Source organism: Spea bombifrons, chromosome 11, assembly GCF_027358695.1.
Source record: "Spea bombifrons isolate aSpeBom1 chromosome 11, aSpeBom1.2.pri, whole genome shotgun sequence".
In the NCBI taxonomy this organism is placed as follows: Eukaryota; Metazoa; Chordata; class Amphibia; order Anura; family Pelobatidae; genus Spea; species Spea bombifrons.
In genome coordinates, this window is record NC_071097.1 from 17,212,625 (window position 1) to 17,273,572 (window position 60,948).

At 36.9% G+C, this 60,948-nt stretch overlaps 1 protein-coding gene across 1 annotated transcript; it reads left to right on the forward strand.

Annotated features, from left to right (window-relative positions):
• The first annotated feature begins 14,731 nt into the window (after nt 1-14,731).
• On the forward strand, nt 14,732-54,962 carry LOC128468236 (collagen alpha-1(XIII) chain-like). Its single transcript, XM_053449926.1, has 3 exons — nt 14,732-15,531; nt 31,642-31,711; nt 54,763-54,962. Exons 1-3 carry the CDS (start codon nt 15,223-15,225, stop codon nt 54,960-54,962), a joined length of 579 nt encoding a protein of 192 aa, XP_053305901.1. The 5' UTR covers nt 14,732-15,222.
• The last annotated feature ends 5,986 nt before the right edge of the window (nt 54,963-60,948 follow it).

The following is a 60,948-nucleotide window of genomic DNA, read 5'->3' on the forward strand; positions in this document are numbered from 1 at the left end:
GCGTAATAAAGTACAAAGTACTGTCTCTTTAAAGTACATGATTAAGATAAACCAGATAAAGGTATCAGCAATGCCCCAACTGCTTGAAGATTGTAGTCAACTCTTTATGCTGTTAGACAAGTACATCCAAACAAATGTTTTCCCAAACAGAAATTCATGAGGCGCCTGTGTAAACAGCACATGCACACGCTAGCAGTGAGTCATGTTTGCTTTTATTCTGTATTTATGTGATTTAGTCACACACTTCATGTGGCTTCCTCCAGAGTTACAAATAATATACTCGATACTTACCCTTACCAGAGATCGCCGGCTGCTTCCAGTAACCTGTTGAAAATATAAAAGACTGAACTTACATTGAACTAAATAGCCTTGGCAGAACAAGAAGGTTTGGTGCCAGTAACACCTGCTCAATTGCTCTGCTGTAAGATGAAAAGTATTTATCATGCCATTATGCAGGATGTGAAATTTAACAGGATACAAAAACGCCAGACCTTTATAGGCGGTCTGTGGCTACATAGTGTTTAATCAGACACCTTAAACAAAGGTAAATGAAAATTCTGCAACACATATCGGAATTCTAGTTTGATGTTCTGTGAAATTGTGCCGCCACTACCTAAATCATTGTGAGAAAGAAAAAAAAATACAGAAAACTCGGGCTGACTGTCAGTAAAGCAACACCAGGACATAGAAATATAGAAACACAAAATGTGTTGGCAGATAAGTACCAATCTGCCCATTTTCAACTGTTATAAAAGATGCTGATAATAACCTAATTGTTTTAAGTATATGTTGGACAGAAAGGAATTAAAGGACTAGGCTATCGATCCTAGGTAGCAGTTGCATTAGACATCCCTGGATGTGGATACCAAGGCCCCACTCAACCTGTTGGAGAAGACATAGGTCTATGCCGATGCCTCTTTCTGATTGGATGCACCAGGGTTTTAGGCAGTTTTCTCAATAAGGTCTTAGTGAGGATGGGACAACCACATTGGGTAGACCAATACATCTAGAATAAGCTTGCTCTTAATACAGGTTTACACGACTTGAAGCATTATTGGGATCCCTATTGGTAATGAACAAACGGATCTGAAATGTAAACAAAAATGGTTGTTTTTGTTTCATTAAAAAATGTATCCTTGTCTGGTTTTGTTGGTGTCTCCTGAACAAGGATAATGTATTCCAGCTGCTGTTAGGCAGACTGCCATCAAACTAATCCTCCTATTATTCTGCACGATAACCTTTCCAATTTCTCTTTTTAAAATCGAAAAAAGTTTCCTCTTATATTAATACCACGTACAGGAGCCCAACGTGTTTTATACACAGGTGCTGTATCAAAGACTCCAGGAAGCCCTCTCTCAAATCGAAAACCAAACCTATTATATACTAAAGTATCAGAACAAGGTGAGGAAAGGCCTATCTGCCAGTGTTCAAAATAATGATGTTTAATAACGAGGTAAAATAACCACTACGCAAGAGACAGTTTGTAAGAGAACACAATTCTTGAATGAAATTATGAACAGCATAGAACCATTGTTACTAATCTCCAAATACACGCATTATATCTGGTGCGAACTGCGTGACTTCATGTTGCCAAAATTAAACAATGGCTGGCAAAATGGGGGAGGGGGATAAATAAACCATTCCGTAACAAATACCAAGTGGCACCAAGCACAATAATATTCTTCAAATGTAAACAATAATCACTATAGTGTATAATGTATGGCCTGTGTACGTTTGTCATGTACTATGAAAACCACATCAAGGAATGCTTGCATGTGCCAGGGCTGAAGCTGGCGGGTGGTGAGTACAGCACATGTGCCAAACACGTCTCCTGCAAGCCACAGAGCCAGGGTGGGCAGAGAGGCAAATGCACTGTGGAGAATACTTTTGTAGAATACCTCCATGCATTTGTAAGGTGTGAAAAATGATATTTAAAAAAAATAAATGATCATGTAAAAGGGAAATGGATCATATGCATTAAAGTTCATCGGTTCTAGGCTATGTGTTTTTAAATTTGTCCATACATGGTCTTGGAGTAAAGCAATTCAAATAACTACAGAGTAATTCGCCAACAGATTGTTCCAGCAAATTGTTACTATGAAATTACTCACAAACTTCCACTACTACATGAAAATGAAATTACATTATAATTAAAATATCTATATATTTTTTTAAGGAATCCTCCAGAATGGATCACAGTTTCACACTAAAAGGTTCAGTGCCAGATCATTCTAATAGATGAAACAAAGATAACCTACGTTGCCTTGTATTTGTAGTAGACGACGTGACAGCGATGGTGGTCTATAACTCTTTTGTGGTTACTGACAACGTACATTCAAACTGCCCCGGTCATTATTAATGCACTTGCCATATTTAGTTGTAGACCATCCGAAACTCTGTAAGTACATAACGCCACATAGTAACCTCACAAAGGTTGGGTGACTCTTGTACTTTGTGTATAAAATCTAATGTTGACTGGACTCATGGTTACAAAGTGACTTTAGAAGTAAGGCATTTTTACACACACACCCCGGGAGCAGCTGTACTAACACTGTACAGTATTAGGATATACCCTCACATAGCAACTTCAAATACCTTCCTTTGATACCGCGAATACTTTCAACACCACTGTTAGCTGCATTGCAGCTGTTTGTGTCTATCCATGATACTGAAAGGTATGGGTTTATACACAAGCATAATATTCCCTCATACATACATACAAACATACATATATACACTATATGGACAAAAGTATTGGGACACCTGACCATTACACCAACAGGGACTTTTATGACAAGGCATTCTAACTACATAGACACTTATATTTAGTTGGTCCTACTTTGCAGATATAAAAGCTCCCACTCTTTTGGAATATCACATTCACCATAGCAAGACATTTTAGACAATGCTACAATGCTATGCTTCCAACCTTGTAGGAACAGTTTGGGGCAGACCCTTTTCTTTTCCAGCATGGCTGTGTCCCAGTGCACAATGCAAGGTCAATAAAGACATGGTTGGAGGAGTTTGGTGTGGAAGAACTCGACTGGCCTGCACAGAGCCCTAACCTCGCAACCATCAAACACGTTTAGGATAGACTGGGACAGAGATTGCAAGCCAGACCTTCTCATCCAAAAATTCCCACAAAATCTTGTGGCATGCTTTCCCATAAAAGTGGAAGCTGGTATAGCTGCAGAGCATCGACCAACTACATTTTAATGTCTATGTATTTAAAATGCAATGTCATAAAAGTCCCTGTTGGTGTAAAGGTCAGGTGTCTCAAAACCTTTGTTCATATAGTGTATCTGGATATCTATTGACTATTAGAAGGGATCAACAGAGAACCAAAGGGAAGCATTGCAACATTGCATAATGCCTTATGGAGGCATTCTGAACCCTTCCGTGCTGTGAATTGGAAAGTTATTGCATATACTGTAAATGCCCAATACATAAAGGATACAATAATGAAATTTAAATTAGCATTTTGGGCTGTCTAATTTTTTTAACCCCCCACACACCCTTCCGGGCGTCTAACCACTACAAGTTTTGCCCTTCTTTTACACACCCTTACTCATCATACCCTCGCTATTATCTTTTCTTCCCTACTTTCACCTTCTCAGAGTGATACTTTTTTAATGTGCCAGCATTGAAAAAGATGCAATGTTATATATGCTTTCAGTGCTTCAGATTCATTTTCTTTATTTAGAAAAAAGAGACCCTTGAGGTCCTTTACATTTTTGTATATGGTAACCCAAAAAATGGTATTACAGTTGACTAAAGACTCTATTTTCTGTATCATCTTTTTCCTCCAAAGGCCCAATTGCTATATTGGAAGTGCCCTTCTGCTCAGTGCTGGATTAAAACCCTTTAAGACCATTAAGAATTAATTATCCACTAGAGCACAAGGGGCCCACTGAAGCTCAGGGGTACCTATACATGATATATTGATTATCACGGTGAAATGAAGCATTATTATATTGACACTTGTTCTACTTGCCCCTCTCCAATTTCATTTCTGTACCCTCAATTTTCTGAAATCCCAGTAAAAAAAAAAATACATTGGCTGATATTTTTTATCCAGTTCCACGGGGTTGACAGCAATATACGCAAAAGATTCTAGAACGCTATATGATGGGGTCTGTTATTATAGAATATAATATGCAAAACATAAAAATGTTCTAAAAAAGCTTACGGAATACGTTTCTGATGTTTAAAATGTCAGTATGCGGCATTGGCAAGAGTCCATACTGTTATATGTAGTTATATGTTGTAGTGAGACTGCACCATTGGTAATTAGAATGACCTCTTGTCCGAACTTGTAAAATACATTCAGAAACCTGTTGCACAACACCGTATGTGGAGAACTTCAGGTTTTTCTATGTCTTAAAAATATTCCAGATGTTTATTTCTGAACATAATAGAAGACTTTAGTCTAAATGTTTGCAATGTTGGTGGCTACAGGACAAAACAACAAAATATGGGGTTTTTTTGCAAGAATTTAAAGTAAAAAAAGAATTTATAATTCTTCAGCGTATTCAATCACTGTATAAAATAAATGTAGAGATTTAAGTGATGTCTATTTTCATTGAATCCATCAGCGTAAAATAATTGCTTATTGTTCTTAGAGTTCCCTCTCTTCTAGGGGAATGTGGCATGGGGTTAGTCATGCGCGGGGCTGAGCTTGCCCCGGAATATCTTTTGTGGGAGAGAATGGGGATCAAGGAACTTGGTCAGAGATTGGTTGGAGCATGCACATGGCCACATACTGCTCCTCTACCCAGAGACTCAGTGAAGCAGGGCATCACCCAGAGACTCCAGGTTAAACCAGGTATGCACTCAATTAACAATGCTCCTATCACATTCTTTTAAACAATGGATGCATTAGCTACTAATATTTTTGCATATAGTTATTTTTTCATCAAAAAAAAGGATGCATTAGGAAGAAAAATACATACAATAGCTCAACATTCATACATTTATGTCTAAATATTTTGTCATCCATTATACTCTTATTCAAAACTTTTCTTTAACATTAAAAGAATAGATCGCCCATTTATAAAATCCTTGCCGGAACATTTTTATTTTATTTTTTTTAGCCACTTATTGCTGCCTGTGCTTGGACTTAGATGATCAAAAAGTATAGTCTGTCTGATGCCCTCAAGGCCTAGAGTAAAAAAAAAAAAAACTATTCTTGATCTGTGCCTTCAATATTATACTTACTTACTATAGTCCAGATCACATTTTAGCTGATTTACTATTCATTCGTTATTTGTTTAGTTATTCATTTATGATTATTTTCCAAAGACCGCTATGAAAACAAGAAACAGTATGAATGTAGCATGTGCCACGGAATAGCTGAAAGAGTTAATAGAAATGTAATTCTGTTCTCTCATTATACATTATGCCATAATGTTTATTTTTAACTGCAATACTGGTATTAAGTTAATGATTTCTCACAGTATTATTTATCATTAAATGCATGAATAGAAAATAAAACATACTTTGCTTCTAAGCATATGCAGCACATTTCATTTTAACAGCTAACTCTGGGATAATTAAGGCTTTTCCAAGCCATTTACTGTCTCACTAGTGATGAGTTCATTCTTCAGTTCTGCTTTGAGAGCAGTCAGTGAAGTTAAGTTCATGAAATAAAATGTGCCTCACTTCTGTAATGTACCAGTGACCGTATCACAAGACCTTGTTTCAATATTAATAATAAATGAATCCTATTTGAAGGGCAACTCCCACCATATTTTTATATGCTAAGGTTATTATGGACTATGTATGTCGAATTTTATTTTTTTTCACATAAGTAAAAACTCATCTACCCTCGATCTTCTACCTGAAGATCAGAACAATGCACTGATTATGTCACATATGATGTAATGTGCAGGATAATCATAAATTGTTGATGCTGCACCAAAGCCTTTCTGGAGAGGATTTTGGAGGGGGTACACTTAAGGCTTTCCCCCAACGGTTCAGGTGTCACCTGTGTTGGGAAGTGTGGCTAGAGGGACTAAGGTGCATGATCAGCCTCCGAAGGACATAACTACCCCTCGGTAGGGAGAGTGGTTAAGGACAGGACCACCCACCTACCATACTCGAAAAGGGCCAGTCTGGGGACCTCAAAGGAAAGCAAGAGAGAAACACAATATTAATTCAGTCTTTTCTGTTGGCCTGTACAACTTAATGTAGTTAAATCAGTGATCTCCAAAGCTTTATCACCCTTTCAATCATACATTATATAGGGCTGGCTCAGCCCTTCTAGCCAGAGAAATCTGCCAGTATTGACCCTCCATAATGAATAGAGCCTGCAAATTCTCCTCTCAACTCTCCCTTTAGTGAAAAGACCCTTCTATAAAATCATGATGTTTCACATTTCCAGGTAAGACAATGAAAGAGATGGGCTCTTATAGAATAATAATAATAATTATTATTATTATTATTATTATTATTTTAATTGATGTATAAAGCACCATCATATTCTGCAGCATTGTACAATGAATATGTTAATACTCAATATCTAAAAGATTTTTTAATACTTTTTGTGTTTCCTCTGGCAATATAGCTACAAGAATCTGGGCTCTTGGCATCATATACTTTTGTGTTGTAAAGGAAGGAAACAGAAGTTGCCCAGACGGAATTACCAAGTTCTTAGGGACGCACATCCTGCATTTAAGTGACCTGTATCCAAAAAAGAGGGGTTAGTTTCTGATGTAAGTTTTTTTTCTGCACGTATAGCACATGTAAGCTGCTTGTCAGGACAGGTAGGGGCTCTTTTAAATGTCGTCTAGCAGACAGTAGTCTTTTGCCTAAGGCTATTGAACATTTGAAACAGATTAGAACAAGGAGGGTCGATGACCCTTGATCTATGATCTAATATCAGTCCAACACCTTCTTTCTCTCCTCTCCCACTCTATATTGTTAATTTGTGATATCCCCTCTAAAATCACCCGTAGCATCGCCTCAACAGATATCCTCTTTCTTTGATTTTAAGCTGTAAAGGAAAGGTCCGGGTTTTGTCTTTCTTTTTTGTGGTTAAAGATTTAAATACTGGTCACAATCCCTGTTAGTTGCTGTTAAACAATCCCCAACTACTCTTGTCTGCCTGAAGATGAGGGATGTAGTCAATCCACACAAACAGGAAAAAGCCTTAAGGTGCTTAATACACCAAGCATGGAAATGCTGGAGGATATTTGCTTTCCTGCCACAATCTTCTAATGAAAACCTTACAGGCTGTATTTACTAAGTGTCATCAAGTGTCATTAGACACCTTTAATGCGTAAAGAACGTAATGGATTATCCCAGAAAATGGTGTTTTATGGAAACTCGAGCATAGAATTGTTGGGATCTACTGGTTTTTTTTGTTAATGGATATTTGTCAATGGACATAGCTCAACATTATCACATACGTTAATTTAGTGTATACAACTTCAAAAGGTGGTGTGTGGGAAAAGCGATACTTCATCTTTAAGAAGAAGGCATCTGTAAAACAGTGCTACTAGTTAGAGAGTCTTGGCATGAGAATAAAAGTTTTTAAAAAGTTATTTTAATGTGTCAACAAGTGACCGTAATTTAAACAGGTATCATATACATTTTAATTACATATGTCCATCTGGTACAAAGTATGATGTATATTTACCTATACCGTGTGTGCATAAATAATAATCATTCCTTTCCCCTAGTATAAATGCATGTGTGTGTGAATTAACAATTTCAAATTCTGTCTTTTAAGAAAACAAGCCTGTAGCTACAGGAAACATCACTCAGTTGAGTGGCGTAATTTATATTCCTCTTGAAACATCATGAGTGTCTATTGAATATACTTTCATTACCTGAGAGGGGGGGGAAACAGGCCAAGTGGCTTGACGTTAAATGAAGAACTGTTGAAAGAATAAAACCTTTAAATAGGCAGGGTGTATGAGAAATTAGAGAGCCACAATGTTAGCCATTAATGTAAAGAAAGAACAGGCTTCCTTGTGTGCACACATCAAACTTACACCAAAGAAGCGTGTATGTAGAGGTAAGTGGCGTCTCTTAAAGGTGCAGGTGATCCTTGTCAAAGTTAGGTGGTGTTAACAGCTCACTATCTCATTGTGTACTCAAGCTATTGAGGAAGTATGTGTTAATACTGACAATTGTGTCGCAGATGTTTGTTATAACCAGCTTCAGATTAGGTTATGTGATGTTCCACATATTATTTCAATGTTATAGGTTGAGCTCAATAGAATTTGAAAATATTTGCCTTTGCTATACTGCATTAGTATTCATATTATATGTCGAGATCATCATTATTTTTATTATTAGCGTTTTTGTTGTCTTTTTCCAAAGTTGAAGAATCTCTTGTTTCCTACTCCTTGCTGCTAATCTTACATAGTGTGATCAGGAAAGCAGGACTGTGGCTCCCTGCTTCCTGGGCAATGTGTGATCAGTGGCATCTGTGTATACCCTTCAGGGTGTCTGCACATCTCTGTACATCTCCTGCATTACCAGAGAATGGAAGGCTAGGCACGAAAATGTTTTGATATTCATTTGCAGCACTTGGTACAAACGCTAGTGGCTGCTGCTGACGCAAGGGCATCCAAGCTGTCAGCAGAAAGCCTGCTCCCTACATTTGCAGTATACACCAAAGGGGTCTCTAATCACATAAGTAAAGAGACATCTATGTGAGCCATTGTAGAACTGCAGAGCCAGGTGCAATACACCAACGGTACTCACCTAGGACTGGCCCTGTTAGGAGTTACCGTAGCCGAAATTAATGAGAACATAAGCAGACTTAAGCTGATCTAAGTGCATCCAGTTGTATGAATTCACTTTTTGGCAAGATGAGAAAATACTTGCAGAATTGAGGCTTATTGACTCCAGCGAACAGATATTTAGATGTGCCGGTTCCCGCATGCTCAGTCAAGTTCAACTAATAAGTCTTTCAATCTAATAACATGACATTTCTCTTAGATGTTCCTTTGTATTAATCATTTTTCAGTAAATTATCATTGTTTAATAATTAATTAGTAAACAATAAATTATGTATTTAATAATTATTATTTAAATATGTTTATGTATTTTTAATTAAGTTTTCAGTAGCATGGCCCTATTAATGGCACCTTTGCAGCAAATGTGTGGTCAGATGGGGTACAAAAAATGTACTACTTTTGAAAAACATGTTTTTTTGAAGAATTATGATGTGGGAACAGTAAAAATCAAGGAAGTTATTTACATGTATTTATTCATACAGTACGTTTCATAGTTTTTTTCTTTCTTTTTGCATTCCTGGAAAACATAGCCCTGGGATATAGAAATATGTTGATTTAATTTTTCCCTCTACTACAGGATGTTCCAGTTTTGTTAAAATCCCTAATGCTTCTCAGGTTTTACGTAAATTTCCTCGGCTACAACATTGCTGCCTACTGTATGTTAATCTAAATAAACTCAGAAGCAGGAGACGAAGAGGATACAAGCACAAGCTGGAAAGGCTTCACCTTTAGGCTATGAATCTTAAAAAGAGCAATCATATCATAGAACGTTGATGTAATCTAGAGTAGAGCCTCTCTGGTAAAACAATTTAAATTCCAACATTAGTCAAATCTACTTAAATTGCAGCTTGAATATTATCATTAATTTGTATTAAATGTCATTTTGTTTCCTTCATAATATGGGAACATTTTGTTGGAAAAATAAAACAATAGTTACCTACCCTTAGATGTAATGTATATGACAAGTTTCCTTTCCTTTAAGTTATTATTTCCCCCCCTTGCAAATGTATGGGGGGGATTAAGTAAAAATCTCTCTACACATTTTCTTGACCCCCCAACTCCTGCTTGCCTTGTGCATGATGGTATACCGACCTGCGACCGCCAGACAGCTCCAGCACTGTTTTCCTCTAGGGTTTCTAACCATCTTGTGCACATGAGCTCCTGTTGCCTTTAGTGGGAGTGCATTGTGTCAGGGTTACGCTCCAGCCTGTATTAAAGGCCTGCAGACAGCTCACCAGGGTCGTGCCTGGCAGAGGACTTGAAGCTGGTACCCCAAATCTTCATGCAGGATCACTGTTCTGCCTGCCACTTGTCTGGATGTGCTGCTGATGCATAGTATTGCAGTTAACTACCTGCTCTGCTATTTTGTTATCTGCGCTCAGGGTACTTCCATCTGCGGCCACTGAGTGCTGATCACCTGCACCTGATACCTGTTTAGAAGACTATTTAAACCTGCTTCTAGCCCAGATTCCTTGGTCTGTTATACTTTGTCTGTGGAGCTTGTGCTATTATATGAAACTGACTTCTTGCTTGCTTGCTTGCTTGCTTGCTTGCTTGCTTGCTTAACTGACTACAGTCTGACTACACTTCTGGTTATCCTTCTGTACCGTGACGTTGGACCTGACTCTGCGCCTACTCACTGCATGTGTGATTTGTGGCTTGCAAGACTTTGGAAGTGTGTGCATTTCCTGCAACTGGACTCCACTATTAGATTGTGTCCCTGGGTGGGACCCTGACATACGCTTGCCAGTGATTGGGTGCTCAGATGGAATCATGGATTTATCAATTTTTCTTAGCAAGATATCTTGTACAGGCCTATATTTTATCTATACAATCTATACTGTAAAGTTTGAGCTCACATATAATGGAATTCACCATGTAAAGCTCATTACACCAGTAAGTCAAGGTAGATCTCAAAATCAGCTCTCAGCACCTAGACCCATCAACATTAAGTCAGTTGTCTAAGGGAGGTGTAAATATGCAATTAACCTATGTGTAATATGAAGTATTTTTGAACACATACTCTAGGTAAATGTTTAATGCCCAAAGGCATTTATTCTATAGAATCAGAAAAATAAACGGCACATAATTATTTCAGTCTTTATATTCCAATTAAAAACAAACCACTCTAATGAATGTAGTGTTGAAAAAAGAAAATGTCAAAAAAATTCCTTCTCAGAGAAATAATAATTCATTTTTACACTGAAATACATTACAATTTTTTACGATCCAATAGCCTGCAACTGTGATAAAAACAGGTGTTTCCTTCATACAATGCAGCCCTTTTTTAAACCCCTGTTGGAGGGCGGACTGCATAACCAGAGTGGCTTTTAGGTCATCCCAGTGGGATGTGTTTGTCATTAAGTCTAAATAAAATTAGGTTGTCATGGAAATTAAAAAGCCCTTAACGGTTCTTCATCAAAATAAAAACAGACGAATAACGTTATAACCCGATGTGTCATCTTTTTACTTTTTTCGACGGCTAATGTCAAACGCAGTATGAGTTCCGTTGGGTCATTATGGGAAAGAGAAAATGGCTTTTGTTGCACCTAGGGTGCTATAAAAGAAAACCCTTAGGAGGAGAAACACAAGCAATAATTCTCTGCGTCCAGGCTTTATTACTGAACTGAGCAATGTTTGGAGTCCCCCCCAAGCAATGAACAGGTTAAATGCTGGTCCTGCCAAAGTTAAAATGAAGGTCTTATTATATACCTTTGATGTTGCTGCTGGCAAACAATACTTACAGAGCATGTTAAAACACCTGCTAGAATGCTAGGCTTATTCGTTTACACACAGCTTGCCCGCTCAACTAATAAAGAGAAATTTGTAATTGTCATGTACTGTGAAAATTACAGTGTCTCTTTACCTTATGACTGTTTTGTGTTAGAATCGTGATATCTGTATTTAGCATTCATACTGAGTCAAGACTATGGGTTTTAAGTTAACCTATAATTATTTTCTTATGTTGTGGACTGAGATATGAAAATAAACCTATAAAAAATTATAAAAATTTATAGCATTTCAGTGTTTTTCACTATTAAAATGACATACTATATACCGTATGTACCTGTGTGTGTGTATATGTATATATATATATATATATATATATATATATATATATATATATATATATATATATACATACACTTATGTACAGAAGCACTTTTGATTGACAGTTCTGCAGAATACAGATACATTTGCAAGTAGAACAGCACGGAAATTTAAAAAGGATCTCTCACGTTAATATGCTTTTCATAATGTTGCATCTAAACTATCCCTTTAATATGCATTGGTAGGACTGCTATGGACTTTGGAACGTCCTGATATAAATGGGATTATTATACGAATCTCTATACATTGCATGCATTACAAATATCATACACACCTAAACCACATTAAGGGAAGACGCAGGGCTCTGTGTTGTGCATTTGGCGTTATTACACTTTTGCTAAAGAACTGCAAGGCATTAAGGCATACATTTAAAATTCAATAATGATGATCCTGATAGGTTGATGATTTTTAAGGTAATACATTGGGGATTATATATAAATTGTCACTCTGGTGCAAGATGTGATGTTGTTATCACCATATTAATCAATGGAAACGTGAGGTAAGTGGAAACAATTTATTGGTTGCTATGGTAATAACACCCCTTTTCAAATTTAGCACTAAAATCATTTTAATACATACATCGCAATAGATTTTCTCCCTCTAGTGGGAAAATACTCAGGAGAGAATATTTTGAGGTGGTGGTTTATTCTGTTTAGTCTAAAATATTTTTATGAATAAATGTGTCACATCTTTGTTTCTTTTTCTTTGTTTCTCATATTTGTTTTTAACTGACCACTCATATTTAATCAGCAACATCTCTTTAGCGATACCGTGTGTTCTGTATTCTCTAACCATTGCCTGACGTCTCTGGAAAAGTTTTGCAAAAGCAAAGCCACAAAAGTGTCATCACAGTGTACGTATATAACGATGACATCAGATCTTATTAGTAATTTAGCACGAAGAATCAGCTTTAAACCAGGTTACAGAATATTTAAAAGCATATTTGTTTCTTTTATTCATTTTCTTTCTTTTTTAATACCAGAATGAGTAATAATGTTACTGAAAGGAAACATACAATTTTACATTAACCCCTTAATGACAAAGCCCATACATGTATGGGCTCAAACTGCATTGTTTTCAATGGGTTTAGGGACCGCCCATTGTCCTTAAGGGGTTAACAATTTATTATGATATTTGTATAACAGATCTCACACGGGAATAAATACCAACCCTTAATACAATATTTTGGATCATTATTATGCGTGAAGTGCTCATAACAGATGCCTCACACACTTTGTGATTATACCATCATTGGTTTAAATCAAATGAATAAATAAACTTTACTTACATCTTACTGATTGAAGTCAACAATTTTCCATTAAAACCGATCATTAGCAACACCTCAAATAAATTCCTCGCCAACATCAACTAGACTACTATTTCATTACAGCAACCTTAAGATGTTTAAAAATCTATAGTGTGAATTTTTTGGGGGTTTTTTCCATGTAAAATTTCAACATTTTGTTTGTAACATTAAGATACAATGTGCAGAATTATTAAAAGACCAGGTGTTTCAAATTATGTATTGTTTTTAGGATGTTTACAAGCAGAAAGATCTGCCCAGAGGAAATATTTTTATTTATTAACAAAACATTCATTTTATTCGCATTACCAAATTAAGGAAATATTTGCCCCCTCCCCCCAAAACACATTTTGGATTTGGCATTGTAGGACCTCGTATCTCTAGTACATGTGTGATGGCTTTTATTCCAGGTGGTCTTTCATATAAGCAAAAACAACTGTACATGAAGTATTAGATAATAGTACCAAATACACCCCCATGACTTTCTGCTGTTTTTATTATCTTATCAGGATTCTAATCTGGACCAAACTTTTAAAGGTGCTGTTCCACTTAGACAAAACAATATTTTTTTCTCTCTAGAATACTAAACATTTAAACTTCAGTAGACCTTTCACTGTATTCTTACCTCCAAAGAATGAATCACATAGCAACAATAGACAAGAACAACCAGCTACCAGCGTCTAAGCAATTCATTATTAAGAAAGATGTTAATATTTACCTGCTTACATTTATATTTCTGGGAGGGTTCAGGGCATTGATTAGTACTAAGAATGATAATAAAACAGGTCATGTTCTCCCCATATGGCACCCAGACAGTAAAAAATTCAGAGTTTTGGAAACAAAATTAACATAACAAAGGTAGACTTCTTGTTAAATCATTCTGTTGGGTTTCTTTTGTATGCACGTATGATAATATGTACATATGCACACGTGTGTAAATGTGAATTTATATATGCATATATATATATATATATATATATATATATATATATATATATATATATATATATATATGTATGTAAAAGAAATGCGTAATGCATGAGTTATTGCTTTTGACTTGATAAAAGGGAGGTTGATACTCTTTAGAGTATGTGTTATGGCTTTTACATCTACACTACTGGACTAACACGTTGGTCCCAAGCAACAAATATATGTGTGTGTATGAGCGTAACATGCAGGGTGTCTGAAACTTACATATTTACTTAGCTTTCATGTCAGTAGTAGGCATGTCCTTCCTTAGCCTCCCTCACAACACTTAGTCTGTTGGGATGGGACAAATTCTCTCCTACTCCTTGCATGCATTGGCATGCACCTTTGCTTTTTATATATCATTCAGCAGATTTGCCACCAACAATTAAACATAAGTCCATTGTAAGACCCCTAAGAAATTATATTTTTATATATATATATATATATATATATATATAATCTGTTCAAAGAAGCAGGGAAGCTGATGAGAGGCACTTTACAAATTTGGAGGAGTGGGTGGGGGATAGGATGTCCCAAGGTCCTCCCAGGCATTTTGCATAAATAAATAAATCAGCCCCTTAGTGTGCTAGAAGGAGTGGAGGAGGTTACTGGAGGGGGGGTCTCCAGCTGGCTCATCTGATCCCTGCAGTTCTGTAGGAGAGTGCAGAGTGTGTCATGTTACAAAGAAGCGAAGATCAGCTACAGCACAGCTCCCAGCCAGTTGAGAATTACACCTTCCTAGTGGGAAACTTTTATGTCTGACTTCTCAACAACTTTTACAGACCACTGACTATCAAAAGGAAAGAGAAGCCACCAAAAGAAAAAAATCAAACTCATCAGCTTCTAACAGAACTTTCCTCAAACTTTTCTATTACTTTTAATTTGGGATCTTTTTAACTAATCAAAGTGGAGAAGACATTTATTTACTGTTGTCTGTGGACCTCATTCCTATATCCTCCTTGGCATACAGTGATCAGCTGATATTGGATCCACCTTGTCTTGAATGCCAACCTGAACCCTGGATCCTGCTCCTTCTCTTAAGATTGTGGATTATTTATTTGTATTTATTTATTTATTACTCTTCTGGATATGGAGGGGAAGGAGGGTTGGAGAGGTGCTGCTAGCAATGTTGCCTTAGCAAGGAGTTCTAATGACAAGCCCCCTAGGACAGGAGACTGTAGGAAGTGCAGCAGGTTCCCTGCACTCTTGGGATGTGGGTTTGCTATGGTATCTGTATTTTCTCTGGTTCTCAGCCTCCTAGTTCATTTTAGGACCTCAGATCTCCAGTCCAGAGTTTCTCATTTAGAGAAGCAAAGATACACTCAGCTATCTGCCTTAGTCTCTACAGACCAAATGGAGGCTGCTATTTTGGGAAGAGTTGACCAACTGCTGGAAGAGGTTTGTACACATTTGCTTTTTACACCTTTCTGCTTCACTTAAATGTGCAATGAAATGTTTCACACTTTACCCTGCTCTTACACATGCGGATACCCATACACTGCCTATTTTTAAAAGGTACCACCATTCAGTGATAGTATGGAAAGGGGTGTGTGTATTGCTGATGCAGGAAATAAGGAAAATGATCAAATTGCTTCCATGCTTTCTAGGAGAAATCTGAAGGCTCTCCTAATATCTGTGTGGGGTTTTCCATTGATTTAAGATCATAGGTAATTTAACCCAGCTAGGAATGTGTTTTATAAACCATTTGATCCATACACTTTATGACTTAAACTATCCATTCTTTATTATCTTTTTATTTATATAGCCCCACCAATTCACAGCGCTCCGTACAATACATATATTCAAAACTTTAACAAAACTAAAACTGAGTTAAGCCAAGGAGATTAGTTAAAGAAGGCCCTGCTTGCAAGTTTACAATCTGTTACACCTACCACATATTTTATCACAAATGATACAAAGCGCTCACTTGTGCAATATTTATCTTTTTATGTGGTTCATTTTAATGAGATTTCGGTGTCTATATGCTCAAAATGAGTGGAAATCTGTCTATCTGTCGTCTGAGTCCCACATGTACCTTTTCTTTAACTCTGCATAATGTTTGCTAGGCTTTCCCATCCTAACCATGACAGGATGTTGTACATCATTGTGTCATGTGTTGACCACAATGACAATGATGAAGCTATATTAGGGTAACATTCACATCATTAAAAATCTAATCCAAATATGCTTAATTTGTTTTTAGCTTAACAATGTATATTTACGCATTTTAGTAAAGGCAAAAACTGGTGAAATGGTCAGGCTTCCCTCAGATGTTGACCCCACGTTATTGGATGGTATTTTATTACTTATAAAAACTCTCTTAGTTGCTTTAGTCAGTAAATTTTAAATCCATGCTAGAATATGCAGTGCATTATAGTCTTTCCAGTTAAGTTTATTCATTTTGATTAAAATAAAAACAGCCAATAAATGTGTTCTATTTGGATACAAATAACCATAGTACTGGTAAAGTAAACAAGTGACCGTACCCCATTTGATTGAGCAACATATGATTAATATTTTAATGTAGCATACATTTCTGGACATTGAATGCCATGAGTGTTTTGGAAAGATCGTGTGGTGTTTACAAATAAGAGAGAGAAAAGTGTACTTTTTGGTACAATTTGTTTGCATATTTATTTGCATAAATTCGGGTTTATTCATAATCTACATTTCTGGTACAAAGTTACAAATGTGGTGCAGTCACCATGGAAACCAATTGACTATCGCTGCTGATTGCTCTATGTTCAACACTTAGCTCCAAAGGTGCACTTTATGAGTAATTCACGGTCTTCATAACTGGTGGAACCATTGGATTAGCAATAGATTGGCTGAGTTATCACTTTGGAAATGATCTACTTGCACTTATATCCTAGTTACCTGAGGCTATGTAGCCTATCCATCTGTGACTGATATTTAGCTCACAAAAGATACAGTGTTTTATAGGTGTTAAACACAACAGAACAGATGTACAATCATCCACCACCTTCAAAGTTTTGAAGACTCAGCATAGCTGTTGAAAGCAGCTGTAGGAAAGATTTAACAGTTCGTAGAAACATTCCATCCAAAACTAGAAATTTTGCTTCACTGGTGCTTTTACAAAAGCATAGTAATAATCTGTTATTTTCTTATGTTGATAATATTTATTTCCATAAAAGGAACCTTTGTATATGCTGTCCTTTTTTTTGGTTTGTTTGCGCATTCTGGCGCCCAACTTAATATGACAGCCTATTCTTGTCATTAAGAAGTCACTATAGTCGCCTGTTAGCCATTGTAAATCAGTGTGTAAAAATAACTGAGATGCATGAGCCAACCACTTGTGTACACGGGAAATCAGATTACTGTATGAAAGTTGTATTTTTTATTATAATGTTAAGGAAAGTTTCCAATACTTTGTACTCTGAATATGACCGCAAACTTTTATTTACCATGCACGCATTTCTAAGAATGTGTGAAAATGGTATACTAGTTCATTTTCATTGACCGTTTTAAGTATTGAACAGACAGTATTGAGTAAGACATTATTATTTTTATTATAATTCTTATTAACCAGTAATATTTTCTGATGTGTTATATGATTTCAATTTGGGGTTATTAACAAGTGTATTAAAAAAAACATACTAATACAATAGAACCTGAGGACCCTGCTCATGAGCTTATAATAATGTCTTACAGTAACGCCATAAAAAGTCCACATTGAAAATGATGGGATTGCAGGTGCCCCGCAATCACATTGTAGAGACATTGCTTACAACTCTTGAGTATCCACTGTACACTGGTATGATCTGAGAAGTTTACTTTGCTGGATTCGGCTGACTGCAAACGTAGCACAGAATCTTTGACTTCAAAAAGCAATCATGACTAATCATAATGCAGTGAAATGTGCCTTTCTGCATTATGCATTATTTGTAACGGAACTGAAGGTGAATTTAAGAAACCTTATTTTAAAACAAATCATCAAAAATGTAATACTTCTTACCAAATCATTAATTTATACATAGAGAGAAGCATATTGGCATCAACTGTCTTATTCACTGCTCGTATTATATTGGATTATCTTTGCATTACTTAATTCTCAGTAATAGCAATCATCTTTACATTTATACATCACTTTAATAGCATTTTACCAAACCAGACAGCTGAGGAGATGACTTTCTTTGCCTTATCTTGCGTCTTCCACATTGACGCACACTGATACCTAGAAAATTATTTCTGTGGATTATAGTCCCTTAAAAACTTGCAGACTCGGTCTGCTGACAGCTGTCAGTGCAGCGAGTTCCCTGCTTGCTTTCAAAGCAGACATACATAGAATGAGTCATGTTTGTGGGGGCAAAATATGTGAGTAGAGACAAGGTTCGCATATTTTTGGTAAGCATTTCTGGTAATACGTATTCTATTCAACAATGGAATCTGCTGCCTCATTCAGTAAGAAAAGCTCAAGGATCTCGGTAATTTGGTATGTACATTATAATGAGGCTAGTTTACACCCCATTAATGCAGTAAAGTTGACAAATTCCAAAGGTGTAGCAAAGCCGGAACTGGGTCGAGAAATCAAAAGCAACGGCTTTATATAAATTTCAAATTAAATTTTCACAGCCTTCACAACATTACTTATTTAAAGCCTAGTTGAACAGTATAAAGACATTTCACATGTTCTTGTAATCTCCTATATCTAGTTGAATTAATGTGCTGTGTTTCCCTCTGATGTTGAATTCAGAATTCTTGTGTAGGTAATTACAATGTTTGAAGTAATTTATGTTTAATTCATATCTAACTGTGTAATAATTCAGAGGACAAGTCAAGTTATCTTCATGTATGTCCAAGTTGAAAAATGTAATAAAAAGTGAATACAATGGCAGTTATATAGACCGGTGCAAGTCATAAGCCAAGTCTGGAAAATACCTGGTGGACTGATGCGTAGTTATTCATTGTGCTGAGCTCACTATCCTATGCTTTTCAACTGTCCGGCTTTTGCACAGGACAGTCCTGATTTGTACACACTAAGCCGCTGTCCCACCGAGATCAAGATCTAGATCTTAGCTCTACAACAGGATTAAGGTCCGGAAAAAGCATACTGCATTCATACATACAGACACCGGAGAATGCATAAAGTCGTGCTGACACTTTGAGAGACATTCTACCTTCCAAGCTCTGCCCCTGGCGTCCAGATTCACCAGGGGTAGAAGTTGGGAGAGATGCTATCAATGTCCCAATTCTGGTCCTACTGTTACATGTTTGATGTACCCTTTTGCATAGAGGTTGTATCTACCCCCATGCTCTACCTATGGTTAGCCAGATTAAGCCCTGAGGCCCCTATGACAAACATATTAACTCCCACTCAAGTCCACCTCTTGTTCTAACATTTCCCCTCCTTTTAAGTAATCTTCCCTTCTCTACTCTGTTAAATCCCTTTAAGCATTTAAATGTTTCTATTACATCTCTCTACTCCCTTCAAGCTATACAGATTTAGATCCCTGTAGATATTTTTTATTCTGCAAACCACACACCAGTTTGTAGCCCTCCTCTCCTTCCTGAGATAGGGTCTCCAGAACTGTCCACAATAGTCTAGGTCCCTCCTCCCTCGTCCTGCTACTAATGCCTCTTGCTATACAACCCAGCACCCTGCTTGCTTTTCCGACACTAAAATAAAAATTAATAAATTGTGCAATATAGTGCTCAAATCACTACAAACATCCTATATTTGCAAAATATATATGTAACAAAAACAAAGTGAGAGCACTACCATATAATGCTGGATCTTAAATGGAAGGAAGAATATATGAAAAAGTAAATCAAATTTGAAAAAGTATAAATTTGTTTTATTTGAGGGGAGGAATATGAAGTTTGGGCCCGGTTTCATGTTGTATTAGCTTTTTTACTAAGCCTACTCCTCGTTAATTTTGGATAACCACATCAATTTCAGTATTTATTTAAAACTAGGACAGTGTATACAATGTTCCAAATGGTTCAGTATTGGGCCCCACAGGGGCTTTGTAAAACGTATACTTCATTTTTCTTGAACAACCAATGAACTGCTGAATCTCCAACTTTTTTTGTACAAACAAAACCTGCAGTTTTTTTTATTTAGAAATGAACGCGTCTTGCATTTAAAAAAACGCGTAAGATCTAATTAAAGAAGTGTGATTTGATGCTCTTATAACTGGTTTCTCCGGTTTCTCTAGGCCAATACTTCTTAAAAATAGTTTTAATCTTAAAAGCATGGTTTCTATAATTGGTTTTGAATCTATAGAGGTAATTATTTTCTGTAGTTGCTTCCTTTCTTTTCTCAGTTAATAATTCATCTCTATTCATTCTTAAGACTTTTCTTTTCTTTTCTCTAGAAGTTGTTTAGGATCGTGTCTTTGTAGAAATATCTTACTTATATTTGCTCCTTATAAATTTGAAATTCGAGCAGTTCCTCCTAATTTTTCTCATTTGGGCTTTGGGAATATTTTTTAGCCAGTTAGGATGGTGCCATGAACAATAGTCTATCAAGCTTTTTCCATCCATAGGTTTAAAATATGTTTTACCCTATATTTCCCCTTTGTTCTTGTATAATGTTAAATCTAAAAAATCAATATAATCTTTAATTGTTACTAAAGTGAAGTCACTGTATTCATTGTGATTGGTATAATGAAAAAAGTCAAATATATTTTGCCATTCTACACAGTTCAAATCTCTAATACTATGTGTAGAATCCTTGATCTATGAAGGGGCTATGGATACATATCTTAACAACATATTCCTTCTGTTAGGAAAACCATTGCATTATGTATTCAAATATTTTGACATCCAAACCCAAAGACTCCAATTGAGTTATACGTTTTCTATGGGGGACACAGTCAAACATAAATCTGCTATATAAATGGCTCCTCCTTAGTCCATTATTTTAGTTACTTAGTCCAAAAAAATAGTTAGTTTGAGAAGATATTCCTGCAATACACCCATGCTGTTTCTGACCATGAATCCAGATATTTTACATCCAGATATTTTACAATCCTCTACCATGGTAAATATTTTTAATGGCATTTAAAGTAAAAAAAAAAAAAACACAATTTGACTTTCAAATAGGTTTACTTTAAGAGGGTTCCAGTGACAGTTCTGGAGATAAATAGCCATCATCCAAGTCATCCAAGTCAGTCTTGATGGCTCTTGAAAAGAAACGTGATAACACATTGTGCTGCCTTTGAACAGTTGGGGAAGTTCATATCATTATCAAGAGTAAAAAGTACATTGTCAGAAGAAGGAAAAACTTCAGATGAGGGGTTATTAAATCTTTCCCCTGCAGGGGGTATCTGCACAATTTTAAAATTTTGCTAGAGCTCCAAAGTTTTCCTGGTCCAGGCTAGTAACTTTTTATTTTGGCTGGTAAACACTGATGATACTTTCCCATTAAAATACGAATCTCAGGTCCATGATTCCAGTCTGATTGTTGTAAACACTTGTTCATGTACTTCATTCACCATATTTTTGGTATATACAAAAGGTAGTTTTTTTCATGTTTTATAGTTTTATATTATCATCTGTAAGGCTGGTGGAAGTCCTGTCTTTCATACTTAAACATTATATGTACATATATTGTACAGTGGCTGGGAGTATACCATAAAACTTAAGTTTATAATCCAACACTTTTCTTAAAGCTCAAAAAGGAAATCTCTTGGGAAGACCGGATGAACAGGAAAGGTCAGGAGATAACAATAATAAATTACAGTAATGAGCTAAAATTGCATTGTCTGTTTAACGTATCTCCTGTCTAACAAACTAACCTACAACTACAAACTTTATTTGATACTTAGTTTGAATATTAATATATTTTCCAGCCTTGTCTTTGCTGCCCACCTCCAGCATCCAAACAGTTAATAGTCACCATGCTGTTCCACCTACAGGCTTATAACTCAGTATCTTTGTTCAAAAAAACATAAGGAAATCCAAAATTGTCTTCAGGAAAGTGGAGTGGGCTCTAATTTCTACAGCATATTCATATGTGGGGTTTTTTTTTTTGCTACTCTGATTTGCATTTCCATTGCATTCTGGAAATTTGACTGCAGACCTGTATCATGTCTGTACATCATGTTTTAAAACCAGCATGTAAAACAACTTTATATAGTAGTTAAACTTACGAGCAGTCTTGTCATAGAGCCATGTGCAGTGAAATGTGGCTGGTTTGCTCAAGGATTGGCAGTCTGGATGCTACAATTAAGCAGCTCATAGTGGATTTCTGCCAGTTGTAGTAATGTACATCGCACTTCATGGTGTGCATCATTTTTACAATGTTTCCCAACAGAATATGTTAATTCAACCTTGCAGTCACAGAAACACCCCTTTACAAACACATTTTATTAAGTGTTTTTTAAAGGCACAGTCTACTGCCCCAAATAGCCTTGCCCAACATTAATGGATATGAATATGCTTTTTTGCCTTATTTGTAAAAAAACAAAAACTTTCTGAAAATGAATGCATCTCATCAAAGGATCTGGAGGGCAGGGAAGCATTCTAAATGCATAGAGAGGATTCCGATGAATACAAATGTTAATTACAAGGTACTGCTCACATTAAAGTGCAAATGAGGGCTGGATAATACCTTTAAATATACACTTCACTTAATATGTATATGGCATATACGTTTGAAAAAGGCATTGTCAGCCATACATATACATTATAGCTATGTTGGAATTATTTTTCAGGGGAGAACTGTACTTTGCGTAATGAAGGTCCCCATATTGCAGGGAGCCCTCTTCCCTGTATGTTACTGTGTGTATGTGTGCAAGCATGTTACTGAGTGTGAGTATGTTGCTGTGTGTAAGTATGTTGCTGCGTGTAAGTATGTTGCTGCGTGTAAGTATGTTGTTTTTTTGTGCAAAACCTCTGTTTATTGTACTATGCTGGAAATGTTCACCGTAATGTATATCGCATCTGCTAAAACTAAACCCGCAAGAAATTGCGCAACTGTAATTTCGACTCAAGCAATAAATCTTATTCCAGCTTTATTTGTAAAGTAGTTTTGGGATTTGGTTACTGTTAAAATTAAAATGGGGAAAGCAGAAGTATCACCTTCTTAACCCTTAAGTACCGTGTAATATAGGAAGAATATAGGAAGAAGTTCCCATTTCACATCATTCAAATGTATCCCAAACCCTTTTATCAAGTTTGATATCTTAAATATTAAGATGTCGAATTAATTATGGTTATAGGTGGTTTATATAGACTGCAGGGGAAAATGTGGGTTAAATTAAACATAGATAAAAACAGATTTTTTTTATGTTTATTGTTATCACTGTGCTGAAAATGTTACAGATAACGACAAGTACAATACAGCTATTGACATACAGATCCCAGAGGGGTGAAGGGCCCTTTTCCCGCCGGAACTAGCCAACTGTGCGGTCTTTTGCCCCTCATCGCCCTGCAGCCCTATTTTGAAAGCAAAGGGGTGAAGCAGTCACCTGGCATTTATGTTAGCATGAGGTAAAAATACATCAAACTGTCCCCGGCTGTAAAAATATGAAGCAAGCAGTGGGATGCTCATAACTGCCCTGAAATAGATTTCTAAGATGGATGTGTAGTTAAATTGAGGCCTGCTATATTTCAGTCCGGACATTAAAGAACGTGTGACATGTTGTACATGAAAGAGGGTGTTAATCTTGCTTTTCTGGCTCACTACCAATTATAATTGTGCAAACTCTCTTTTCTATGTTTACCTGGCTATCTATAAACCCAGAGTAATCATTTAATTGAAAACTAAGGTGTATGTATTAAAATTGAGGCCCCATTGGCAGGCATTTTGAGAAAGGGGCCTTTGCCCCGAAATCTTTGCACATTGTTGGGTGTGTTAATTTGGTGACACTAGTTAACATGAGGAGTGTATATATACTTCTGTTTTGCTTTGAAGCTCTAGTCTGTGTTATAGCAAATAGCTTATGTTATCGATGGAGCCCGTCCCGTAGTGTAAATGGGCCAGTTAGGGAGGCCAGAGACCTACCACCCTCCTGGACCTGCCTTTCTAGGCCTTGATGGCCTAGGCCACAATACAGTGTTGTAATGTATATAAAGCAATAAAACTAAATGTTTGAGGTTTACAGGATACCGTGTGAACAAAGAACCAAGTCAAAGACGGCATTTTGTGTTCAAAATCCAATTCTGTAAGTTATTCAAAAACAATACCAAAAACAAAAACACACAATAAAAATCCTTTTGTAATAGGCACTTTAAAGAAGCCTTAGACGAATCATTAATTACACTCTCTAGAATGTACAGCAAATAAACTTTAGCAGATCTGTAATTGTATCCTTTAATCACATAAACACAAAACACAAGGGTACTTGCTTTTGCATCATATGACAATCACGTATTCCATTTTATATGATCAAATAATTATTCCTGGGAAGGGTTTGGACATTTATCAGTACTACAACTAATGTTTCTTGTGTTTTATTTCACTATAAAAATGGTAAATTCAGCAGAGTAAGCGGAATGGCACCTTTAACACATACAAAAACAACAACTATAATTTAAAAAGTTTATAAATCAAGACATGTATCAACGCAAAGCTATTTGTTTCTCCTTATCTCTGTTTTTCCGTGCTTCAAATGTGGTCCCTTATAGATATTATCTTCTGACCATACCGATCTTGTCGGCCTTATCTGGTGTGACCCACATGAGAAGCTATCTCCATTGTAAATGCTAATATATACTGTTTCATGAAAGGAGATACTTTGTCTCCATTTCATCACCTAAGGATTTTAGCTCCTTAAAAGGATCAGTCGTAGTAATTTATCACTTCAATAAATGCAGGTTTAAATATTTTAGTTCCTTTTTGAAGGGATAAGTTATCAATGTCAATTTGGGTTTTTATGTGGAAAAAAATAAGAGAATTTATAGAAGTAAATGGTGCATCAGATAAGTGCCTATGCTCACAACCAAGCATATACTCAACTTATGTGTATATCCATATGTCCAAAACAAGTCGGAAAATCCATTTCCTGTCATAAACAAACGCTAAGGTGAAGGGTCAAACAGAGTCCGAGTCTTTAAATCTGGTTTTGAAAAAAGTGGTTCTTATCTGCCATCACCCCAAAGTCCCTGTTCACTAGGAATTGTTTGTTTAAATAAAGTAATGAAAGTAAAGAAAGTAACCAAACAAAGTCAAGAAATTAACCTCTAGTGTTTTATTTGGTAAGGGGGCAGGGAGGGCAATAGCCCCCTGGGCTGCTCTGATTTTGAGATCTTGGGCCACACTGACACACCAGAAGCCTTTTCTGTGTTTTATCTAAGGTTTAATATACAGTCACCAAGATGTTTAATATATGGTCAACAGGATGTATATTGTAACAAGGCAGCATTTGTTCCCTAACAGCATCCTTTTTTGTGTTCCTTTTGACAAATTTATATTGGAGTGGGCCTAATTGTGCACATTTTGCATAATTGCCCTAGCTGTCATTAGACAAATGTTTTGGGACACTATGTTATTGGGCCTTTAGCTTGGTCTGAATGGGCTCCGTGATCTGAATGGCAACAGACCTCCCTTGGGTAAATGCAAAGTCAACTATGGTAAAAGTTATAATAAAATAAATGGAATGGGAGAAATGATGGCGTCAAAAGGAGATCATTTTGATATAATTTGATTCAAATATGAATGTTGTTGCCTTTGATCATACATTTCAATAAGCTGCTTATCCCAACAGGAAATTTTGTGTAGTAAATTGCATATATGATCTCTTCATTTTTTTAATGATTTTGAACACATTAGAAGTTCTGTTTACATAACGATGAGTTCAGCTTTGATGGGAAACAACTGTACGCTTTGACGTTTACTGAGCTGATGAAAATTTTGCCAGGCTGAAAGTAGACTGGAACTCATCAGCAACCCTCGTAATAACAAGATCTGAATGTTTATCTGCATTCAGCAACACATCATAGTCCTAATATTCAATTAGTCATAATTAACGAAACAACCTACTGAGTACGGGTGACGACTCCTTGTGTAAGGATTTTTGCTTTATTAAAATTCCTTGTTTTTGGCACAGATGGGCTCCATTTTTCTTATTATCGGGGCAGGCAATTGAAACCTGACAATTATTATTCTGGTGTGACTTAACAGTCCCCATAAAAGTCTTGAGAGCTTTGCAATCTGTTACACTTAAGTACTCAAAAGGGCTGTATACACTAAACAGTGAGTGGAGGTAAAAATCCCATCTCATTGTTATATCTATTCATTGGGAAGGATATACCACTGTTTTCTCCTATAAAAAGGGCTGAGTTGGCCCGCCATAACTGTACAATGCCACTGCTATATAAATTAATAAATAGTTACCAAGCGGGCCCATCTGCAAAGTTGGTAAAAAACTAAGAAATTATTCAGCAAGTCTATGTCTCTCAGTTTAGTGATTAAACCCGCAGAGGGTTAATATGGCATTGTTTGAGAGGTATTTTTAACCTCCAGTGGGGCATCTTTTCCTTTTTTGATATTTCTGTTTACCGTCTCCTTAATATATACATGCCTCTTGTTTACATTTCTTTACTTTATGTTATTTCCATTTTGCAACATGTATTTGTTTTTTAAATTGATTTTAAATGTTCTACAGACAGAGATATTTAATGGTGGTTTAATCTGTTAGAGGATTATACAAATACAAAAAAAATGGTTCAGAGCTGGGAGTAGTTTTTGAACGGAGGTGCAGGCAGCAACACAAACCTTTCTGGCTTGAAGGTAGAATCTTTGGGATAGGTGTGGCGGTTGCGCCTAAGCGCTATATAGTGTAAGTGTTTCCTGTTATTATTCACCTTGGCTCCATAAGACATACTGCACTATTTTTCATTTTTTCTTCATTTTACATATCTCCATCCCCTGGTTATATTGGAAAACCCTTACAGCCATCGTACCCTTAGGCGCGACCGCCACACTTATTAGAGAATTATGTCTGATGTTACATTTGATTGTAAAGAACATAACTGCACACCAGAAAACTGACATTAAATAAAATATAAATGTTATTGTCTATGGTTAGCAGGAATTTAATTCCATTTGAATCAGTGAAAGGTTTTATGTTGCATATTAAGTATTTAATAATTGGAGATCACAGCATGTGATATGATATGTCATGATATGTCATATGGTATGACATCAAAGCATGTTTACCTAAATGGTAAATTATACACTATACTGTGCATTCATAATCTGCTGCACTGATTAACATTGTCTTGAAGCAGCTATAAAATCAATGATGAACAAACTGAACTGAGGTACCTTGAGAAGAAAGGATAAGACAGTTTAGTTAAAACACGTTAAATATTGATTTACGATCAGCACACTGCAGGATACACAATTGTAGGAGCTTGCTTTGCTTTTAGTTGCCCATAGAAAGTTGCTCATAGAATGTATTGGAAAATAATATGTATATTTTGATACAAAATCATAAAATGAAGAAACATAGAAATTGATGGCAAATAAAAAATCATTCAGCTCATCTAGTCTGCCCGTTTTCCTGCTGTAAAGACATGCATGTTTACATTTCCTTACTGTATTAACATCTGCCACCTTCTCAGTAAAGTCAAACTTCCTTACATTTTGTTCCCACCTCTGACACTATAGTAAAACTAACAGAAGCTAAGGCAACTTGGCTCCTGTGATTTTCCAGGCATGTATGTATGCAGTCATGTATATATAATGTATAATGAAATTGTGAAATATCATATATCTCAATGTCAGTGTTCTCACCGGTTCCCCAACTTAGCATAGTTCTCTGATCCTCATTTCTTAGATGTAAACTATCCTGTGTTCTCTGCAAACCATATGGAAGACTAGCTCTTGTTAGACATCACCAGTATTCAATAGGATGTGCTTACAATACGGTCTAACACCACGGGGAAATGCTTAGTGTACACTTGGCATCCATGGACGTAGAAGCTATTTGGCCTGTGGAAATCTGAATAGGATTCAGTTCTGCTTTTTCCTGTGCAGTAGTGCCTGCCATTGCCGCCAAGTATGAACATTAGAGGAACAGCAGCAGCTGTCATCTGAGGCTGGGTCAGTGTGAGGTGACAGAGGTTAGGCAACTGGCATGAATGTATGCCATCCCCTGGAGATGTTGTCTTTACAATGCTTAAACAGACCCTTCTTGATGTTAGGAAATTAAAATGTAGGTTCTGCTTATATGTGGAATGATGGGAATACTCTTTTTCTTCCAGCTAGGCAGCTTCCAAAGAAGGGGCTGTGCAAATTCCGTCGTTTTCTATTCCAAATATTTTCAAAGTTAGGGAACTTTTTAGAATGTGGTCCTCAGATCACGACCTACATTGGTATCACATGACAATTAAGCATTCCCAATGTGGCACAATTATTTGAGTTCCTTTTCTAGTTCAGTAGATGTTAAGGAAGAAGGTCTGTTTTCACTTAAACTCCTCCAGTAAGGAAAAACAAGTTTGTTTGTATTCATTTGCCCCCACCACACCACCTTAAACCTATAATGCCTTTAATCCCACAAGTATGTTGATTTTGGATACTATTTTATAGTAAAAAAAATACTGAAATGCTTACCTAATTAAATAATTAACCTTAACCTTAACTTTTAGTGTGTTTAAAGGTGCTATTCCAGTAACTGTGTTGCAATTAACGTTGTTGCAACTAAATGTAACATAAAGCAATAAAATGCGTAGTACTATTGAATGTCCTTTCCAAAAAGAATCTTTAATTGTAAGAAATAATTTCTTTGTTTTCATTTTTTCAAGGAATCCTTGACTGCCACATAACAACAAAGCTTTCACTGATAGGTTGTTGCCATAGAAAGTAAAAAAGCATTTTGTCATTAAGTGGAATAAAGAGTAACAGATATGTCAAGGTTTTAGTTGCTAAACCTCCTAGAGCATTCAATTTTTGTATTGCGGAACAACAAATGTAATCGAATAGGTTAGCTCTTAGAATAATGTTTTCTGTTGTCGTTATTACTGAGATCTAAGATGCAAAATGTAATGTTTGACATGTGAATAGTTGGTTTATACATCTAATTTCATGCAATAAAATTGGTTAAGTTCATTGTTTGGACACTTTCCTTTCTTCCTATTAAGTGTGCTCTAGAAATTTCCCAGATCTTCCACTGAGTTCATTTTGAACATCTGCATTCTCTTACATTGACAGGTATACCAGGGATGTTCAATGGTTGAATGAGTTTATTACTACGCCAATGATAGTGAGCTTTCTTAACACTGCCATCCATTACTCTATTGTGGTATTCAAAGTGCTCCGTGGCTTTGAAGTTTACCATTCATTGATAACGTATTGTTATGTTCCATTGATGCTGTAATAGAAGTCTCATGAGCTTCTCTTGTTATTGGAAACAGTAAATGGATCATTAAACATGGAGTATTCTCCTCCCATCTATTCAGCATTACAAAAACGTATGGGAAACCTTCCATTCCGTAGAGAAGGACTATGCTGCCACATTCATTTTTCCACTCCCTGCAGGGCCTACTCTACATAACCACTACCCAGTATGCAAAGATGTTTCAATAGTCTTTTTGTCTTAGACTGATTTCCTTCTAGAAAATTCTTGTACACTAAGCCAGCACCATCTATGTCTCTACTCGTTGGATTCGTGAGAAAAAATTATTTCATGTATACGTATTTATTTTGGTTTTAAAGATGTAGCTTTAGTTGACTTATGTTATACTCCCAGCTTTAAATTTGATACCATTTGTCTGCTGTAGAAAGATAGAACATCATAAAGCCAATGGGAGATCTATATTGACAATACAAAAACTGATTCTGGTGCTGGTCAATTCAACCGGTCCGTACTAACATTTTGTTTACTGTGGTGATAACAGCTCACAGCTCTCCTGCAAACTCTCCCTTAGTAAAAAAAAAAACTCCAATGAATGATGAGTCGAACACTACAGTTTATTATTAATGAATGGTAAAATATCTAATTTATTTTCTATTGTGAGTACAAATTACAGTTTCAGGATATATAGGTCAACGGCTAAACAATGTCAATGCTTTCAGGATCTCTTATGCCCTGGTGAAGGGCTATTTCAATTACAGGAACGCCAGCACTACAGTGTATGCAATACATGAAATAGGCGCGGGAAATAATACTGCCACATTAATGATATGCCATGTACCCTCATATCTTTTTATTGGATGCCCTAAAAACAGAGACATGTGACAGTTGGTAAGTATGCAGGATGCATGTGAGGTCCGAATGGATTATAAGATGGTTTGAGCAGGGCTCTCCTCACCTGTTGTTCCTGTTAGTCAAATTGTTATGTTATATACTACTTGTTATGTCCTGTCTACCCATTGTACAGCGCTACGGAATTTGATGGCGCTATATAAAACAATAAATAATAATAATAAATGTATTCCTTTTTTATATGACAATTCATATTCTCATTTTTATCATGATGGTTGCTGTAAAATGGAGGGAAAACCTGAAATAAAATGCTCTTCCACCTACTTGTTTCTAACACTGTTAAATGCTCAAGCCCTTCCTAGAAAGAATTTTGTATTATTAGGTAGAATTTAGCCTTCATAGTTTTTCAGGGAATACTTACCAGCCTTGTGATACAAAAGCATTTGTTTTGCTTGTGATACAAAAAGCATTTGTATTGTTTCAATGTGTTTAACCCTTTAGCGGAAATAATAAAATGACTTGAGTGCTCAGGTAATGTTTTGTGGAACTGCACCTTTAAACAACACGTTGCTTTTTTGTGTAGAGCATAAGTACTATTTTTGTAGTGCTATAGCTTACCAGCAGAGCAGCATATCAGGTCAGGACAGATTGAAATATATAAGCATTGGCACATATTAGGGGACTGGGTCGCTGCACCTGCCCACATATTGCATATTGCAACATAAATATTGCACTCTTATGCTTATGCTTTAAACATAAAGGCTTTCAAAGGGTTAACGCACGCCTGGTTGTTGTTAATCTGGATCTTACATCTCTGAACATGTGTTAAAGTATTAAGCATCAGATTTTTGAAGGCTAAGGTTGCATAAAGGCCCTTCTTTATCTTCACGTTAATAATATAGGACACTCCCGGCTTAAAATGCACCTGTCATCCAAAAAATGGCATGGTAGCATTTTATATTGGATACTATTTCATCCATATATTGTCCTTGCCATTATACTTGCGAATGTATACGTTTATGTGTGCAATATTTCCGTATCGTATGTTGATATCTATATGGCGCGTCACTAAATGCTAATATAAAATAATATACATTTATGAGTAAAAGATCCACTTTATACTCTGTAACACACAAACTAGTGTAGAAAATATAAATTAGATGTGGAACAAATTAGTCCCCAAAATGCTCAGATACCATATCTTCTATGGCAGATGGATTGAGCGTTCATCAAATTATCTGTTAAAAGACTACATCAAACAGTTTGCTGCAAGATATAAACAGTTTTTATATAGTATAGTATTGTTGTTATATATTGTTTATTGGCTGTTTTTACATCTTTCAGTGTAACAAAAACTATGTTAATGATATGTTTGCTCTTTTCATTACAGAAATTAAAATCTCATATACCAAAGCTTCGAGAAGCAAGAGATACATCGATAAAATGCCTTTGTCCACCTGGTAAGAAACTGAATTTTGAGACTTTTCTTCCATGTCTGTCCACTTACCAAACATAAACTAATTAACCTTTGGCCAGGCAAGCATTTAATCAATTCGTACCTGTATAGACAGACACCAAGCTGATAAGGTACCCGTGGGCCTTATTGAGATTCTAATGTCAGTGATAATTGGGTAATATCACCATAACTTCTTTATAATGTTTAGGAAATTCAGACTAGCAAATGTAGCATTAGCAGTGTCAGCAGGATGTTCAACAGCTACTGATATACAATGGGTTAATTTTACATGATCCAAGATTTCTATTATTATGTTTCTTGCTTTTATTAGTTTATGTTTGAAATTAGGTTTACAAATGTTCTGATGATCACGTGGAGTGTATGATTTCTGTTAACGTGTTTTGGACAAGAATGTATAGTACGCATTGGGCATGTTCCAAATGTACTTTGGGCGGCTTTATTACTGACCCACATGGCTTTGACATTTGAGTGTTGCCAGCCCACCCCTAAGCAAAAAACAAACAGATAAAAAAATGCATAATATACTATTTTACATACATACGAGTATTTCCGTGTATTGGTTTTTACTTCGCTAACGAGACGGTTAGTAAGAAAAACATTTTGTATCAAGGGAAAACAACATAGTTGTTCAAGAGAAAGCCAAACACTTCTAGACAGAGGTTTTACAAACACTGTTCTTGGATGATTCTGTTAATGGTTTCCTGGACCAGGATTTTCCAGGATCTGATTTTGGGTTACATCCACAACGCCTTCAGATCATGTTTAAAAAAAAACTTAGCTTATCCAGTTGCTGTTTCACATGGCAGCAATTTCCCTCTCACTAATACCTGATGGAAATTATGGATATTTTGGAATTATATGAATAAACATGTATGATCTCCCATCCCATGAAAAAACATAACGTCAAACATGTGGTATTTGCCACTGTGCATTAAAGTAGCCTAGTTATCTTTAGTGTCTGCCAGGAAAACAAGTGTATTATTATTGCATTTGGTAATGTGGTGCTTAATTCCATATTAATTTAACCAAAGAAAAACGCAGGGTATAATGACTAGGTTAAACTAACAGCAATTTTACTATACTGGAATGCTGCCAGATTTAAAATACAAGTCTAGATCTATCCACAAACCATAGAGAGAGGGAATTGTTCACAGCATGTATAACGCCATACATTAATTATATTTATCAGTTCAGTCCACATTAAGAGAAAAATATATCTAATCATTCAACCTTGGTTCTTTAGTATTAAAATAAAAATATATATAAATACTATGGGTTTTTTTGGTTATCGACGACAATAGAAAAGTATTTTAGGGCCACATTTTAACCTATGTATATTTTATATTATTTCTTTGTGTATAGGTATGGTATACCACATGACCACATGACACACAAAGCAAAAATACTCTTTGATGCCCCTTCACATTTATTTTCTATTTTAAGTAGCATTATGTTGTTTTTTGGTACAAAATGTATAAACACATTTCCTGTTTTGATTTACTGTTTTTAGGGCTATAAATGTTCTGATACATTCATATGCACCTGGGATGTTGGTCTCAGTAGGGTGATCTGCCTCTAGCAATGGCTGCCACCAATGGCTGTGATGCCTGATGCTAAGACTGGCCTTGTGGTAGATTGTGTAATTGGCAATAGAGAATATAATGTTGATGCCAGTACAACATCCTTTTATGTTTTTGGCCATTTATGGAAAGTGGGGACTTGTTGTGGTATTATCTTGATTGGATTATTCTGAAAAGATTTCTTTAGAAGTAGAATTCAAACAAGTTAATCAACCGCCTTAAAGTTTTTTCTTTCTTCTACAAGATAGGGATTATAAAAAAAACACTACTACTCAAACACTGATATATATGTATCAGTGGGAGGCATTTAAACCGTTCAAGAGGAAGCAGCAGGGAAATAAAGTTTTACAACTGTTTTATAATCATCCGTATCCATGCTGTTAGAAGCCGTGTCACAGAACAATAGATTTTCTTGACCCCAATATTTATTTATAGAACACGATAATGTTCCGTCACATACAGTAAATCTCTGGCTCACACGGGACCATGAGAGCCTATTCTTGGGAAGCTTGTACTTCACATGATGTCACCAGATTTCCAAATTCAGATAGGGCATGGGTTTGCTGCTGCCGTTAGATAAACGTTTTCCTCTCAATAACACAGTTTTATGTGTTTTCACATCTGAATGATACTCACATTGTACCATGTATGCATTTATTGCTTAGTAATGAACAAATATGGAGCAAATACATTTATTATTTTTTTTTCTTGTTTTGCCTTTTATACCAAAAAATGTATTATGTATGCTGTAAATAACTCATCAAGATAAGTAAAAAAAACCCCGATGTATTATTTTTGTAGAATTACAATTTATTAATTTATATATCATCTTGCACCGTACAAAATTTATCAAACCTTGATCCCACGTGTGCACTGCTCCTGGTGTATACGTCATGTGAGTAATGACATGTATGTCAGGTGATCATTTATTATGTCATAATATGCAATGTTTTAGGGGGTGTTACATGCACAGCTTGAACTGGTTAACACTGTGACTAAAATATGCCTCCTGTCCACAGCATGTGTTAACCCTTTCAGAGTGGAAATGGAGACCCTCTGTAACATTTTGTAACATCTTGTGGCACCCGAATCATTAGTAGCTAATTCAATTGTAAGCAACAATATGCACTCGTTGTAAACGGCTGCATATGATATATACATGTACCATGTGTAATTTTGAAATAACATTCTGTGTGCTAGAGGGTACAGTTATTAGGCTAAGATGTCTTATCACATTTCCACTTTTGCTAGAAATTTCTCTAAGCATGCGACATCTGAATTGAAAGCCTCTTCTTTATAGACATGTTCTGTGTATATTTACACATACATGCCAGCAATTCCTTACGCGCACTATGGAGATTTACTGCCCTCTCTCCATTGTAATGTTGCTACACAAATGTGTGATATCTCCAGACCTGTGACACATATTACAAGCTTAAGTTGTTATCTTCTAATACGGTTGATTTTATGAAATAGACCAACTTGTATTTTCTTCTCATGTAACTGTTAAAAGTAACTAATGTCTTAAATATTTCACTGGACACTGTGGATCTTTTAATAACAATAGGAGATTTTTGGAAAACATTCCCTTGTGGAGCATCAGCTTAAACTAAAGCATTCATAATCTTAAAGTATATTGCTATACTGTTAGCATGGACTAGCTAAGACAACAACAACAAAAAAACCACTATATTATTATTATTATTATTATTATTATTATCATTATTATTATTATCTGTTATTTATATAGTGCCAACAATTTATGCAGCGCTTAATACAATATATTTAAGGGGTATGACAAGTTGAGAATTGACAGACTAAGACAAGCTTACAATCTTGAGTTGTATGTGTTCCCAAATGGGTAAGACTACCTTTGCTTAACAAAATGAAGTTTTTGTGACATACCGAACATTTTTAGTGTTGTCTCCATATTCAGTGTTCCCCTTGCCTTTCTCAGCAGCACCAAAGTAAAATAGAGCTCAACTGCCACACTCATTGTCCTTTTCACACCAGTCTACTCGCTAAAAACTGTCATTCTCTGTCAAAGGTCCTAATCTGGGACTTAAATCCTTCTATGCTGCATTTGGCATATGCCCACCAGTAAAACCATATTCATAAATCCAGACCGTCCTCTTTTAAGACATCTCAAGAACTGCCAGGTATAGGATTGAGAAATATGCATTTTTGTGTGTACCGGGTAATGTGTTTAATTGTGTTAAAGAATTGTAAAATTGGAACAGTTGCCTTATCAAGCTATTTTATTTTTAATGCTCCCAGATATTCTAGAGCACTCTGTATTGTGGAAACCTGTAAGCAGCGATATTAAATGTTTAGCCATAAGGGAACAAAAGGTAAAAATGGCCGTCTGGCCTCTCTTTTAATTTAGATGAACAGCTCAAATAAATTATCATAGTCAGGTTGACCTAAAAAGCTGCTTATTACTCCAATATAATGAATTACAAGGTACAATTGGCACTACTGCATGTCAAAATTCAACGTCACAAGGCCTGAGAAAGGGTTATAAGATTTCCGATGTCTCTGTGAACAGTCAGCGTGAGTTGTACTTGTCTGTTTCTTGGTATGGATTCCTAGAGCTTGTCAGTGATAGATGGGTATCTATCTACAGTGCTGGTATCGTTCCAAGCTAGTTACCAAATCCGGCTGCTCTTACACACCTTCAGATCTTTACTGTCAGGGCTGGTGTCTTTTCTTGTGCTTGTGAGAAATAAGGAGTATGAAACCTGAGCAGCCTTTTATACAGAAGTCTTGGAGACTACCCATAAACCGAAGGATTAAGACTCACAGCTGCGTCATTTCCCTTTTGCTTATGGATGATCCTTAAAAATGCCAATGCTATCTCTGCTATGTTGGAAGCTGGCACTGAGCAGTTATTTCTTTTAAATCATCATCCCAAAGTTCATATAATTCAGTTCACAGTTGAAAACCTTCACCAAAGGCAATAAAGCATGGCTGCTATAGTGGAATGCCAGGCAAAGTATGGGTTAAAGCTTCATACAGCTGCCATGATAGGATTATTGTTACAGTGGTGTAACTGAATAACAAAGGTCGGGCCACTATAGTCTGTGAATAGGAAGTGAAGAAGAAAGAAATCTTCTGCGGCATCTCTGGATCCAATTTATTCTAAAACCCTGAGATGAATAAAGGTTAATTACTTCTGGGTAGTTTATTCTGGGACCATTAATGTAGGCAATTGTAAGCATCTGATGTACATTTGCACAGTGACTAAACCAAGACTTTAACAGGCTAAATGGTTCTTATCTGCTGTCAAATTCTATGTTTCTAAGGTAGCCCTCTTGAAGTAGATGTAGACCTTCTCCAAAGCTGCTTTTATGTTGAAAATAAATTTATTAACTGGGGGATAATTCAAGATAATTAACACATTTATCAAATAATTTCCCTATATGCAGTAATATTACAAGCACTATTAGTGACTAAGTATAGTATAGTGACTAATTTTATTTATTAATACAATTATGACTAGTCAGGTATTTGTATATACAGTGATTTTCCTTTAGTTTATTTAAATGGGTAACAAAAGTATGAATGTTTACAATCATTAAACATTAAGTCTAGGACACATTAAGATTTATTGTATGTTGAAACACTTTCTTTTGACTTTGCAACAAAATGTCTTTATGCTGTTAGAGTATTTAAACAGATACAGGTAATATAAATGATTTGCAATCTATTATTAAGAGTCATCATTTGTTACGGGAGTGCTTCTTAATAATAAATCCCAACAGTCCCACAGCTTTTTCTTGCTTTGTTATACTGACCCTGCGCAAATAAATGGTTTTGTAATCGACAACATGTTAAACCTCCCACACTTTGCAAATTGCATAAAGGATTTAGCAAATGTGTAGAGTATCCAGAAACAAGTCAACAAATGCCATATATATATAAAAGCGATTAAAAGTAGTCGTTTTTGGATACTCGTCCTGGCAGGGCATTTTGTGTGACTATCATTGCTTAGCATGAGCATTCTCTAAGACAAGTGAGATAATTGCCCTTCTATGATGTGTAACAATTGAGCTAAGTATAATACTCCATATGGTTTCCTTTGATCCTTTTTGGAACTGTGCATTTAATGAACCAATTTTAAAACCCTCCCACCTACCGTATGTTCTTTGTTATTCGGACATACCATTTACCCCTGTAGGCCGACAACCCCAGATTTAGATTACGAAAACAACAAACCTGCTATTCTTTCATTGTATTTTTATATAGCGCTCTTCTTTGAATAGTTAACCAGTATAAGATAAAAGTATCATTATCATTTGCATAGCAATGCTTATAGCTAATGAGACATGGCATTTGGAGATTAGTCTAAATACCCACAATGGTTTGTTATGAAAGGAAATGAATGCTAACAAAACAGCAGCCTAATTTAACACCCCTCGCCATGTCTTTTCTTGTGCTAAGTGTGGGTTGTATACTGTTTGTTTTAGTGGTATGGTAATTGTTCAAAGTATTCTTGCATGCGGGGGCAGAGGATGCTTTACAGGCCTTGTCTGTAGAATAGAACACAGTGGATTTGCCAGCTGGAACTTAAGATCAGTTTTGGGATATGCTCCATCCTAACTTTCCCATAAGGCATACTCATTACAATGACTTCTGCTTGGCTATTTCTAAAGGTTTTCTTTGAATATTTACTTAGCTTCTTTGAGACTCACAAGGCTTTTGTCATTCATTATAGGTCTTATACATTCCAAGTAGAACGTCAACTAGGCAAAGCTCCTCTTTTTGAAATCATGAACTTTTGTACACAACTCACCGTGGAAATAGTTTTTTTTTTTTTTTTTGTTATCCTTCATGCATGGAAAATTAACAGCCAAAGGAATATAACTTGTGTCCACATCCATTTACGTGCATGCAAGCGACTTCCGTCCCAGAGTTAATGGAAGTGAAATATCACTTTTGATTCTCGTGTATCTTTTCCATGGCAAATTAAATATGACTTTTCCAGTAGAATGTATGATAAATGCATAACACTTAATTTTTCAGTGAAAGTGAGATAATTACCCAAAGTTAAAAATTGTTTTGTTTTTACTCTCTTGATATCAATAAATGAACATTATATATATATTAATTGACTTATGTAGCACCATTATATGTCTTATTGCTGTATAATGGTATATATATATATATATATATATATATGTATATATGTATATATATGTATATATATGTATATATATATATATATATATATATATATATGTATATATATATATATATATATATATATATATATATAATAGATAGATAGATAGATAGATAGATAGATAGATAGATAGATAGATAGATAATACAGCTGGATCTGCCACTTAATCTCGAATAAATAATACCTTCTGAAAAAATGATATATGTTTTTTTATATTATGATACATGATACATTTTTATGTTCCTAGAGCCCCCTGGCTACAATGCTGATGTTTTCAGGAGAAAGGACACAGACTATTATGTAACAATTTGAAATCCTAAACCATTGTACTCTGTGCTAAATAGAATGAATGTGTACAGATAAGGGTTTTTTTGTTTATAAGTGCCTCATCCCATGGATACACAAAGAAACTTTACTAGAAGGCATTCATTATTGAATTCAGGAATATTTCTTAAATATGTATAAATGTTCTTAAAGGCAGACATCATAAACAATTTAACACAAATGATAGCGGACTGTCACCTTTAAATTAAGAGGTTTTTTTTTATATGTAAATGCATGGAGGGATTCATCAGAATCATCTCTTTCAGAAACCCTTGTTATTTGCTAGGCTATTCCTGTGTCACCAATCTGGAAGGATTATACCACCCGTGTCATCATACTGTGACTTAATATATTTACACCCAAAACATGCAGCTGGCAGGAAATGCATTGATATCATTTCCAAGAGATGCATACATTTAATCTCCATTTATCTTAATTGCACAGCATTAAGGAAAATTGTGAGATTAGGGCATTACTCCATAGGATGTAGAGATATTCTACAGAGGAAGATTCAGAGAAGATAGCAGATAACATGGCTGGAAGCCAGTGAGCAGGCACCCCTGAGTTCCCATCGCGTGTACATTTTAGTGTACTGTATGAAATCTAGACTCCGTGGGCGCAGTGTGTGTGATTCTCCTAGGTCGCCTGGGTGTTTAGTGTGAAATAGACAGAATTGTCCTGGTCTCTTTTGGAAACATAGTTAAAGCTTGCCAAGAGTGGTTATCCCAAGGATTGAAACAAGTAGATGTGTTTTTGTTTCCATGTTTCTTATGTTTATCGTATATTTTATTAGGTTCTCTAACCCAAATATCAAAGCACTGCCAACTATGTCCACATTAATTTTCTTTCACGCTTTTGATATCATTCCGGGCATTGCCTTAGTACTGTTACTCCCATAGGACTAGTTGGAAAGCTGCCCCTGGTGCCAAAAGGTGAGAGGTGTGCTTCAGCTGCCCAGCGGCAAAGCTCCTGCACCCCCTTTTGTTTTCAGATGTGGATAAAATGTCAGCACAGGCCAGGATCTCTGACCCTGCCCCAGGCACCAAGAGCCCTTGTTTTGCTCTGCCTTGATGTGTCCTTTGACATCCACCCTATGGGGCTCAGTGAAACATCTCATCACTTTATTGTAACCTATAATCTAAAATGTTGTGTGTTTTATAGCTGTTAAAATTCACCTACTCCAAGGTTGGCTTGATGTGTCTATTAAGCTATTTGAACACATTTATTATATATTGATTATAGTACACAGCAGTTGTAATGCCACATTTCAAACAATAACGTAAATATTGTGATCTGGCCCTTCCAATGGTTACAATTATCAATAGACACCAGTTTCTTTCACAAGCCTTGCCATAGGCAATGGCAATATTGATTTGTTGGAGAAAGTACAAGAACTTCACTACTTTACTACCACCTACCCCAGGCAAAATGCATAAACCATACATTGTGAACTTGTCAAAACAGAAATGCTGATTTACTTCCTTAATATACAATCGCAGTGCTGGTATTTTCTACCAGTAAAAAGAATATGGACTCTGGTATCTCACCAGATAGTAACTTGTCCTATTTTTATACAGTTTACTTCCTATAGGAAATCTTGATGACATCACTAGTGCAAATGCAATCAAAAAGCATGACCTGAGCTGGCAGTTCATCATTTTGGGTTCACCTGACAATAGTAATGCTGATATAAGCTTTTTTTTTTTTTTTAAATGGTGCTTTGTTTCTGAGCCCCAAGAAAAAGAAACTGTTCAGGAACACTGAATGGTTTTCAATCTATACGTTCATCTATAGCCATATAGCCATGAGGCTGTCCATTCAATTTAAAAATGCACTTGAGTATTATTATGTACTGTCACATTAACCCTTTAAGGCCAAGGACTCATGGGGGTATGTTTGAGTTGGGGAGGGGGGCACTATTGGATATCTGGGGAGACTCCTTACCTGCCTGCCCAGTCCATTCTTATGTCTAAGTAACCCAGTGCTCATTGGGGAAGCACAGGGTGACAGAGAAACCCCCATCTGGTCTGCCGGAACCAGACTCCCATGGACTAGCCCGCTATTGGGGCTTTACAAGCCAGGAAACCCTCCATGCGCCTGACCGGGACCTAGCCGCAAATTCATAGAACTGTGTTGCGGCTAGGAACTGCTGGGATGCCCGCCGACAATTGGAACAGCGTCGCTATGGACGCCCTTTCCTCACCACGTCACTCTTTGAGGGTACATTAAGCACATGGTGGGCAACACTCAGTGGTGGTTACAGAGAGGGAGCTCATTCGGGAACCCTGGTTTTATTACCAATCTTTAGGACTGGGGTTTACCAGGGGATGTTTCCGACGCTGTCGTCAGATCACGTCGCTTCTGGGATCATAACATCCTCGTAAATAAAGAGAGTTCTGTTTTACCCCTACACTAGGTCTCAGCTAGTGCTAGGGGGAATATGAAGGGTTAATCCTTTGAGCAATTAAGCTTCTAGCGGCAAGGAAGGTCTCTATGGCGGAGCTACTCAGTCCGAGCACGGGACTCCGTCACATGTACGTTTACATAAAAAAAGGAAATTCAGGTAAATATTTCACCATAGCATATCCCCAACATTTCACATAACCAAATCAGAATACCATAATTGGGGGCAAGATTAGAGGAGGGTAGAGTGGGGTTAGAGGTAGGGCCAGGGCAAGACCATGAACGTACCTTACTGCATTGCCCCTTATTAAGGTGGAACGCTGGCATATGATGGATATGATGCAAGAAGGTCACGTTGGAACTGTGATCTAGGTGGGTGGTGCAAAATCACATTGATCACTTGATATTACAGTTCAGTGGGATGGTCAGAGAAGATCTTCTGATCTCCCTAACTTGTCCATGGTCCCAAAGCCTAGAGAAGCAGGACAGTGGGGCAGCTTGGAGGGACAGTGACTAAAAAAAGAGATGATTGGGAAGTGTACCATAGTCCATACCCCCAACATTTGAAAGTACTAAAGAAAGGAGTTAGGGACAGAGGCTTGGTGACCTATGGACTGCTATTTTTGTAACTGAATTAAGCATTTAGAAGAAGAATAATTTCACATTATTTAATTTATAAACATTTTCCAGTAATTATTTTGAGTTCCTAGAAAGCAGTGACCTCAGTCATTCTTAAGGATACACCATTGGGAGGTATGTTAGTCCAAATTATATTCATATAAATCCATAGATTCTCAGGGGTAGGTATACCATTTCATATTCTCCAGATATACCTGAATGTTTCATATAGTGGTTATTGTATAATGCCTCTTTTGACACCATATGTATACTGAATTATAATACCGCAAGACCAACTGCAAGGTGATCCCATCTGTCATCTCAGGACAAAATCATGCAAAAGACATTAGTGACATGCAGCCTGTGAGACAGTGAAAGGAAGCCTGGTTTTGCAATTGTTGTTGAGGGTGGTTCAGTTAGTTTATATGAAAAATTAAGAAGATTTTTCAAAAGCCCGAAATCTACCTTTTTTTGCTTCATTAATGTGGATTAGTTTATAGGAATGAGAAGGTTACTAAGAAAGTAAATCATTGACTTCATCACAAGCATTACAAACTGTGTTAAATAAAACTTTACATATGAAGTTATGTAAACATTTTTGTAAATTTACTTTACATATGAATAGGAAGCAAATGTGATTCTACTTTATAGAACTAGCTTGGGTGGTAATCTGGCGGGGATGGCAATGCCAGGTTCTCACCCATGTTATGGAATAAGTGTTTGCAGAAGAGCAGGGTAGGTGCTAGAAACCTCAGGGTCTGCCTTGATTAAGTTTGTAAAGAGGTAGTTAGTTACCTAATTAGACTTTGAGTTTGTCATAGAAAATACTGGGCTGTCTGATATGCTGATACTATAAATAATATTTCTTATTTTAAGGGAGAATAATGTACTCCTTCATTTTATATTTCAATAACCACCCCCTTTAAATAGCAGTTGTAGCCTTTGTTAACTCTGCTCCAAGGCAGAACAAGATTAGGTTTGGTAAAGAGCAGGTAAAATGCTCTGGTTTAATTATGCAGTCAGTGTCCTCAGTGCTGAGATCAACAGGAAGGGTAATGAAGCCTCTCTCTACCAGCCTGTGATCACTTTTCAGATCAGCTGCCAGGTTGTATTCTTGACTGAGTTTTTTATGTCTGGTGCCTGTGTGTGTAATGGGTTGGGAGGTGGGTGGCGGTAGAAGCAGGGTATAGCAAGTCCAAGAGTAGAGTGAGTACTGAGAGAAACATCATCTGTTAAACACATAGCCTCTGCTACTCTTCTTCCTCCCCATCCCCCAGGAACATTCTATCCTTTCTTTGATGGCTGTCCAACAAAATAGTTCTTTCACATCCTAAACTTGTTAGCACCAGTTAATCACCTTAACTCCCCCCTCTCCATACACACTCCAAAGAGTTTCCCATCGCTACAGGTCATTAGAGAGACTGAGATCCTTTAAATGAAATGCCTGCACATAATTAATAATTAAGCAGTTGTAAGCTCTTGTAGTAGAATTCAAATACAAATTTTATTCTGCGTACCAGAGAAGACACAGACACAAATTTAAAACACAGAAAATGTAGGATATACAAAAGTAAAACTGTATTTTTCCTGCTTTCAATTTCTACAAAATGTATTTTTTATGTCAGTAGAAGTTAGTCATTAAGTAGATTTTGCAGAACTAGTTTAAACTTATAATTTGATTTAAAATATAGATAGTATCACTTCGAAATGACACTCTTTGGGACCCAAATCCCTCATTCTTCCCTTCCCCGTTGGTCCTAATTTCTAGGAGTTCATAGTGTTTGATGGGTTTGAGTGTATCACAGTGTTTAAAGGCCTACTAAACATATCAGGTGTTCAATAGGTAGGGTCAGCCACGTATTCTTGCCTAGGCTGACTAGGCCTGGGTCTAGGGTGGCAGGTCCGGGGGTGGCAACAGCCCCCCTGCCACAAAACCATGAGTTGCATGGGCTGCATTTGTATAACGGGTTTTTAAAGTTTGTGACCTGAAGGCTTATAAGAAATGATCCTACAATATGATACAACAGACTAAACACTTATGTGTTGTTTTATGAATATCTTCCTTTATGGCAAAGAGACAATCTGTACTAGACACGCAATAATTGATTAAAACAATGCATGTCTAAGGCAGCAGGTCTAGGAATTTCATGCTGTTATTGTCCCATCTGTCTTGTCTATATGCAAACACTGCAAAATCATCCCAGCTTGTTTACTTTCAGACAATTTCTTCAACATGTTTTTCTCTGATGTTATGAGGAAGAATCCTAATTTTGTTAGTTCAGCTGGGGAAATTTAGGAAGAAGTCTGAAGCCATGCAGAGTGTGTTTGTAGCATACAAAACCTGTCAAACATCTTTTCACCACGGGTCTCTAAAACATTTTTAACTAAAGTTTGTAGTGAGATTAGAAGATTAATTAAAATCTGAAAATAAGTCAGTCAATAAAACCTGTTAAGAAAGTGGGATACCTAGAATAAGAGGCAGCTAGGTTTATTGGTGGGTTTATAGGGAGTACCCCCTATATGGGATCTTTTGTGTATTCCCTCATTGTGCATGCCCAGTAGTAAATGCTAGTAAGTGTAAGGCAGAATTATCAAGAAAGCATTGGCTGTTAAGTCTATATAATACGCTAAGCATTGCAGGTGTCCAAACTGGGACATCTACATTGGGCTTGGAGATGTAGGTGGCTAGGGACGGGCTATAGGTGGCACAAGGGCAGAACCAGGGTGCCCACCTTACCTACTAAGATTTAGAGAAGCAAAATGCTGGAATATGATGTAATACTGTTATGCTTTCCTTCCCTACATTGTGGAGGCCACAGGGGAGCTATAATAGAGATCTGTGCTCCAACAGCTCAGACCTCCTCAATCAATTTCACAGCTCAGTGGGCAAAAAAGGAGAAACCAGAGGATCTCCCCAATTGTCCCATGATTTTAGCTGCGATAGAAAACGATTTGAGGCAGGCAATCGCTACCATTTGAATCTATGTCGTCTATCAATCATAGTTATCAATGTTGCCACAGTGTGCAGTGAACTGAAGTCAGATATTTCTGTCTGTGCTGCACTCACATGGCACATAAGTGACGTGCTTAAAACATTCATTTACTGAATGAACTGTAAATGGAATTTGGTGTTTATTGTTTGTTTGCAATTGGCGAACGGAACAGAACGGGGTAGTACACCAGATGTCACAGTTGCATTTTTTCTAGACAGGAGGCAGACACCGTGGGCTGGGATCAGGATCGGATAAACAGACATCAGGTGTTTTGGATCTTTCTGGACAGCACATGCCTTTATTGATACAATGCAGAGCAATGACATATAACAAATAATGCAGGGGTTATATCTGTTTCAGTTTCTCGATTGTAGAGGTCTAGAAAAGATGTATTATTTCTGATACATATACTTCAGTAATAAAAATAAATAAATGTTTCAATGACTGCAAGCTCATTGGAGCAGAACCCTCTTCGCCTGTTGTTTCTGTTAATTGTCCAAATTGTTATGCAATGCTCTAATTGTTACATCCTGTTTTACTCGTTGTACAGTGCTGTGGAATAGGATATGTGATTTTTATTTTACATTTTAACAAGGGCATTATGTACATAGTGGCATATATTATTTTCACAGCGTTTTGGATATTTTAATTTAAGGTTTTTATTGCTTTTCAAAAATGTATAATCCATTGGTAGATTTGAAAAAAAAGAATAATGTAAGTGCATTCCACAAGTGTTTTTGTAACTTTTGGTCCGGTTTTGTCTTAAAGTGTGGTGAAAAACAAAAACATTACTAATTCTGAGCATTTTTCACCATTGAACATTTAGCTAGATGTTCAGTGAAAGGTATTACCTTTCTTGCTGAAATTAATAGTGGTCTTATCACCATAGCAGCTGATAGGATGTTCTTTGCTGAGTTGTTTGTTGGTACAGTCATACAGTCACTTCGTACAAAAATCACTTTGAATGCATAAGAGTTGCCACTAACTATGGAAAGCGAGTGTCCCGAAATCCTACTCTTTCTTGTTTTCCCCCCTTAACTACCATACATCCTTAGGAGGGGGTATAGAACAGGTGGACAAGGATGCCTTGAAAAGAGCAGGAAGTAGGCAGAAACAGGTGTGGAGTGGTACGTTGCGACGCTCTAAGCTGAGAAAAAGCCACTGTCTACAGGCCCCTGCAATCAGCTGTTAGAATTCAAGATAATTCTAAGGATCATCTACAATAAAATAGTGTTGCCAAATGCTACTTAGATGGTAAATCTCATAATCTATTTTTGCCTTCTTTTAAACCTCATTGGCTGTATTTTGAAGCGAGCCATATCATTTAAAAAATCTAGAATCTCAAGGGCCCTAAAACAACCACAATTTTTGGGTAATCAGTTCAACCACAGGCATCAGAATAGAAAAAAAATAACTACCGTATTTGCTCGATTATAAGACGAGGTTTTTTCCAGAGCAAATGCTCTGAAAAATACCCCTCGTCTTATAATCGGGGTCGTCTTCTAATCAGACCCCAAAAAAATGGCTGGGGCCATGCTGCTTACCGGTCGCGAGCAGCGTCTCTTCCGTTAGAAGCAGGAGGACAGGAAGCTTGTAGCTTCCTCACAGAACTCTATCTCCCCCTCCCTCCTCTGGGGGCGGGGCCAGAGAAGTTGCTGGTACAGCCGGTCCCCTGCAGAAGTCTTCGAGTGAGAGATCTGCAGTTCAGGTAAGGGGGTGGGGGAGGTTTTTTGGGTAAGTATGTGTGATTAATGTGTGAAGTATGTGTGATTAATGGAATGAATGAGTATTTAAATGTTTGTGAATGTGTGTTTGTGTGTGATAGCATGGATGTGTAAGGGGGGTGGGGGTTGTAGCATGGCATAGGGAGGCTGTAATCCCACTACTATCATCCCCAGGTTCCAGCATGTACTGGCTGCCTTGGCTTGATAGGAGTGTGATTGCTGTTAGCAGCAATCACACTCCTATCAAGCCAAGGCAGCCAGTACATGCTGGGTTAAAAGGCATATCATGGGGCTGAGTGGCATATAGGGGGTTAAAATGCATTTCTGGACCTCCAGAAATGCATTTTAACCCCCTATATGCCACTCAGCCCCATGATATGCATATATACCTCCAGAAATGCATTTTAACCCCCTATATGCCACTCAGCCCCATGATATGCCTTTTAACCCCCTATATGCCAGAGTGGCATATAGGGGTATAAGGCATATCATGGGGCAGAGTGGCAAATAGGGGGGTATAAAGCATTTCTTGGGGCAGAGTGGCATAACTGGGGGGGGCAGGTTGGCAAATAAAAGGAAATTTAAAAAATATATTTACATGAATTAATATTTACTGGTAAAACTTTTTTTCCTATAGGGTCGTCTTATATTCAGGCTTTTTGTTTTTTTCCTAAATTAATATTTTGATTTTGGGGGGTCGTCTTATAATCGGGGTCGTCTTATAATCGAGCAAATACGGTACTTGCTTCACAACAAGGATATAAAGAATTCTTGGCCCATTTATGCCAGAGCCTGGAGTTGAAAAACCAGAGGTATAAAAATAACGTTTGCATGATGCTAAAGGTTACATGACAACATCTCAGCTGTTTTAATCTTACAAAATTGTTAGACAAAGAGAGCCACCAGTGCTTTAAGAACGGACAAAGGTTAAAGCTGGCTGTGGGAACACTGATTTCTAGCAATATATGCATAAATAAACCATATCACCAGTATGTGGGCCCCCCAGCATCACACCAAGGAATTGGAAAAGGCCTTTCCCAAAGTTGGAAGCATGCAATTTCCTAGCCCACATCCCAAAAAACAGCCCAGACTAGTATCCTTCCTACACCAAACTTTACGATAGGCACTATACATTCTGGTAGGTAATGTTCTCCTGGCATCCGTCAAACCCAGATTCATCCTTCAGACTTACACATAGTAAAGCATGAGCCATCACCCCAGAGAACACATTTCCACGGCCCCAGAGCCAGGTTGCTTTTTGGCTTACACCACACCAGCCGACGCTTGGCATTGTGCACAGTGATCTTCGCCTTGTGTGCTCCCAACGCACAGTGCTTATGCTGATGTTGCTTCCAGATGTTGCTTCGGAACTCTGCAGTGAGCGATACACAGGTAACAGGTGATTTTTACGTTCTTCATGCTTCAGCACTCGGCTGCTATGCTCTGTGAGTATGTGTGGTCCACCGCTTCCTGGCTGAGCTGTTGTTACTCCTCTTCTGCTTCACAATATTAGCACTTACAGTGGACTGGGCAGATCTAGCTGGCAAGCAGTGATTTTCTTTTGTTGATTGGTATAATATATGTTTTTTTGTGGGAGAGCTGCATAAACATGTGATTTTAAGTCTTTTGTAAATCAGGTAGGTTTTTTTATTTGTTTATTGCAATAGTGATTTTCATTTATATATTGATTATGTACATTATGTACAGGAACCATAAAAAATGCAATTAGCGTAACCAGGTGGGAAAGATCATAGAGAATGCAGTCCCATACTTTTTCCATAGATGTTCCTAATATTATTCCCACCAGTAACTATAGATCTGTGTGCGTGCAAGCATGTCCTCTTTGAGGACTGGAAATTCCACTTTTATTACTGATGAAAGATACTGCAGTAGAATTTAATTGTGCTTGTCTACTGTACTTATTGTGTGAACTCGAGAATGTGTAAGACCAGTAGATAGAATATCTCACAGATGTTTCAAGGCATGTATGTATACACTTTGTCAGCATGCAGATATGTATGACTAGCCATCGCCCCCTTGCTAATCCATTCCCCATAAGAAGGAGAGCTCTTGATAGCCTGCTCAGTTTCCAGTTATGTAGATCTGTGACCACGCCATGAGTCTCTTGTAGACCAGGATATACTCTCTACAAAGTACAGAGACTTCTTGGTTCATTTTTGTATTTTATTTACATTAAGTGTAATCATGCAGAGATTTGATGCAAAAACAACTTCTAGGAATCTAGAAGCAGATTGAAAAATCATTAAACCTAAGTATAATACTAAGTGTTGGAGGATTTGTGTTTCTGCCAGGGCTTGTCTGAAAGTGATATTGCTCTTATTGCAGAACCTTTTCATAGTATATTACGAAGTTCTCGACAACAACAGTGCATATAATATGTGCGTCTAATTATTCAGTCTCATATTAATATGAATGAATTAAAAGGCATAGGAACATACACAGAATGTTACTTACTGTATTGCATAAAGGGATAAAAATGAACATATTTAATATTTAATTTAAAAAAGCAGAGAAATATGTTAAAAGCACAGAAGTGGAAAAGTAAAGTGGCCTTGACTTATTAAATTTTTTGGAGTTGCTGTATCATAGTGTTTTATATATACACTGTGTTATATCAGCAAAAACTTGAGATTTGATTAAACAAATAATTAAAGGGATACCTCAGCCATCATGTGCACCTTGTTACATATTATATGAGTGGTCCTTTTACTTTTTTATTTGGTCCTCTTTGCAAATGCAGATTCTGCAGAGTCCCCCTTATGTATTTGCCTCTTCCCTGTCTCCATCCTCTAAGCTTGCAGGAGATGCATCCAGCTACACACATCTCCTCCTTGCATGCGTCCTAATTGTTACCACCAGCCAGTTGCATGGTCTAACAAGACCTTCATTTTTTGCAATGGTCTAGATTTGAGATGGGCTATTAAAGCAGTTTCCACAACACAGGCACCATGTGGAATGAAGCATTATTTTTCTATTCCAGCTTTATGTACGATAGGACCATTAGGTGACAAATACTAATTTCCTCCTCGGAGAACTAAAATAAACCTCTGACTATACATCAAAAGCAGCAATGCATATGAAAGCATATCTGCGGCGTTATGTGATAGCGGCTTCGCTTCACAGACAGCCAGCTGAGAGGCCTAAAATCCTCAGGAAATCATTTGTATGTTATAAAAGGATTAGTATTGCTCATCTGCCTTTGATATGTGATTGTCATTTTGTGACCTCCCTTGAACTGCTGTCCGCCTAAACGAAGGGATTTCATTAGAATACCTTTCTAGCTGGCAGCAGGATAAATACATGTAAAAAAAACTTCTGATAAAGAAAACTTTGTGTCCTTGAGAACACACCATGTTCTTTTTGATATTGTGATAAAAATCAGTATAGTTCAGATGTATTCTTGTAAAAATTATACATTTTATAATATTGTTTTCTTCAATTTGTAATTGAAATCCGGATGTCCTTGCAGTTACCGCATCTCATAAATCAGAAATGCTTGATTTGATTAATATGCTGAAACAAACAACATTTTATTCTGTATATTCCAGATAATAATATATAATGTGGCTTGACGGGCACACACTTACAGTTAGTCAGTAATTAGAATTACACGTCTCCAGCTTTTTCTCAAGTGTCCCATTTTGCTCAGAACAAACCTGAGTTTTGAGCAGATGCATACATGGACAGTTGGGGATATGAAAGCCATCCCATGACCAGCCTATGGAGATCTTAAATCATTGGAGGTCTGCACCGTGGCAGCACAGACCCTGAACCTGAGTGTAGCATTGTGGGAGCAGGCTGGAGGTGAATACTGGGGCATACTCACTCCTGAGCATGAGATACATGTGATAGAACAGGGGCGTCCAACCTTCGGCCCTCCAGCTGCTGCAGGACTACATCTCCCATAATGCTCTTTCCGCTAAGGGGCTGGCTGAGGAGTATGGGAGATGTAGTCCTGCAGCAGCTGGAGGGCCGTAGGTTGGACACCCCTGTGATAGAATAAATATCCTAGAATACAAGGAGCTAGGGCGTGTGTGTGTGTGGGGGGGCAACATGCATAGAGATGATTCTGATCACCTCATGCATTTTAATAAAGAAAAAAAACAAAAATATAAGGCAATGCTCAGTTATCATATATACGCTAAAATGTAAATGATGGTCGGAGTGTACCTTTAATTATGTTTTCTGTGTTACTCCCAAAGCCCCAGGGCTTAACTAGGAATCGACAGTTTTCAGTACGTGTTCGAGTTGCTTCTCTCCATGACAGTTTTGAGGTTGTAGGTTCCTAAAATGATATTTTGGTTTCTATGCATGGCAGGAGGTATCTTGTGAACAGGGCCGGCCTTTGGGGTGTGCGACCTGTGCGACCGCACAGGGCGCCACACTCCAGGGGGCGCCGCCGCGGGGTCCGCCGCCGTCGCAGCACGATCCGACGCCACTGCCGCCGCGGGGTCCGACGCCGCGGGGTCCGCTGCCGCCAGTATGGGGGCACCCGGCACCCCTCCAGAGACGGACAGTAGGAGGAGCAGGCTCGCAAGGGAGCAGTATCGGAGGTCTTTAACAGACCACCGATACCGCTCCCTTGTGATCCCCGCGGCAACAGCTGCTGTGCGCCGGGGTTTGCTGTCAGATCCCGGCGCACAGCACTGAAGCCGCGCCCACCGGTCTCCGTGCCCTCTGACCCGGAAGAAGAGAAGACAGAAGAACTAAGAAGAAGAGCGAAGAGGAGGCAAAGAAACTGAAAGAGGAAAGGTAGGAAAGCATAGAGTGACAGTGAGAGTGGATTGGTGTATATGTGTGGATTAGTATATATGTGTGGTTTGGTATATATGTGTGGTTTGGTATATGTGTGGATTAGTATATATGTGTGGTTTGGTGTATATGTGTGGATTGGTGTATATGTGTGGTTTGGTGTATATGTGTGGATTGGTGTATATGTGTGGATTGGTGTATATGTGTGGATTGGTGTATATGTGTGGATTGGTGTATATGTGTGGATTGGTGTATATGTGTGGATTGGTGTATATGTGTGGATTGGTGTATATGTGTGGATTGGTGTATACGTGTGTGGATTGGTATGCGTGTGGATTGGTATGCGTGTGGATTGGTATATATGTGTGGATTGGTATGTGTGTGTGGATTGGTGTATATATGTGGATTGGTGTATATATGTGGATTGGTGTATATGTGTGGAGTGGATTGGTGTATATGTGTGGATTGGTGTATATGTGTGGATTGGTGTATATGTGTGGAGTGGATTGGTGTATACGTGTGGATTGGTGTATGTGTGTGGATTGGTATATATGTGTGGATTGGTGTATATGTGTGGATTGGTGTATGTGTGTGGATTGGTAAGGGTGTGAGAGTGATGGGTGTTATGCTGTACCATTTCCAATGTATTTTTCATTATATAATTATGCTCTAAAGTACATCATAACTCCCATCACTCTATACTGTTCCATACAGTGGCAGAGCTGGGAGGCAGAGGCCTTGCACCCCCACCGCAGGACTTCTGAAAGGTAAGTGAACTTCAAAGAGGGAGAGGGTAGATAGTTAGGAGGGGGTAGATAGGGAGAATGGAGTGAGACGGGGTACATAGGGCAATCATACTCCTATCATGCCAAGTAGTCTACGAGTACATCCTGGAATCTGCGGGCATGATAAGAATGTGATTGCTGTTAATCATATATATATATATATATATATATATATTTATATATATATATATATAAATATTGTTATTTAATTGTTTTGTTATGTGTTATGGTGTGTGGGGGGGGTCATATTCGGTTTCGGCCAGGTAAATGCTGCACTTTTGGTTTCAGTCCAGAATTCGTTTCGGTGCATCCCTACTACTAAGCCAGACAATGAAGTGGTAGGCCTACACCACATCAATGTTTGGCGTAGTATATAGTGATTGGGGTTTTGTTACAAGTTTTGATTCCTTTCTTTTTTGGGATGGGGGGGCGCCAGACGAGTAGTCCGCACAGGGCGCCAGAACACCTAAGGCCGGCTCTGCTTGTGAAGGTGCCGGTTACACGCTTGAGCATATGTTGTTTGCTAAAGAGGACAGTACATGATCCCAATTTCAGACACTTGTTAAGAAACAGGTTTCTGTACTTGTTCTTTTTAAGTTCTTGGTATGAGGTCCTCAGAACTTTTTGAAATGTAAGAACCTCTGTCGATATGATTGCACCTGTTCCCTGAGACTGTAGATTTGTTGGATTTGTATACTGGATTTATTTAATGTAAAAGATCAAAATAAATAAGATTCCTGTTTCTATCATTCAAGGATCTGTAGCTGCAGAATCTATGCAGCTGCGTAAATACAAAAAATAAGGAATGCGTGCCAAGTTGTGCACTGATTTTTGTTTATTCAACTGTTTAAAAAATAGTAGTTGCACAAAGGGAAACTTTATTAAATGTTTGTTTGAACTCTATGCACTTTAGAAAATTGAAGTGTTTTACATTATTTTACATCTGGGCCTTCATTCATTGTCCATGAAACGGTGAGAAAGATATGGTGTGATTGTTCTTTGGCAGGAAAATTTGCACATTTCCAAACTGGAGATCACATCTTTTATAAACAGAAATTGTCTTTAAACGCCTCTGCGGTTACTGAAATACATTTCTACATATAATATGCTAAAATATTATGCTATTTATTACTAGGTTTAGCAATATACAAACGTGGTTAAATTTTGCAATTCTGCTAGAGATTTCTTTTCTGTTAATGGTTTTCTAGAATATAGAATGGTTTACAGTAAACAAAAATGGTGTGATCGTGGTTTCAGCATTCCCAATCCATGTGGTTTAAGCTGAAATGTGAATTTCCATACGCTCTCCTTGGTTTCAATTCTTCTGATTTGTGTTTGGGTGTGTGAGGAACATTCATTATAGCTGACATATAGGAGATTAAACGGTCCAGCAGAAACATTGTTGTACATGCAAATAACATCATGGATTGGGTTTTCTCTCACTAGACAGCAGTGGAGCACTTTTTGAAATACCATAGGATGCACAACAGAACAGTGATTTTAAATGGCTTTAGTTGTATATTGAATAACATGCACTAACTATGAGATTGATTGATTTATGAATTTTGGAATTTAATTGGCAATCCCACAACTGGATTTAACTTTGTACACATCTGCAATGAATACATCGAGAACGTTTACCTACAGAGCTTGATCAAAGTTCTAGGGGTCTTCTGATGAGCAGTAGATGATGTCAAGTTAGGGGCAAAAATTATATGAAATAGATATCTTAAAAAAATCAAGCTTCATAGAATGTGCATAGAAAACATAAGATTCTGTATAAGTGCGTTAATGTAGATATATTTCAGGATACTCAATCGGTTTGACTATTTCCCATAAATCTAGGATGCTTTCTAATGTTCCAGTTATAGTTAACATCACACGTTCGTGGCATATCCCTGCTATACAGGGGAGGGCTGGCACCGGTAACTCACATGCACTGGCATACATATTCACATACTCTAACACTTATATACACATTCACACTTATACACACACTATCACATACTCCCTCTCACACACCTACACATATACACTCATGCTCACACATTTACACATACACATTGATGCTACCACACAAACACACATTCATGCTGACATATACACAGTCATGCTAACATACAAACACAGATACAGTATGTATAATGTAAGGCTAGCTTTTTTTTTTAAACAACTTTAGCTTTTCACGCAGGAGTTACCCTAATATAGACCCATTGAGTTTAAAACTTAAAGGTGTTACATGTGAAATGTTAGAAGCATGACTTTCTAAGTTGAATTTGCAACCTATTAAAAACATTTTTCTTCATCATATATTATGCCATATGCTTTAGATTTCCTCATCATCTACCATTGCATGCACAAAACGCAAGATAATACGCAGCTGCCTTACACATGCTTATAGCATTGCCTTACAATCAAACCATTTTTATGCTTAAACCCATTCCATGCATCTTTTCCATTTCCATCAAGTCCTGTAACTAATCTGTATCTATAAATGATGCAGAAATGTAGGAGTCACGGATGTGATGTCATTATGTCCCAATATGGTAACTAGGAGATCATGCCAGATCATTTTCACTCTCATACCTCTAACTCTCTCATGAGAATATAATTTACTCCCTCCTAACTGGTTGAATTTTTTCGAATTAGGGCCTCCTGGAGCAAGGGGCAAGAGAGGACATAATGGGGAGAAAGGTATTGTATGTTTCTCTCTTAAAGGTTACGGAAATTATGCTGAGCTACACAATAATGTTGTTGTTATTTCTAGCCTGGCGTGCAATCATTTACATAAAGATCAGTTTCCAAATACACTAAAATTACAGCTAAGGCAAAATTATTTTAATAATTGATAGATTTTCTTATTTTAATGAATCTATTTTACTTTTGGTAACAACTTATGTGACGTAACACACAAGCTTGTATTAATATTCAATTTGTTACAATCTGTGGACAAATCATTCATAATATGAAACAGTTAAATGACAGGTAGTAATAGGCAGTCGATATTTACAACTGGTTAACCAGCAACAGTAATAGTTTCTGTACGCAAAAACAAAAGTCAAAGAAGTTGCTTCAGAAATTGAGAGATAATTTCCAAATCAAATTAAAACGGTTATTAAAGAAACGCATATTGATTTCTAAAACTTTCAAACAATAAACTCCCACCAATTCCTAATGGAATCCCACTCTGAGATACTCACCAGCAACTTTCTAGTGTGAATATAACCATGGACGACAAGACCTTCCAAATACTTCACAAAGTTCTTAAAAAGAATTATACTTCGTGTCCTAAGTGTCATATGTAAAACAGGTATCCAGGTGAATGACAGAGAGCCAAGCCATTATCAAAGTTTAAAGTGCAACAACTGAACCATGCGCAGGCTCAACAAAATAAAGTTGAGATAATGCTGTCTTGAACCTCTAAATGAAAAAAATCAGGTCGCAAAGTATAGCAATTTAAGGGACACTTTTGTCTGTACAAAAAAATATATATAGTTGGGTATATGGCGAGTATTGCCTCTATAAATAATTCTCTTAGTTTGAAATGGAACAAACTATATACAGTTTATGTTCATATTTCTTGGTGCATGCTAAAACATCATAGAAAAGATAGGCAGTACTACTTCTAAAAACATCTACCTAACAAAACCAAATATAAATAATTTGGAACTGTTAAGCATTGTTGGCTTCAAATGTACCATGGAGTCTTTAATTTAAATTGATACCTTTTATTAGGCCAACATGGAAAAATATGGACCTTGGACCTTAAGGATCTCTTTAGATAAAAACACCAATGTGGTCTACAACAAATCTTAGCTGGGTCTTTCAAATTCAGATAATAAGAAATACCTTCTTTACTCTAAACCAAATACCATAAGATTTATTCTCATCATGAAAGCATTAAATAGTTTAATAACGGTTTAATATCAGGCCTCACAGTCTATGTCAACCAAGAACATCCTCCTTAGGAAGATATTGGGACTGCATGGTAAAGGATTCTGATACCCCCATACAAACAAAACATTGAAGATTACTTACAAAATGGCAACCACGGTGGGAAAGACGCAGTGATGTTGTTCCCACAGTAGTACTGTCCCTCCAAAAGAAGTGCCCTTAGGAGGTACGCATCACACAAATGAGTAATTGAAAATACATTGGGTTTTGAGAAGCACTTCTAATTTGATCCTTAGCTCTAATTAGTTTGCAATAATAAATGACTAGAATTAGAAGGATGAACTACCTGTAGTGGAAGTATATGTGTGCACATATCATGATGTACCCATAGTTAAAGTGTTGTGTAATTGTTAAGTTGTGTGGTAGATTTACCGGCTGCTTGCATAAAATTACTTGCTTGCTACATGTAGGCCGCATTCCCGAAAGATAAATGTTGTGTGAATGCCCTTCGGATCACTGGTACCTTGATGGAGCCTTGCAGGGGGAGGCTGGCAAGGGAGGCAATTGCCCCCTGGACTCTACTATCTAAAGCTTTATTGTGTGTTTTATTTGCATTGTCTAGAGTAACAAATTATACTAAGAATTTACTCACTAACTATACCTTATATGTGTTGCTATGCATGAATATTCAACAAGGGCATTTGGAGCAGCTTTATTACTGTGTCATCTGTCTGGAATAGAGCCTCAATGCTTAATGTTGTCATTTCTCCCATGGAACTCTGAGTTTTGTTAACTGGGAGTCAGCCTGGTTGTTAGCGTAGCCATGTGCAGCAAGTATCTGTTCGTGACTGTAGAGGTTTGCATGGAGGTTTAGTGACATAACTCATTAGCTAAAACTCATAATGAGTAGACTTAAAGGCAAAAATCAACTTTTTCAGTGTGAACCAATGAGAACTATACTATACTATACTATAAGTGGTTTTACTGGGCTTTGCCATACACACTGTAGACTACTTCTATTCCCTACATGAGTATAAAGTTGCCTTTTTCCTTACAAATATTAACATTTGCTACAATGGAGTTATGGGAGATTAAAGCTCAGGCCTCATGCTTAAATTGCAGGAAATAAAAAAAATTCTTCCTGCCAATGAGAGGAAAAATTGGTGTCGCTATTATTAACATGTTCTGGCCGCTTCTGTTTGTAGTGTGTCAATGGAAAGAATATGTTCTTTAGGCTTGCTGTGTTTCTAATTAGGGAGAAGAACATGTTATCCTAACATCTCTTCACCACATGGGCCTTGCGGCTTTTAAAGCATATGACGCACACGATTAAGCTTGGAAGGTTCAGAAGCCAAGATTAACTACATTTTGCATCTGCTATACTTGGGGTGCAAGAATCCAGAATCAGGACAACATAGATTTTCCCTTTGGCTATTCCCTGTAAACATTTTGAGTGATTAAAAACGAGTCTGATCAGCCTATGTCAATCAGTTTATATGTATTACAAAGCAGAAATGTGTACTTAATTCCAATAAAATGTTGATATTTGAGCTACAGTCACTGTCATTTTTTTGTGTTGTTGCTTTTTTATTTATGTGAGTTGCAAATTCTTAATTTTCTTTCTTTTTTCCTCTCTTTCAGGACCTCCTGTAAGTAGCTGGCGTCCGTTCTTGTATTTCTCGTGTCTTCCTGTCGGTAACAGGTTTATATAAGGGTTGGGTAGGAAGGGATAAGCTCCAGATAGTTAGCCTGCCAATCATTTCAACATAAAGTACAGTCTGTAGGAAATATTGAATGAAGCTATAATTAAATAAGCCAGTAAATCACCGGTTATAAATGGGTACAATTATATGTTAGAGTTGAGATTATTTTGAGAAGGATACTGACCTATTATGTCATATAGCTTTGGTATGTATCCCTTTTTCAACATCTACATCATTTTGTTGTCTTTGTACAGAAACGATGGCATTACCTACATACATGTTATGAGTTTCCAGATAGACATTAATTTATGCCCCTTGGAATGCCACACAATGACTCCCTGGTACTTATGATAAGGAGAAATATAAATATCTCAAATAAATATCTACGACTGCACTGACAGCAAAATAGTTTCTGCACAATAGCATTCAACAAATATAGAAAAATAATTTGTGTTTGAACACCGTTTTTTTAAAGTGGAGCGAGCAGTCTGTGTACAGTTGGGCAGGACGACATTAACGCAGTGGCTGCCCAAGTAACACCATATATATATATATATATATATATATATATATATATATATATATTATAGTGGTACTGTTAATTCTGGCATTTATTGTGCTCCCATATTAAAATACATTGCTTTCTGGGACATTGTTGGGGGTTTTGTTTGCAATTCATTGAGCCAGTCCAAAGGACATAGTTCTTCTAGCCATTTAATGTTTTTTTTTTCATTTCAGGGCCCTAGTGGACGACCTGGTCTTCCGGTAGGTAACTTTATTGGCTATTTGTTTCAAAACGCACGCAACATTTTTTGATAAAGGAAGTGGAAACTGACATAAATTGCAATTGTCCACCACTTTCTCCTTTCTCATGTGGTTAACTCCCACTCCCAACAATGGTGTTCAGCATTTCTATATATCATTTTCAAAGAATCAATGCTTGCATGTAATTATGTACAGTTAAGGCAGTACAGATTACATCTTACTTTAATTATATGCTACTAGGTATCCTAAACAAGGCTGTGGGCTGGAAAAATGTGTAGACAAATGATACTCGCATATATTTTTTTTTCTTAAAATACTTTGCACGTAGCAATTTGGTTGCCTTGGTTTTGCTAAGTGATTAGTATAAACCTCCATGTAAATTTTAGTTTAATTTGGTCAAAGATGTTTTTCTTAAGTTATTCCACTTTTTCATACAGGAATATGTTATGGAATTATATTTTGTTATTTAAATGCAAATGTATTACAGCAACATTAAAAAGTTATGCAAAAGATAAGCTGACAAGCATTTAAAAATAAGTTGACCTATTAGGGGTTATCTAAAGAAATGTTGTCTACTTGAAAGTGGTTTTATCACTATAGCAACCAATGTACTATTTCTGCTGATTGGACCATTTCATTGTTGCCATGGTGACCAGAATTGCCTTTTTCTTAAATTTGCAAATGTGACTTTAGAATGTAGCCGTTGAATCACTACAAATATTCAATAGGTTTAAAATATGATACTAGGACAAAGTTTGAAAAGTGGTGTTATCAACTTGGCAGTGGATAAAATGTTTCTTCTACTGATTGGACCGCTCTACTGCTATCATGACAAGATAAATTGTAAAAGACACCAGAATTAGTTTTTACACATAACCACTAATTTAGTATCTCAAATTACGTAAGTGATTGAGTTAACCAAATGGCTCTCAATAGAGTGACTGACATCAGGTGAGAAAAATATTCTTTACCATATTACCTGTGCACAGGTTGTGATCTCAGAGACCATTAACAATCGATAAGCTTTAGTCACATAATATCACTTTAGATGTGACCTGCATATTAAGCTCTACTGTACCCGCTGTATCCTTTATTAATTTATTTTAGTCTTGGGTGTAACACTTAACATCATGAGGTTCACAAGTTATTGGAGGCAAAGGGTAATAACTTCTGTTATTGCAGTGTTTAGTGTTTGTCATTGTTTACAAAGTGTTTCAGGATATCTCAAAATACCCGTAGCCTTCCTACTTGTCTTTATTCTTTTCTCTTAGCCCTTATCCTTAAGTAACCCACAAGTTTCAGTAATTTTTGCGAGGGGTGAGGTACCATTTGACTTTTATAAGCTTGTAACTTTCGCTATTAAACGTGAAGGATTTTGAAAGATTTTATGGGAAAGGGAAACCCATTACAGTTACCACAATTTGGCGCCTCTGCATCAAGTTGCCTGTCATGTCAGCAGTGGTCCCAATGGGAGAAGGTCGTTCTTAAAAGGAAACACACATAAAATGCAAAATGCCTTTGAAATGTTCATGACTTCAAACTGCGTGTATTGGTGTTTAAAAGAGGAAAGAGAAACAAAAAAACCAGGAAATCATTAGTGCCATGTGATGCTTTTTTTGGAAGCTGAATGCAAAGTTGTCCAGATGTTTGTGAACTGCAGTGGTACCTTCAAAGAGATCATCTTGAAACACTGTGGGTTGCTTTGGCTATTATCATTATCAATCACATGCAACTTTTTATACATATCTTACAAGCTAAGTCTGATGATAAGCCAGATTCGTGTTCGTGAGTAACAACATCCTGAAATCAACATGTTAGCTATTACCGTTTTATATTCGTAAGGAGGACTTGTAGTGTGCAAGAATCAGTCCTATGAACACTATTTAGAAATGCTGCAGCACCTAAACAGCATGTTGTAGCAGCTGACGTTTTTGCTATTTTTTATATATCTCCATCAATATAAGCTACTGCTTGTTTACCCTATAATGGTCTTTATCATCAGTGTTCATGACTGTGTAATAATCGAAGGATAACGTTCTTCTCCACTGATTTGCGAATACATCGCTGCACCTTAGTAGCAAAAATAATTGCTAAAGAATAACTAGAAAATCCATTTTAAACCACCATGTGATTTGCATTAATTATCAGGGAGACAAAGGTGGCCTTGGGATGCCAGGACGTGTGGTGAGTTTCATCCTTTTGCATACAGTGGCGTGAAATGCAAGCATTATGGTGATATCCTGCATGTCCATAAATACCAATTTCTGATGCTTTTGCACTTCTTTGCAGAATGATTCTGCCTTGCTATTAGCTGCTATGGTTTGAGTTTATAACTTGAAGGGTAACCGCAAACCTTATGCTTATGTTTTATGTTAAGTCAGGCTTAGAATGTGGTGTTTCTTTTAAAGCAATAGAATATGCAAACCAACTAAAACACATTCATGTTAATTCACTGGTCTAAGTCCCACGTTCA

Coding starts and splice junctions, on each gene's coding strand:
- LOC128468236 (XM_053449926.1), top strand. CDS start 15,223: ATGGAGGGGAAGGAGGGTTGGAGAGGTGCTGCTAGCAATGTTGCCTTA. Junction 15,532..31,641: donor TTGACCAACTGCTGGAAGAG/GTTTGTACACAT, acceptor TTTTCATTACAG/AAATTAAAATCTCATATACC. Junction 31,712..54,762: donor AAAATGCCTTTGTCCACCTG/GTAAGAAACTGA, acceptor TTTTCGAATTAG/GGCCTCCTGGAGCAAGGGGC.